Genomic DNA, 72089 nt, shown 5'->3' on the forward strand with positions numbered 1-72089 from the left:
CTTGCATTACAATTGTATTATTATGTAAGTATATTTTTAAAAACTGTTTTAATAAGTTACGTATATAAGTTAAAATTGAATAATATATATTAATTACAAATTTTTTAATTTTTTTAAAAAATTCTCGAAATCAGAATTTAAATAAAAATTAATTTTTATTTTATTCAATGCAAGGATTATAAAACTATCATAATCCATAATAGATGTCTAATGTACATCCATGATGGATTTGTAGACGATATCTATTGTGGAGATAGTATGGATATCTATTAGAAAACCATCTGTTGTCCACCCTGGAGGTAAGGGTCGCATGGAGGTATGGAGGTTATATGGACGTCCTTGGATTTTTTGTTCCCTGTGGGATATATATATATACACGCACATTTTCATAAGCAATATAAAATTTACAAAAGTAGGTACTTATTAGCCTTGCTACGCTACTGCCTTCTGCTACCGGAAGGCCAGAAAGCATTTTCAGGCCGCATCTCGCGTATACCGGCACGATAGAGAAACAAGGAGGGAAAACGTGATTTTCGGTCCTTGTCTCTCTATGGTGCGTCCCGCGTGAGCATGCAATGGTTATGTACGTGTACGACATGGGACCACTACATAAAACCCGAGAATTGGTTTCTCGGCGTTAGCAACAATGAAAAACGGGGTTTCGCGTTGTCACCGCGCAAGGTCTCCAAAATCAATTCGGAGTCTGGCCGGACGACCTGTCGACCCTTAACAGTTACCTCCCTCGTCAGTGATGTAATGCAAGATTCACACATATTCGATATTTTTAAAAATCAAAATTTTCTGATTGGATATCGAACGTCGCACATCGAATATCGGACGCTGTGTGAATCCTGCGTAAAGAAAAGGGGAGATATGAGGTCTGTTTGTACTAACTGCACTCTTGCACAAGTTTAGGACTGCGTTCAGAAAACAACACTCGGGAGCACCTGATCTCCCAATTGCCGTTCAAAAACCAATCGAGAGCACTATAGTATTACCATAGAAGCACGGTTCTTGGTGCCCCGGGTCGCTCGAGCTGGGATACTTTGCTATAGTTTACTCACTTATTCTGTACTATCTATAGCATTTCAGTACAGTATACGTGACGTAAACTATAACAAAGTACCCTAGCTCGTGCGACCCGCGGGATACCGAAAACTAAAGTCACTAGATTACAAAGTAACGCAATTAGGGGGAAAAAAGCTGCCATTTTGACTCCACGCAACGCGGCCGTTTCAATTGTATATAATTGTATATATAATCCAATTTTTTGTACGAAAGAAAATAAAATTGTAAATTATATAAAAATAATTTTTATTTATGTTTTTTTCCATTTGCTATGGCCATTTTCATCGCAACCCTTCTACTGCTATGACCAGCTGCTTTTTTTACATCACTGCTTACTTTTTTTAATGAAAAATGAATTCTTGTTATTACAAATTTTTATAAATTTATAACCAATATTATGACACGAAGGAATAAAGTTTATCGAATATTCTTATAAAACATTGTTATAAATCATTGACTTTTAATACATTAAAAAGTAAGTTAATCTCATTTTTCCGAAATAATAGTTCGCACTTATATATTAAATTATATATCTCCACGCTTGGAAATATTAAAATATTTTCTTTATATTCTCTTAACTTTATATAAAAACTTAGATTATTGTAGCTAGAATTGTTGTTAGAATCATTCGTAGTCACAAGAACATTAAAACAATTATTGCAATGTGTAAAATTTTTCTGTATTTTAAATAATAATGCACCTATTAAATAATATAATGCAGCTTGAACTGTATTATTTAAATCAGTTTCCTTTTCATTTCCAAGCAATGATTGATATATATTTATATCCCATAAATTTTCATTGCTCTGCAGACATCTCTCTTTTGCAGAGAAATTTACCTGGCTTAAATTTTAAGCCTTGTATGCGACTTTGTAGAGTGCGGATACTTGGATACGGTAAATGCTGTCGGAGCACCTCTTCGTAGCCTTTTTGACCGCAAGCTGCATAAAGTTTCAATGCTTTGTAATTGTATCTGCAGACCATGATGTTCCTCTTTGTGTTTTACGCGTGATAAAGTCCTTTGATCTTCGTTAAATATTTCATTAAATCTTGCATTTTCTTTTGCAATTTTCTTTTTAAGATATTACGTTCCACCACAGTCTTATTTAAAGATTTCTTTAATTTTTTTATTTGTTCTTCAAAATTTTTATTATTTCATCAAGATTTTTTTGATGCAGTATCGCTCATTACCACCACATCGGTTGCTTCAAAATGATTTGATTTATTGGTACCACAATCTGTGGATATAATTTCCAACTCAGTAATAGTATTGTCACCATATTGATATTACTGTAGGAATTGTCATTCAAATTATTTGCATTGTCCTCGTATTTATCTACAATTATTTCAAATAAATAATATTACAGTAATACATATGTTCATAAGAAAATGATTTAGATTATTATACCTAAATTGTATCTTTCGTATATATCTAAGTATCATTGAGATTATGTGAAAACTTACGGAGAATTATAAACATTCTTACCATTATTAGTACTCATGATTGTTTGTTAACTTCATTGAATTATTTTCTAAATGTAATAAATTAGGTTTTCCATATGGCGGAGCATTTTCTCTTATCTGCCTCGATTGTTCTCAAATTGATTTTCATCAAAATGCATCTTAAAATTAATATAATAATTAGTATTGTAAGACAAAAATGTTTTGTACGTTTGTAATTCATTAATTACCTCACAATTTTCAGCCCTTTCTGGCAAGTATCTCTTCCAATTAATTGAAGCCATTCAGCCTTCTTTCTTTATTTTTCGGAACACGAAATACCGAAATCTCTTTCGCTGCGATTATTGCAGTCTTTAAAACACAACAACCTGGCATCTTGATACCTCTTATTTCTCTTCATGTGGCGAAGAAGTTTATAAACAGGTTATAAAGACTTGCACTTAAAGTGAGATGATTTACACAATGTATACACTATTTACACTTTTCGACACCATCTTGACTCCCATGTATCTTATGAATTGCGTTACTTGTAATCTAGTGACTTTACCGAAAACCGTGCTTCTATACTCGTCTATATTCTTTGGTATTTAGGTCAGTATTCACAGTTGGTTCTTATATTTAAGATCGTCTTAAGGCCCTTGTTCAACCAATCAAATGGCCGCATATCATCTCTTGATTATTAGTTGAACGAGGTTTAAGACGATCTTAAATATAAGAACGGACTATGAATACCGCCCCTCTATCGAATGACTTTCCCACCCTGCTCTTTCATAGGCCGGTATTTTTCTTCTTTTTCTGTATGGCTGCTAAGGCATCTGGGGTATTCGCCTATATGCCACAATGTGCTTTAGGCTGGTATTATAGTCCGATCATAGTATAAGTAAGAACAGTAGTTACACTCCCTGATGGGTCAATAGATGTACTCGCGCATGTACGAATCGCACAATTCATAACATGGGCGGCGATAGCAGTCTGGTAGTGTTGCCAGCGTATAATGTAAATAATTTGTAATATTTTTGCGTTTTGTTTCCGCTATCAAATTATATAAATTTATATTATCTATTTTATAGTGATTCGTAGTATTTTGTATTAGTACAGATAAAATGCTATATTACATATAAAATGTCGAGTTTCTTACAAAAGTAACCTCAAAATAAAATTTATAATATATATATATATTGGCAACGTCTTTTCCTGTGCCGAAACGCCAAGTTCGGTCAGGGGAGCGTTCAATTTAAATATCTACTAATCTGAATCTAATACGGTGAAATTCGGTAAGGAAAGAATTACTTAATTTCGTACTTAGGTACATTCGGTACTCACGGTACAGTTGGGGCGCCAGGCGCATGTGAACGCGCCACGATACTACTGTGAATGGTACTTAAAGTCACTTCTTTCAAATTTCATACAGAGTCGCGGGTCTATAGGAGTGATGGGTCTATAGGAGTGATGGGTCTAGGGTTGAGAGAGAGATATAGAGAGACATACACGTGGTGTTATAATTTTGACAGAGATATATATATTTGACACTTAGGATTTACAATTTGACATCTGATAAATACAATTGGATAATATCATTAGGTAACAAACAGTAATATATAAACTAGCGGTAGGGAACAAAATATAATATCATAAGATCGGCGGATATCGGTATTCGGAATTGATCTACAAAATTATTATTAATTATACATGTGAAACATCTTAGATAATTTCGCGGACAATGATATACCAACGGGATAAAACAAAGACAAAATCGGTAAACGTTATGATGGTCCAACTTATTTTTGCGGACACGCGGTATAGACAGACGTCACAATAAGGGTGCATTCGTTTATGCAGTGATTAGCGCATCCACTGCGCATCCACTGCGTCTATTATCTGCGAGTCACGTGACATCATTTACCGAACGATCACCTGCGTGAATTGACTGCTCAGATTGTAATTGGAGTGCGTAAGTAAAGAAATTTTAAATAAATATGAATTAACTTAGAAATAAATATTTTTTATCGGCTCTCAATATAAACAATATAAATATGATGGTTTCTAAATCGGCCTAAGACCCATAGCACGAAAAATTACAAAAATTAATTATTCGGAACTGTATCTCTTGGTACGAGATTACTAAAGTTCCATATATTAATTAATCTCGAACTTACATATGGAGAAATAAGCGCGAAAAATATAGGTCCGAAAAGTCGCTGAAGCGGGAATCAAACCCGCGTCTTTCACTTTCCGGGCGACTGCTCTTACCACTAATAGCTATTTAGACTTTTCGGACCTATATTTTTCGCGCCTATTTCTCCATATGTAAGTTCGAGGTTAATTAATATGAAACTTTAGTAATCTCGTACCAAGATATACAGTTCTGAATAATTAATTTTCGTAATTTTTCGTGCTATATGGCTTTTAGGCCGATTTAGAAACTATCATATTTATATTGTTTATATTGAGAGCCGATAAAAAATATTTATTTCTGAGTTTATTCACGCCTGGCCTAATCATGGCGTTATTTACTAACATCTACTAAAAAAGCAAATGAAAAATATAGGATCGAAAGAGTCTGAATAGCTTAGTGGTAAGAGCAGTCGCCCGGAAAGTGAAAGACGCGGGTTCGATTCCCGCTTCAGCGACTTTTCGGACCTATATTTTTCGCGCCTATTTCTCCATATGTAAGTTCAAGGTTAATTAATATATGGAACTTTAGTAATCTCGTACCAAGAGATACAGTTCCGAATAATTAATTTTCGTAATTTTTCGTGCTATGGCTCTTAGGCCGATTTAGAAACCATCATATTTATATTAAATATGAATTATTATTTGAATAAATATAATAAAATTTTTAAATAGGTTGAAGGTTCTGACATATGACGTGTGCACATAACATTTTCAGACAGTGATGACGGTAGGATTGAAATGTTGCTGAATGTAGACTTCTCAGAATTTTCCAAACTTACTGGGGACGAAGTAGCTTGATAGCTAGGAATGACTGTAACAGAATTGCATCTTTATACAAAGCACATTTTTTTTAAACAGATTACTTTAAATTTATATTCTTGATAAAAGTGCATCTTTAAGTTAATTGGATCGTAAATATAAATTAACAGACTTCATAATTTTATTGTATTACTTACCTTGCATTACTTTTAGTTTTGTAGGATCTATTTGGAGGAGTTATTCTCCACCTTCTTTGTTCTGAACTTTTATAACATAACTCATAATTGAAATAATTTTCAGGCAACGTTTCCAAGTTCAATTGGCTTAACAATGGAGAAGACTACATTCGTTTACGCAGTAGTCCGCAGTACTGCGAGCAAAGCATCCTAAGCAGGACCTCCGAGATGGCTGCGCAGATAGGCAGCAGCTCTGCTTAAACGAACAACAAACTGCGCTGCAGTCGGTTGCGCAGGTGGAGTAAACGAACGACATTTGCGGCATTCTGCGGCAGTCACTGCATAAACGAATGCACCCTAAGATACTCCGAGACACGGTGCGGTATGCAAAAAAAAAAGATAACAAATAGGTGACGGTAATTTCGTGACTCTTTCGCACGACTCTCTCGCCGAGTCGAAAAAAAATGAAATATTTAACAAACTCGCGGAGAACGGCTACACGCAAATTCGGAAAATCTAATAATCGAGCCTATAAGAAACGTGACTCTGAATATCTCGGTAACCCGAATTATGATAATTACTTTCGAGACGATGGACTGTCGGCGGCACTTTTCGGAGAGGGCTCGGCTCGCGAAACGCAAAATCGGCTGGCCCCGCGATACGATACTCTAAAAAAGAAAGAGAGAGACCGCTCTCTCACACACAAAACGATACGAAAAATGAGAGAGTGCGGTACTCACGGTAATTACGATATACGATCAATACCTACGGTACCAACCAACACGGATCTACGACTACTCGAGAGGTGGCTTACAGTTTCTGGCGGTGAAGTCTGGTCCTCGGGAGTAGTTATACTAGGGGAGTTCTAACCCAGGGGCAATGAGGGGGGGTGAGGGGCAGGGGGAATCGGGGCGAGGGGGGTGACGTCACGACGCGGGGGAGGGGGGTCTTATCAGTAGATAAGCTTATCTTTTAACGTATAAGACGGGCAACAAGAGCCAAATCGCGGATGACAATGCGTTATCCTAACGAAACTAATAATTTTTTCCGTTAGAATTAAATACCGGTGCACAAGGCACCAAATTTTACTTGGACACGGCCAAGATTTTAAATATGAAATAATCTCATATTTGAGATTTAATTTCAATACCCCTTTTTTTATATATAACAGAGAAAAGTATAGAATCGAAAAGATCTGAATAGCTCAGCTGGAAGAGCAGTCGTCCGGCAAGCGAAAGGTCTCGGGTTCGATTCCCGATTCAGCGATTTTCGGATCTATATTTTTCTCTTGCATTCATTTATTTATTTTCCGTAGGGGGGTTAAAAAAGGGGTATTGAAATTAAATCTCAAATATGAGATTATTTCATATTTAAAATCTTGGCCGTGTCCAAGTAAAATTTGGTGCCTTGTGCACCGGTATTTAATTCTAACGGAAAAATTATTTAGTTTCGTTAGGATAACGCATTGTCATCCGCGATTTGGCTCTTGTTACCCGTCTTATACGTTAAATTTATATTTATATTACAGAGCCTTGTTAAAACTCTTATAAAGCTTATCTTTTGTTTATAAACATATCAGATTACCTGATAAGGGGATCATATTACCTGATAAGGGGATCATATTACCTGATAAGGGGATCATGTTACCTGATATGTTTATAAACAAGATAAGATAAGGGGATCATGTAATCTGATATGTTTATAAACAAGATAAGATAAGATAAGCGGCGTCTTTGAGCGGTATCTAAGTTTTCATAAACAAGATAAGATAAGCGGCGTCTTTGAGCGATATCTAAATTTTTATAAACAAGATAAGATAAGATAAAAATTCTACGAATGGCTGCCGCCGTTTCTTAATCCAGGCTGAGCGCCGACAATTGGATATCTAAGTTTTCTCTGAAAATCCAAGATATCTATTACAGCGATTACAGCGATATCTAAATTTTCTCCGAAAATCCAAGATAAGATAAGATAATTCTGCGAATTATTAAGAACAAAAGATTTGCCGACAATCAAGCGGGTTGATACATGATCCATACAGATTGCGACATGTTTGCGCAGGATCTGACGTGTCTTGCGACGGGGTGAAATTTACACCAGGAAGGTAACGGGCGGCCTTATCTATGTATTTCTAAGAATTATCAGCGGGTAGATATCGCACAAATATTTCTCGCGAATTAACAATTGCATCATCATCCCAAATGGGATGATCAAAGGCGAACAAAGGGATGATCGGGATATATAATGAGGACCGATGCAGCTGCCGGGCCATAGTACCACTGGCGAGCGCACGCTTCATTCGAGGTGCAAGAAAAAAAAAAGTTTAGTGTGCAAAGAAGTTTTTTTTTGTTATAAGTGTGAAAAAGTGAATTTTTTACAAAAATGGAGAACGTTGAGCGCGACCTGTTGGAGCGTTCTCGCCAAGTTGCTAACTTGGGCGAATATTTCGGATGGCTGCAAGAGTGCGAAGAATTTATCGAAGAGCTGGAAGAACGCAGCCGTGCCAAGCGTCCGCGTCTCTCGATTGGACATAGACAATCTCTGGTGGCGAGAATAGCGCGACTCGAGGGTGCAAAGGTGCGCTTGCAGAGACGGTATGTCGGTGAATCCATGCCTAGTGGCGGCGGATTCAGTGGCGGCGGCAATAACGCGCAAAGACTCGTTTGGCGCGAAATCGATACGGCGTTCGATAGCCGTATACTGACCGGTGCGATAATTAACGCAGACCACATCGAACCGCGTCAGTTTTTGGAAAATGCCGCAGACATTGTAGTCGAGAACGTGGAGAATGTGCTGCAGAGACACATCAGTGTAAAAGTGAACACTGTTTTCAACGGTGAATTTGTGTCCGGTGACAAGCGCGCCAATAAAAGTATTAACACGAGAAACTTTGAACTCTTTCGCACGTCCGATGTACACGAGTGGTACGAGCGCCGCGTAATCGAGCCCACGCTAGCATCGCTAGAAGAGTTCCAGGAACGCGATAGCGGCTGGGCATTGTCGCGGATAATAGATTTGACAGTGAATGTAAATAAGTACAATTCAATGCGCGCAGGGTGCCATGTCAAATTACCGCAAAAAATTATGGCAAAGAGAGCGGTTGTTAATGTGCGATCAGCGGACAATGCGTGTTTCGCATGGTCGGTGGTGGCCGCTCTGTACCCCGCTGAAAGACATGTGGAACGAGAATCCTTCTATCCGCATTACACCACAGTGCTGAACCTCCAAAACATTGAGTTTCCAGTGACTGTGAATCAAATTAAAAAATTCGAACTTGCAAACGACATCTCCGTAAACGTGTACATCATCGAGAACGAGAACATCGTCCCGTTGCGTCTTTCGGAAAAAAAGAAGGACAGACACGTCAATCTGCTGTACGTGGAGGACGAAAACAGCGTTGGACATTTCGCATGCATAAAAAATCTGTCTCGCCTCGTCAGCTCACAACTGAGCAAAAAACATGGTCAAAAATATATCTGCGATCGGTAAGTATATATTAAACTTAAATTATATTTTAATTAAATTTTCATTAAATTTTTTATTTTTTACAGATGCCTACATTATTTCGAAGCGGTGGATAAATTGCAGGCGCATATGAAAGATTGCGGGAAACTGAACGACTGCGCTATCCGGCTGCCGAGCGAGAATGACAAGTGGCTCAGCTTCGACAACTACACGAGGAAGGAGCGGCTTCCGTTTGTGGTGTACGCAGACCTCGAGTGTGTTTTGGCAAAGACCGAAGATGCCAAAAATTATCAACACCATCAAGTGTTCAGCATCGCGTACTATGTACAGTGTTTGTACGACAGTTCGTTGTCCGCGTACAATTCCCGCCGTAGTGTCGATTGCGTTGCGTGGTTCGCCGAACAGCTTAAAAATTTAGCAATCCGCGTAAAAAATATTTTAACGACCAATGTCCCCATGGTAAATTTAACGCCTGACGAGTGGTTAAAATTTCGCACCGCGACGCATTGTCACATTTGTGAAAAACCGTTTGACGAAGACGATACACGCGTCCGCGATCATTACCACCTCACCGGGCGGTACAGGGGTCCTGCGCATTCAAATTGTAACTTAAATTACAAAGAATCATTTTGTATCCCTATAGTCTTTCACAATCTGTCCGGCTACGACGCACATTTTATTGTCGAGGACATAGCCACAGCGTTCGAAGGGGAAATCGAATTACTGCCGATAACAAAGGAAAAATACATTTTATTCTCGAAGACTGTTAGATTGACACAAGATAATAATTCGAAAAATTATATCAAATTACGGTTTATCGATTCGTACAAATTTCTCAGCGCTAGTCTCGACAAATTAGCGTCATTTTTGGATAAAGAAAAACTAAAAATTTTACATTCGGAATATCAAAATTTAACTAGTGAAAAATTCAATTTATTGACACGGAAGGGCGTCTTTCCGTACGAATACATAGACTGCGTGGACAGATTACAAGACACATGTTTACCGCCGCGCGACTCATTTTACAGTTCCTTAACCGGCAACACAGTATCCGAGAGTGATTACGCGCACGCCGAGACCGTCTGGAGCCGATTCTCCCTTCGAACGCTAGGCGAATATAGCGATTTATATTTAAAAATTGATGTCTTGTTATTGGCCGATATATTTGAGAATTTTCGCGATAGTTGTATAAAAAGTTACGGACTCGATCCCGCGTATTATTATACTCTCCCCGGATATACATGGGACGCCATGTTAAAACATACGAATATAAAATTTGAATTATTAACAGACATTGACATGGTAATGTTTGTCGAACGGGGTATACGCGGCGGCCTTAGTCAATGTTCAGGCCGATTTGCACAGGCTAATAACAAGTACATGCAATCGTACGACCCATCGAAACCCTCATCGTACCTCATGTATTTCGATGTAAATAATTTGTACGGATGGGCAATGTGTCAACCATTGCCGTATGCCGATTTTCGGTGGGTCGACGATATATCGAATTTTGACGTATCATCTATCGCGTTCGATTCGCCTATAGGCTATGTTCTCGAAGTAGATTTAGAGTATCCGCGGCATCTTCATGACACGCACATTGACCTACCGTTTTGCCCGACGCGCGATAAGCCGCCCGGCAAGCGGAAGTATAAACTCCTCGCAACGCTTTGCGATAAGAAGCGCTACGTGATACACTATTGTAATCTACAGCAGTGCACGCGCCACGGACTACGCATAACAAAAATATACCGCATACTACAATTCACGCAGTCAGCGTGGCTGCAAAAATACATCGAACTCAACACGCAGTTTAGAACACATGCAAAAAACGATTTTGAAAAAAATTTATATAAATTGATGAATAATGCGGTATTTGGCAAGACGATGGAAAATGTGCGCAATCATGTGGATGTAAAATTATTAACAAAATAGGACGGACGGTACGGTCCAGAGGCAATGATCGCGAAACCAAATTTTCATAGTACTAGCATATTTTCGGAAAAATTAGTTGCAATTGAATTACGCAAACTCGAAGTTAAAATCTACAAACCAATCTACGTCGGCATGTGCATACTCGACATATCTAAAGTATGCCTTTATGAATTTCATCACGAATACATGTCACCGCTCTATCGTGACAATTGTAGAGTAATGTACACCGACACGGACAGTTTAATATATCAAATTAAATGTCAAGATGTCTATGAAAATTTGAAACGCGATATCGCTCGATTCGATACCAGCGACTACGCCGCGAATAATGCGTATACCGCTCGCGAATAAAAAGGTGCCGGGTCTGATGAAAGATGAGAATAACGGCGCGATAATGACCGAATTTGTCGGGCTTAGAGCAAAAATGTATGCTTTGCGGGTGGACGGTAAAAAAGACACTAAAAAGGCAAAAGGTGTCAAAAATAACATCGTAGCGCGTAGTATAACATTCGACGATTATACGCGTTGCCTTAATGATGAAATAGAAATGACGCGTCAGCAGTCATGCATAAGATCGAAATTACATAAAGTGTATACCATCAGCGAGACAAAAATTGCTCTAAGTCCCTACGACGACAAACGGTATGTCGTACCTGAGTCGACCGACACCTTGCCGTGGGGACATTATAGAATACCGTTGTAAATTATATTTATTATATTTATTATATTTATTATATTTATTATATTTATTATATTTATTATATTTATTATATTTATATTGTAAGGATGTATTAATGAGAAGTATATATATTTTATATTTTTTGTTATATATTTTATATATGGTATACAATATATATATTATGTTATACAATGATTGAATAAAATAACATTAAATAACATTGTTTTTATGTATCCAAGAGTTGTGCGAACTGTCGAATCCCAGCCATTTCACGTAAACCTCGTCACCCCTCCTGCGCAGTATTTTCTCCACGAGGTACACATCCGGACAATTTGCGCGATGCAGCTCGTGCTCGTAAAACGCTCCAGCGATAGATGTCTTGCGATAATCCTCGAGAAGATATGTTACGGGATTAGTATGCTGCACTTTAACAATCTTAAACACCTCGGTTGTCCAATTTGGCGTGTAACCCTTCTCGAAAAGTTGTTTGTACTTGCTGACGCGTACCTGATCACCTACTTTGAACTTTGCCGGGCCCGCGATTTTTACACGATTGTACACGGTAGCCAAGAGTCTTTCGGCGATCGCGGGGGTAACGTCGGCGGGTCGCATACCAATCGTTCGATGCTTGCGTCCGTTGTAATCTGATACGAGGCGTGGCAGTATGTCGAACCACTTGTAAGTGCCATTCAGCGTAAACATCTTCCACATGTCGTTCTTTAGCGTGCGATTGAATCGCTCGACGACCGACGCCTTCAATACCGAATATGTCGAATAGTGATTAATGTCATGTTTTCGCATAAGTCGTTGCACATCGGCGTTGTAAAATTCCTTCCCGTTATCGGTTTGCATGTTTTTCGGACATCTCTTGCTGTCTCGAATTATCTCAGCGATTGCGTCAGCTGTCTCGCTTCCTCCTTTACTCTTGAGTGGTACAGCCCACGCATACTTGCTCAGCACATCGATGACGGTGAGTATGTAGTGGTAACCTCTGTTGAAACGGGAGTACGGACGCATCTCGACAATGTCGGCTTGCCACAGATCATCGTATCCTCGCACTATGACATGCCTTCGAGGGAAATTTTTTCTCGCTGACGCGTGCAACTCGTTTACCAACTGCCTTCTCTCCAAACTATGTTGCTCGTTGTTATTTTCACTATTCATTCTCGTTCTTTCACGTTCGTACCACGTTGTTTTGGTGTTCTTTCACGTTCGTACCACGTTGTTTCGGTGTTCTTTCACGTTGTTTCGGTGTTCGTTCACGTTGTTTCGGGGTTCGTTCACGTTGTTTCGGGGTTCTTTCACGTTGTTTCGGGGTTCGTTCACGTTGTTTCGGGGTTCTTTCACGTTGTTTCGGGGTTCTTTCACGTTGTTTCGGGGTTCGTTCACGTTGTTTCGGGGTTCTTTCACGTTGTTTCGGGGTTCTTTCACGTTGTTTCGGGGTTCGTTCACGTTGTTTCGGGGTTCGTTCACGTTGTTTCGGGGTTCATTCACGTTGTTTCGGGGTTCTTTCACGTTCGTACCACGTTGTTTCGGGGTTTTTTTACGTTCGTACCACGTTGTTTCGGGGTTCTTTCGGGTTAGGTAGTCGTTATAGCGTTGTTCACTCCCGTCCTTGACCCATTTGAAAATCGTCTTTGACTCGTTTGCAACCTTTTTCACAGTCGTTTCTGATCCGTTCGCAGCCGCTTTTGAATCGATCGTAACCGTCCCTGACCTGTTCGCAACCCTTACTGAGTTGGTGATAGCCTTGTATGTAACCTTTAAGGACTTGTTCGTAGCCTCGTTCGCAACCCTGTTTGACATGATCGTAACCTCGATCGTAGCGGTCGCGTTCACCACCGTTTCCAGGTCGTTCACTGCTGCTTCCGGGTCGTTCACAGCTGCTGCTTCCGAGTCGTTCATTGTTGCCACTCATTGTTGTTTGGTAGCACGTCGATCGTAACCACTCGAGAATCCCTTCTAGACGTTTCACAACTGTTTGATAGACGTTTCCGAGCCAACCGCTCATTAGATGTCTGAGATAGTGTTTGGCGCACGCAAAAGTTCTTTTATCGCAGTCTCCAACGCTCGTACATCCTTCTCTAACGCAGTCAGCTTCTCATCTAACTCTTTCTGTTGGAACATCAATGTTTTAAAGCACTCTTCCAAGTACAATTTGTTGACGGCATCGGTATCCGCCTCAGGTTGCGCTACACGGCGAATCTTGCGCGATCTCGCGTCAAAATCTGCAGCGACGCGACATAGAGCGTTTTTACGCACACATCTTCTCATCAATGTGTGCCAATGATCGCCGGTTGTATCAATTCTCCTCTCGAATAATCCAAATTTATTGATAGACATTTTTTTGCAATGCTTTGTAGAGTGTCACGCGATGGACTGAATAGATTGTCGGAACTCTTGTTTAATTTATAATAATGCCCGCTTCCCGCAGTTCCTCGATGATCGACAGGATCTCGTTGTCGTGCGCGTTGTTGCCGGCTTGGCGCGAAGCGTCGAGCAATCGTAGGCGATCCACTAGCTCGTTGGGGTTGTCCCAGTGCACGTAATCAATCTTATTGTCGGTTAGCGTCATAGCGCGAGGCATTCCAGTGCCAGATTTTGGGCTCTCCACCCGCGTCAACGGTGCGATTATATATTTGTACTTGTCCCCCTTGCTACTCTTCACACGACCTTGCGCATCAAAATTGCGTTTATGCACGTTTGTCGCCAATAATATGTGCTTGTATTTTTGCAAATCGTCCTCCTGGTAATCGGGTTTTTTCTTGAAGATCAACTCGTACAATCCGGGCGTTCCAATGTACCGCGTGTCGCCTATGATTATATTGTCATCTTTGTCAATCGCAAATCGCTTGCTGCCGAGCCGCATTTCATTCTCGCCGAAATAGACTCCGTATACATTATCAATTTCTTTCTTCTCATCAGCACCGAGGAGAGCGTCCATGTATTCTCGTCCTAATGGCCCCAAATTCTTTCGCATCATTTGTCGACCTTCCGGCGATCTTAACCAGTGTCGAAGGGGTATTTCGGACAGGTTACGCGTGGTTTCCAAAACATTTTCGTCTACGAATGCTTTGGGTATCACAGGTTGTGCGCTTATCGGTGTAAAGGTTATCGACAGTGAAGCGTCCAATGGCTTCGAAATATCATATTTTCTCTTTTTCAATTCCTCCTCTTCCTCTTTATATCGCTTGATAGTTTTATGTTTTCTTTTTTTCGGTGTCTCCCCCTCATACTGTGTCTCGATCTTCACACCGTCGTCGTCGTCGGTGTTAGGCTCGTTTTTCACCGAAATCGTCGCGTTGTCGACAATCTTTTGTAGCGGCTCGATAATAGGTTTAAAGTGAGTCTTGACGGCGATATCATCATCGATCTTTCCGGTCTTCAGAGCGCGGTGTTTCTTGCGGATTGATTCGGCCGTCTTCGCAATCTCCTTGGCAACCTTTTCACGCTCGCGAATATTATCAGCCATATCGGCAGCACTCTAGAGTTTCTCTCGACCGGGAGGATTGTTGGCGACGACTAATGGCTCTGCGGTATCGCGAACTCGTTAAATCCTTTTCTGTATCGCCCGTTCGTAAGCGAGCTGTCCTTGTCTATCACTAGAAATCCATACTTTTGTTGCCAACATGTACGACATAACTCACTGAAATCCTCATACGACATGTCGGTATTCACGTGATCGTTGTACACGTGCTTCAAATTGGTGGCGTCCTGTTTAAATAGGATTAGCAGGTTCGCGTTGTCGCGTATAAGATGTTTCGGTATTCTCGCGTATGTCTGACAGAGATAGAAGCAGTCGATGTTCGAGTGGCGCCCCATTGAGAAGTACTCTCTTATCGTATCTTGCTTGTCGCATGCCACGTCATCAAAGACAAAAATTGAATTTGGACATGCCTCGCTCGGTGGAATGACGTCACTGTTATTGGAGAATGTAAAGTAGCCGATTTTGTCAATCGGTGTCAATAAATCTTCCAAATAGCGATATTTCGGCTGTTGCAGCGATTTCGAGTACACGTACACGTTCTCGAAACGCACACCGTGCGGACTTTCCAGCAGGCTTATCAACACGTTGGTTTTACCGCAGTTTGAGGGGCCGCAAACGATCGCGCGTATAGTTGTCGGTAGCATTGTACCGTGTTTGCGCACACCTTCGTTCACACTGCAGCGTACTCTGTCGTCGTAATTCATCACTCGTATCGTCAGAGGTTGTTGCACGAATTTCATTTTCTCACTCCCGATTTGACCTCCAACGTCCGCCTATTTATAGCTGCGCGGACTCGCGCTTTGCTCAGTAATGTCTAGAGATTGCAACGGATGTCAACGAAAATAGGCACAGGTGTATTAAATCGTGCGATAAACGCACTTCCGGTCGAGCTTCATATTCCCGGCTATCAATTTTGCGGCCCGGGAACTCGTTTGGAAAAGCGATTGGCTAGAGGTGATCAAGGTGTCAACCCATTGGACGCGGCGTGCCGTAAACACGATATAGCGTACTCTCGGAGCAGCGAACTCACCGAGAGACACGCGGCGGATAAGGTACTTGCCGAGAAAGCGAAAACTCGCATCGTCGCGAAAGACTCGAGTCTCGAGAGAGCCGCGGCCGCAGTTGTCTGGACAGCGATGAAGGCCAAGACGAAGCTCGGCATGGGCTTGAAAACGAAAAAGAGGAAGACGAAGAGGAGGGTACTTTCGGCAGCGAAACGAGGCGGATTTTTACCGATTTTACCAATGCTGGGCGCGCTCGGATCCCTGGTCGGCGGAGCGGCTGGCGTAGCAAAAGCGGTAAACGACAGAAAAGCCGCGCAACGTCAGTTGCAAGAGATACTACGCCACAATCGCGCCATGGAAGACCGCGGACTGTATCTCGCCCCTTACAAATATGGACGAGGAGCGAGGAAAAAAAAACCTCAAAAAAACGTTAAAAATGTCGCAAGGTGTAACTACAAATGTGCAATTGCTACAACTTGCAAAACGTATGCACATTCCATATTTTAAAGGTGTATTTATGCGCAATAATTTACCGATAAATGGCGCGCGAGAAAATGAGAGTGGTATCGTCAATCTGGACAGCACAGACGGTCCTGGCACTCATTGGGTGGCGTATGCAAAAAGGGGAAATCGCGCAATCTATTTCGACAGTTTTGGCAATCTTCGACCACCCGAGGAATTGGTGCGATATTTAAACGTGCGAGAAGAAATGCGACGAGTAAGTATAACTTTTTTGTATCTTTTATATATTTTATATCTTTTAATTTTATTTTATCTTTTTTATCTAATTTTTACAGCGTTTCGCTGGAGCCTTGTGCGGTTCGCATACTTGGAAGACGATACGCATTGACGGCAACGGAATTCAAATTCCTCGAAATCGGCATCAGAGTGGATCCGCCGAGTTATGTGGAGTTTGCCATAGGAGATCATCGGGGAAAACAGCTATTACTATCTCTTGAAACGTGGAAAGGACTCTACGAGCAACGCCACGCTATTCACAATTACCTGAACAATGACTTCTCCTCCAACAACGATGTGTATAATTGCATAAGTGTCGGGCCGCTAACAGTGCGATTTCACAAGATAAACGGCACCAAGCTCATAAGTCTCGAATTAGCGGACGTGCGCATAATGATGGTCGAATCGACGTTACATCGTATGTTCGAGCTCGATTCATGTATTGAAATAATGTTCGATCGTTTGACGAGGCTCGTCGCAACGGTTGATATCAAATATACTCAATTCTCCAATATTGCATCCACTGTAACGAATGCGAGAGAATTGTCGAATGCGATACGCGCTAGCAATGCCTTCAACATGCACCAACTTGTCGATTGCGAGCTGGTGGCTTTAGTTTTTAATATGTAATAAAACTTTATATATAATTATGTATTAAATATAAGACAAATAAATACTTATATGTATATATCATGGTGTACTTTATTTGCGCGCCACCCGTTACATACTTTGCGAGAGAGCAACCACTAGAAAAGAAAGAGACAGCGCGCGAAAAAAAATCGATATTATTATCTTATGAGATAAGACATCCATGCTGCGGCAGAATCGATAATTTTATCTTACGAGGCGCACGCGACATTAAGAGTAAGAGAGACGCACGCATTTCGAGAGAGAAGACGGGTATCCAAGCCTGGATTTAGCGGCGATATACGCGCTCTCCCGTCGGAGCGAGAGAGAGAGGTAGCGCGCGGCGGTATACGCGCTCTCCCGTCGGAGCGAGAGAGAGGTAGCGCGCGGCGGTATACGCGCTCTCCCGTCGGAACGAGAGAGAGGCAACGCGCGGCTCGCGGCGAGAGCGAGATCCAAGCCTAGATTTTGTGGTGAGAGCGATGCTGTGGCGAGAGAGTCGGTAGCTCGCGTCGAGAGAGAGATCCAAGTCTGGATTTTGCGGGAGAGGGATGCTGTGGCGAGAGGAGGAAAAACATTTTTTTATTTTAATAAAATGTATATTTTATTCAATATTTTTTTTCTTTGTACATTATTATTTTTTTCTTTGTACATTATTTTTTTCTTTGTACATTATTATTTTTTACCCCGATCATTCCTTTGTTCTTCAACGTATGATGCAATTATCTCCGAAAGATTTGCTATTATCTCCGAAAGATGATCTTCGTCGAAACAAAAAATAGCGGCTGTTGTCTATCGACATGTTTACACCTTCCGCGAAGACATATCTACTCTCTCAGAACACGTTGATATCACATATGTTGTACACCTATTTAATCAGACAAATAAATAGGCTGCAACAAGTAATCTGACGATGATGATGATGACGACAATGGTGATGGTCTCGGTTCTCTCCTATCTGACTCCTCTATTTCTTGTCCGAATCATAATTAGATGATTGTGTTTTGCATGATACCGATGGTAAAGGCATATCCATGTCGGCAAAATAAAGGTTGTTCACAGTGAAATATTCTGCACAATTTTTGTAGCGACGCTGATAACATGCGACTCGCTTGTGTCGTTTAGACGATCTGGTGCATTTGGATAATCCACCAGTCACTCTTAAAATGTCTTCGTGCGTTTCCAGGAAATAGGCAACATCTCTTGTATGCGGTTTTTGCACACCAAGTTCGCGATTTCTTACGAATTGCACAACCGAAGTCACCGCTTCACGTTTAAAATGAAACGGGTCATCTTTTTTTTCATCATAATAACATTCATCGAGATGTCTATACCATCTCTCAACATTCTCAAAACACCTCAAATGATCTTTTACCGCGTTCTCCATTTTTTATGTCTGGCACTTATTCGCACTTTTAACCTCAGCCTATTTTCGCTGACATTCGCTGCAATCCCTGATCATCGGTGCTGGACCGTCAATATGCGTTCGCATCCACGGCCGATTGTAGTGTTCGAGGCAGCGACGATATGTCTGAACCTCCGGATCCGTCTTGATATGCTCCGGAAGCTTGTCCCACAAATGCTCTACGAAATATCCGCACTTTTGCAGTAAAACAATCTTCGGAATATATTGTAACTGTTCGGCACTTAAACTGAGAATGTCGGAAGCACTTGATAGTATTACAAACATTCTGCACCCCGAATGAAGAGAGCGTGCGCTCGCCAGTGGTACTATGACCCGGCAGCTGCATCGGCCCTCATTATATATCCCGATCATCCCTTTGTTCGTGGGATGATGATGCAATTGTTAATTCGCAAGAAATATTTGTGCGATATCTACCCGCTGGTAATTCTTAGAAATACATAGATAAGGCCGTCCGTTACCTTCCTGGTGTAAATTTTACCCCGTCGGATCCAAGCTTTTTTTTTTTTTTATAGTGAGGAAATTTGCTTTAACCAACAAATCGTACCGACTGGGCCCTGAGGGAGGGCGCAGAAGGCGTGTGGGGGATTCTCCACCTCTGAAGGAGGTGGCCTGACCCAAACCTAAAACCTCACTGAAACCCTTGCCTTGACGGGTATTGTTCACCGGGAACCGCTTTCGCATAAACTTCCAGTGGACACCCTCGGCCATGACCCCTTTCGGGGCTCTTCCCCCTGGAAGAAGGTGGTGTTTCTTCCAGGAAATACTCTTCCCGCGCCACTCTCCCTACCTGGGAGAGGGCAGCAAGAGGGAGCCGGGTTCCGAACCCCCTCTCTTCGTCCCAGGGACAGCGTGCAATGGGATTGGAGCCCTCACTCCTCACCCGTGCCGTCCCCGACGGAAGCGGTAAAAACCGCCCGAACATTAACCACAAGACGTCACAGGACGTCACCAACTATACATGGACAAAACATATACACGTCCACAAACTGAAAACCAAATAAAGGCCACAGGCCCAGCCCTCGAAGGGCCAACATAAAAGGCCCAATGGCCAACCACAATAAAGGTGGGAGAGGATAATACTCCCACCTGTGAACGAAGGACAACAACGAAACTAAAACAAACATGAACTTGGCGCGGGTGAAAGAGACCGCGGAGTCACCTCTCGGCAAACCCCCCGGTGCTCAAACACCCATCGCCGCTACCAACTACTACATGAACTTGGCGGGGCAGAGAGACCACGGAGTCACCTTTCGGCAACCTCCCCGGAACTCCCCGCACCCACCGCTGCACACTACGACAGAAGGACAAAAACGACACTAGACGTTGGGAGCAGAGCTGCAGCCCGGCACAGGGGAGCCACCTCTCCGTGACCTCCCCCGCCCCCGACTGCAGTCTACTCCCACCCACTCAGGGCTATCGGGAGCCCCCCCAGCAGGGGGACCCGGAGCCCGCGCGCGCGCCGAGGCAGCCTCGGTCTCCATAGGCCGTCCCCCATCAGGACAACCCGGAGGCCGGCGCCTGTCTATCGTCCCGGTGTTGCGTTGCCCGGGCGGAGGGGGGAGCGAAACGCACCCTTGCCCACCCAGGACATGGTCAGCCGACCTCCCGCCGTCCGCACAAGTCGGACAGCGAGGGGTGGCGACACACCCCGCCGCTTGGTGTCCCTCCACACCACAGCGGTAACACAACCGCGAGCGGTCCACCCGAGACGAGCAGCTCACCCGCGCATGCCCCAACTCGAGGCATCTGAAACACCTCAAGGGGCGGGCGCTAAGCAGCTCCACCCCCAGGGTGTTCCATCCTACTTTTACGCTACCCGCCAGCAAGGCTTTACGACCAATTGCCACCGGGCAGCGCACCCATACGGTGCTCCAAGGGGACCGCGGCAGAGGCCGGATCAAACCAATCCGGAAATCCCCCGCGCTGCATCCCCCCAGAGACACCAACGCCTCTAATATTTCTTCGCGCGTGGTGATCCCCTCCCCCATAGTCCCACGGAGCCTAAGCTCCGTGGTTTTCTGGGGACGGGAGACCACCACGTCCTTCTCCGAAAAGACCTCTCGCAGCTTACCTGCAAGTAAGTCGGCCTTTTCCACCGTGCCTTTTCCAGGGACCTGCAGAAGTAGACCCCCAGTCACACCAAAACGCATTGACATCGGGCCAATGCCCAACTTCTCAGGGTCGACGCGCGACTTCGCCTCCCTCAAAATGTCCGAGTAGGACCTGCCTCCCGTCGAAACGAGCTGCACCGCCGACGTACTCGGAACGCGTGCAGCCCGCGCTAAACGGCCCCGCCGAACATCCGGTCCGGAACCAGTAGGGTCGGACACACAAACCCCCCCAGGACCCGGGCCCCCCACCCCCCCGGCAGCCGAAACAGCCACCGACGGGGACGAAGACGTCGGATCCAAGCCTGGATTGACACGTCAGATCCTTTTTTTTTTTTTTTAAGTCAGGAAATTTGCCAACCAAACTTCGCGTCCTGACCCTTGAGGGAGGGCCAGGAGGCTTCGTGGCGGATTCCCGCCCGTAGTATAGGACTATCGGACGGGGTACCAGCCTAAAACCTGACTATAGCCCCTGGTCGTTGACGGGTATTGTCCACCGCGGAACCGCTAACGCATTACTTCACGGTGGACACCCATGACCTGGTCCTGTTAAGGACACATTCCCGGGCAACTGGAAGAGTTGACCCGTCCAATACCCTCACCCCGAGAGGGTAAATAGGGGGGAGCCGGGCTATCAGCTCACCCCCGGCCATCCCGAGGCCGACGTGCAATGAGATTGGAGCCCCCACTCCTTTCCCTGCCAGTCTGGTTGGCGAGATGACCGCAGTCATCTAACCCCACATAAATTGACATCATAGGACGTCACCAACTACACGTGGACAAACATGTATACGCATATATACACAATCCACAAACAGACCAAGTAAGGGCCACAGGCCCAGCCCGCTAGGGGCCACATCGGAGGCACAATGGCCGACCACAAGTAAAGGGTGGTGAGAGATGTTCACACCACCCATTGACGCAAGACAAAGAACTAAGACAAACATAAACCTGGCACGGACCAAGAGGCCGCGGAGTCACCTTTCGGCAACCTCCCCGACACTCCAAACCCATCGCCGCTACCTACTAACAGAGACAACCAAGAACAGAGGGCGTAACCGAGCCAAAGGTCCCCATTTTACTGGGGAACAGCATGGCCGCAGCTCACATAACAACATTAGACAATCACGAATCAGACATTAACTCCGTCGGGGCGCAAGAGGAAGCCACAGACGCGCCTCTCGAGGCACTCCGCCGCTCCACCCCAACCCCCGAGGGGCCCGGTGTTGGGCTAATAGTCTCACCCCGAAACCCTCCGTCAGGACGCCCAGACGTCTGCCTGCGTCTCGAGGGAACGCCTTCCCCACCTACATCCGTCCTACGAGGGGGCACCAGTTTCCTAGCACAGGCGTTTGAGCCTGCACGGTGGTCCGCACGCCTACCATCGGTCTCGCAAGACACACAGCGGAGCGGCGCCTCACACCTAGCCGCCTGATGTCCCTCCTTTCCACACCTGAAGCAGCGTTGCTGCGAACAACCTCGGAGCCACACCTATTGAACGAATGTCCAAAGGCATGGCACCTGTAGCATTGTATGGGCCGACGAGCCAACGCAGTGATCGTCAGCCTCGTCCACCGCATATCAATGCTACCCAATATTCCCAATCTGCGCGCAGCCCCCACCGGACAACGGATCCACAGGGATCCAACCCTGGATTTGGGACACATACGGATCTCTCCCGCCTTTAAATCCGCAACGCCGCATCCGCCCGACACTGCCACGGAAGCCAAGATCTCCTCTCTCCTCATGAAGGCCAGTATTCCCCGAACACGTAACTCCTCCATGCGGGAGGGGCGGCCAACCCTCACATCACCATCAGACGAGAACAGTCTGCGGAGCTCGCCCGACAATGCATCCGCCTTACTCGCAGAGTCCTTACCCGGGATAGACACTAGAATGCTACCCGTCACTCCTCGGCGCAATCGGGAGTTTGCGATCCCCAAACTGGGCAGATCGATCTCCCTCATAGCCTTAGAGAGAACCGACGCATACGTTTCCTTCTTCCCCTCCCCCGTCAGCGAAACCACCGACTTAGAAGGGGACCTGGGAGGAGGACAGACCCGCTTCTCCTTCTTGGCGGAAGTGCCCGAAGGAGCAGCCTCATCTTTAGAGGAGGCTCGTCTAGGCCCACGCCTACGACGTCGCCTCCCACCCTTTTTGGAGGGCCCGGGGCCAGGGACATCCGCCGGAACCTCCGCAGATGCGGAAGCGGCGGAGCCCCCAGCCACGGGACCAGACCCCGGAACACGAGCTCCACCACCTGTGCTCGTTGAGGGCGCACTCATGGGAACCCCTCCAGTTGGAGAGGACCCAGACCGCCCCGCAAGCAAGGGCCGCAAACCGCCGATGCAACGTCGACCCTAATGTCGGCAAGCCTCCTGTCGAGGATAGCCGAGAGGTCCGCAACCGTAAGAGGGTGCGACCCCGGTAGCACCTCCTCTCGCTCTGTCTCGTCCTTTGTGGATTCCGGAGAGGCTTCCACACGCCGTCTCTTCTTCGGGGCCTTCTTCAGAATTCCGTAGAAGGCCGCATCCTCCAGCTGCGGCATGACAGCTCGGACGGCAGCCATCTCGCCAGCCACCCTGTCACGATCCCGCTCGAGAGCCGAAATCCTCTCCCTAAGCCCCAGATTTTTGCTCCGGAGAGCTTCAATCTGGGGGTCAGCCTCGAGGACAATACGCCCCTCCATCTCGTGAAAGATGCTCCCCAGTCTCATCGAAGAGATCCGTAGATCCCTGGCCACGATTGGATCGAGACCAGAAACCTCGGCCGCCTTCTCCACTTGGGAAGCAGACACCTCCACCAACCTGCTGAGTTCCAGGTTGGTGACATTCCGCAGGCTAGCCCGGAAAGCCTCGCCTGACGGAATGTTCTCCGAACCCACCGCAGACAACTCAGGTCCAAAATTGGGGTCCAGGAGCCTGCGGATGTCCGCCAATTGGAGCTCTCGTTCAGTAGCCTGATTGAGACGCTCCTTGGCCTCAGCCAAACCAACATAGTCCCCGGTCTTTTTGGGACGACCCCGCGTTTCTTTTTTTGCTTTGGACGTACCTGGTTCAGACCTGGAGTACTGCTTTCGTCCGATCAGCAGCCTCCTGTCTGAGGGCTGCCACTCCACGTCCATCACGTCCTCAGCTGAAGAAGGAGACGAGATGGAGAGGACAGAGGGTCTTGCAGCCTGCTGGTCCTCATCTCCACTGGCCCCACGCACCATCTCCGGCGACCGAAGATGCTGTGAGCAGTCACTCTCGGAACCCACTGGCGTACACACTAAAGAACCCGACGCACATTTAGCGTCTGTCAGGTCCATAGCGTCCACACACACGTGGGACACGCAGTACCGGGTCTGACCGCGAGAACACCTGTTGAAAAACTCCCTGATATGCATCGCCAATCTGCGATACATACCAAGAGAGCAAAAAACACGCACTTCGTCGTCCCGAAGGACTCGGTAAAAGCACAACGCGAGTTCCTTCGGATCAACACTTAAGTCACGTTCCTCCCAATAAGTCACTAGGTCAATCAGTTGTAATTCGACCTCGTTGATTACACTTCTCGGCACTGTAGCGAACAAATCCCTGAGTCCAGCCGGCAAACTCAGGGACAACCCGTTACTCGATGACGACGAGGGGAGAGCCAGGCCTACACCCCCCCCACGCCGGTTCCTAGTTACCGACCCTAGGACAATCTCTTCTTTTTCGGACGTCATCATAACTGAAAAAGAAATTGGTTTTTTCTGTCAGGGGTTTTCCTTCCCCTTAGGAGGTTGCCTTACACAGCTAACGGGGCCTCCCCTCCGGGTGTTAAGTCAGTGTTTTCCTTCACCTAGTGCAGTGGACAAGTCCTTTTTAGGGCCTGCACGCCCATCACACCCCGTTCATCCATCACCAGATACTCCAGCTCGGGTACCTCGGGATTGCGACACCCGTACACTACGGGGATGAGTCCGTAGTGCCCCTGAGGGATTGACACGTCAGATCTTTTTTTTTTTTTTTTTTTAAGTCAGGAAATTTGCCAACCAAACTTCGCGTCCTGACCCTTGAGGGAGGGCCAGGAGGCTTCTTGGCGGATTCCCGCCCATAGTATCCCGAAGGACTATTGGACGGGGTACCAGCCTAAAACCTGATTATAGCCCCTGGTCGTTAACGGGTATTGTCCACCGCGGAACCGCTAACGCATTACTTCACGGTGGACACCCATGACCTGGTCCTGTTAAGGACACATCCCCGGGCAACTGGAAGAGTTGACCCGTCCAATGCTCTCACCCCGAGAGGGTAAAGAGGAGTGAGCCGGGCTATCAGCCCACTCCCGACCATCCCGTGGTCGACGTGCAATGGAATTGGAGCCCCCACTTTTCTTCCTGCCGACCAGGGTGGCGAGATGACCGCAGTCATCCACCCAACATGAATTGACGTCACAGGACATCACAAACTCGACGTGTACATATACACAACCACAATGAAAACCAACTAGTGGCCACAGGCCCAGCTCCTAAAGAGCCCACATTGAGGCACAAAGGCCATCCACAGTAAAGGCACTATGGCCGACGACAAATAGAGGGGGGTGGACAGATGGACGTCCACCTCACATGTATACAAATACACAACACAGACATTTACTTGGCGGGAGCGAGGAGGCCACGGAGGCGCCTCTCGGCAACCTCCCCGGAACCCCCCGCAGCCCACCGCTACCTACTAAACATAAAAACGGACTAAGGACAGAGGGCGTAACCGGGCCAAAGGTCCCCATTTTACTGGGGAGCAGTAAGGCCGCAGCCCTCATAACAATATTAGACAAAGTACTAATCCGACATTAACTCCGTCGGGGCACAGGAGGATGCAACAGACGCACCCCTCGACACACTCTGTCGCCCCCCCGCAATCCCCGACGGACCCGCTACTGGGCTGGGGACCCTCTCCTCAGTCCCCCCGTCAGGGCGCCCTGGAGTCTGCCTTCGCCCAGAGGGAACAGACTCCCTGCCGCCGACCAATCTGCGAGGAGGCACGCACCTCCTCGCGCACACACTTGAACCCGCGCGATGGTTCGCCGGCTTCCCGCTGATGCTGCAGGGCACACAGTGAGGCGGCGCTTCGCATTTCGCTGCCGAATGCCCCTCCTTTCCACACCTAAAGCAGCAAGCACTGCGATCGATCTCCGAGCCACACCTATTAGACGAATGTCCAAAGGCATGGCACCGGAAGCACTGTATAGGCCGGCGAGCCAACGGAGTCACCGTCAGCCTAGTCCATTGCATGTCAATGCTGCTCACAGTACCCAACTTGCGTGCAGCCCTAGCCGGACATCGAATCCATAACGACCCGATCCCGGACTTTGGGGACACACGTATCTCCCCCGCTTTCAAATCGGCGACGTCACACTCGCCCGATGCCGCCACGGAGGCCAAAACCTCATCCTTCCGCATGTAAGGCAAGATCCCCCGAACTCGTATCTTCTCCATACGAGAGGGGCGACCAACCCTAACACCACTATCAGGCGGAAATAATCTGCGGAGCTCACTCGACAGAGCGTCCGCCCTACTAGCGGAGTCCTTCCCAGGGATGAAGACCAAGATGCTGCCAGTGACGCCCCGACGCAAGCGGGTGCCGGCAATCCCCAAGCTAGGCAAATCCATCTTCTTTGTGGCCCTGGACAGGACCGACGCGTACGTCTCCTCCCGCCCCTCCCCCTCAACCGTCAGTGAAACCACCGATTTAGAGGGGGGCTTGGCAGGAGGACATACCCGCCTCCCCCTCTGGGCGGAAGTGCCCGAGGGAGCAGCACCATCTTTAGAGGAGGCACGTCTAGGCCCACGCCTACGACGACGCCTCCCAACCTTTTTGGAGGACCCGGGACCAGGGACATCCGCCGAAACCTCCGCAGAAGCGGAAGCGGCGGAGCTTCCGGCCACGGGACCAGACCCCGGCACACCAACGCCACCTCCTGTGCTCGCCAAGGGCACACCCATGGAAATCCCTCCAGATGGAGAGGCCCCAGACCGCCCCACGAGCAAGGGCCTCAAATTGGTTAGAACTGCCGACGTGATGTCAGCCCTCAGGCCGGCAAACCTCCTGTCGAGGATGGCCGAGAGGTCCGCAACCGTAAGAGGGTGCGACCCCGGCAGCCCCTCCTCACGCTTTGTCTCGTCTTTTGTGGATTCCGGAGAGGCTTCCACACGTTTCCTCTTCTTCGGGGCCTTCTTCAGTATCCCATAGAAGGCCGCATCATCCAACTGTGGCATGACAGCTCGGACAGCAGCTATCTCGCCAGCCACCCTGTCACGCTCCCGCTCGAAAGCCGAAATCCTCTCCCTAAGCCCCAGATTTTCGCTCCGGAGAGCTTCAATCTGGGGGTCAGCCTCGAGGACAATACGCCCCTTCATCTCGTGAAAGATGCTCTCCAGTCTCATCGAAGAGATCCGTAGATCCCTGGCCACGATTGGATCGAGACCAGAAACCTCGGCCGCCTTCTCCACTTGGGAAGCAGACACCTCCACCAACCTGCTGAGTTCCAGGTTGGTGACATTCCGCAGGCTAGCCCGGAAAGCCTCGCCTGACGGAATGTTCTCCGAACCTACCGCAGACAACTCAGGTCCAAGATTGGGGTCCAGGAGCCTGCGGATGTCCGCCAATTGGAGCTCTCGTTCAGTAGCCTGATTGAGACGCTCCTTGGCCTCAGCCAAACCAACATAGTCCCCGGTCTTTTTGGGACGACCCCGCGTTTCTTTTTTTGCTTTGGACGTACCTGGTTCTGCCCTCCTGGAGTACTGCTTTCGTCCGGTCAGCAGCCTCCTGTCTGAGGGCTGCCACTCCACGTCCATCACGTCCTCAGCTAAAGAAGGAGACGAGATGGAGAGGACAGAGGGTCCAGCAGCCTGCTGGTCCTCGTCTTCACTGGCCCCCGCGCACTATCTCCGGTGACCGAAGGTGCTGTGAGCAGTCACTACCTGAACCCACTGGTGTACCCACCAAAGACTCTGACGCACATTTAGCGTCTGTCAGGTCCGTAGCGTCCACACACACGTGGGACACACAATACCGGGTCTGGCCGCGAGAACACCTGTTCAAAAACTCTCTGACATGCATCGCCAATCTGCGATACATGCCAAGAGGGCGAAAAACACTCACTTCTTCGTCCCGAAGGACTCGGCGAAAACACAGCGCGAGTTCCTTCGGATCGACACTTGGATCGCGTTCCTCCCAGTAGGTCACTAAGTCAATCAACTCTAGTTCGACCTCGTCGATTACACTTCTCGGCACTGTAGCAAATAAATCCTTGAACCCAGCCGGCAAATCCAAGGATGACCCGTCATATGATGACGACGAGGAGGGAGCCAGGCCTACACCCCCCCCCCCCCCACGCCGGTTCCTGGTTACCGACCCCAGGAAGTTGTCTCTTTTCTTATGTTGCTCCATCATTTGTAATAAGAAAAAATTGGTTTTTTCTGTCGGGGGTTTTCCTTCCCCTTAGGAGGTTGCCTTACTCAGCTAACGGGGCCTCCCCCCGGGTGTTATCTTCGGTGTTTTCCTTCACCTAGTGCAGTGGACAAGTCCTTTTTAGGGCCTGCACGCCCATCACACCCCGTTCATCCATCACCAGACACTCCAGCTCGGGTACCTCGGGATTGCGACACCCGTACACTACGGGGATGAGTCCGTAGTGCCCCTGACGTCTGTCCGTAGTGCGCAAACATGTCGCAACATTTTTTTTTTTTTTTTTTTTTACTCTGGGGAAACCTCATGGTACCATTCACCTCCGGGTAGAGGTGAGGGTTATGTGGGACTCCCTGCCTTGCCTGGCCGGCCCGCGCCTCCGCCTGGCCGGTCCGCCGTAGCGGACCGGAGAGTCGGGATCGGCGAGCCGGAGAGCCGGGACAGGACCTACCGCACTAAAACCCCAGAGGATGTCCTTCACGGGCGTTATATAGGGGACGGCCAGGATGCTGGTATCCCATGCCGACTGGCCGCCCCCCCTGCCTTATCCCTCCTTGGGAGGATGCCGCAGAAGGCGACACTCTCCCCCCGTCATTGTACGGGTTCCTCGCGGTTGCGGCGCAGGGCGACATCGACCCCACGCCGCGCCCTCTCAAAGAGTTTGAGGGGCAGAGCCATGGCTCGAGAACTCCCGCTCGAGCCATCGCCCCTCGCCCCCCTAGTGTCGCAACCCCCGGACCCCCAAGAGGGTGGTCCGGTTCGGCGGTTCACTGAAGGGGCCCTCATCAGGAGGCTCCTCTCAGAAGGAGAGGAACCCCCTTCCGTGGACGGTGTTGCCCTCCCACCGGTGCCTTATGGCTCCCGGTGAGAGGGCCTCACACGTTACGTCTCCGTCCTTGAAAGGGGCCCAGGCGCCCCGGACGGGAGAGCAATGCCCGCCCGCCAGGGACACGTGGCCCCCCTTCGGCCCCCCCCCCAATTGCGGCCCCCTCCGCTCCCGTAGGAGTTAGGATTCGGGCCGCAACCAGGGGGGGCTCCTCCTCTGGGAGGGCGATCGCCCACCCCGCGCCTAGGCGCGAGGAGCGCGGACCGCCCCCCCCCCCTCAAGAGGCTGCCGGGGGGTAGAGTGCGAGTCTATGCCCGCACACTCCCCCCCGACACCCTCATCTGGCGTCGAACGTCGACGCCGGGACTTTCTGGGCGCCCCTCCCCCGATCCCCGCCGCCGCAAACAGCCGCACCTCGGGGTACGGCTGCCGACGGCCGGGAAAGAGGAGGCACGCCCCCGCCTCTCGACCCCGTCGGAGGTGCCCTACAGCACCCCTGTCCCCCCAGGACATGCCCCGCCGGCCGGCGCAAATCCACACAAAGTGGACAGCGCGGGCCGGCGCGGCAGGCCCGTGCATTGTGGCCAAGAGCCCCGCAGCGATAGCAACGGGAACTCCTGTCCACGGCCGAGGTGCACCGCCGCCACATGTGTCCAGGACACAAGCACCGGTAACACCTTGGCTGCACCTCCCTCTTCTCTCCCGTCCGGTCCCTCCCGTCGGTTTCGGTCACAGGTCTCTCTGGCGCTGCCGCTGTCGCCTCCTTCCGCTTGCGGCGACCGACGACCCTGGACCATGCCTCCCCTTGGGCTTTGGTCTCCACCTTCGAGCCCGGTGGTAGGGAGTCGAGGGTTGGAGAGGCTTCTACTCCTTCATCACTCTCCTCCCCCCGATCCCTCCTCCTCCCCTTCGGAGCATCCGGGGTCCGAGCTGCCTTCGCCGTGCTCTTAACCCCTCCTGCCCCTCCTCCGTCCGCATTGTCCTTCCTCCCCCTCTCTCCTCCAATCTGCTGACGTTCCTTTTCCGCCCTGTCGGAGAGATAGTCTCCACCGAGAATTCCTGTCCATCTCCTCCCTCATGGCGCACCGCAGGTCCTTCATCTCTTCCTGCAGCTCTTTCGCCCATGAGGGAGGAGGCTCCGCCCTGTCTACTCTTGCAAGGCCCGCTCCCTCTGTGCTGGTACCCCTGGTACTGGTGGTTGGCACCCAGGGATCCAGTCCAACATCTTTTTTTTCCACCCGAGTGGAGCTGCCCTTCAGGCGCTTATATGCGTCCCTCAGGGCTAAATTGTCCCGCTCCATTTCTTCAGCTCTTTGCTCCACGAGGACCATGTATTTCCTTGCCCTGGTCAGATGGGCTTTCGACTTGGATAGATCCTCGTAGAGCACCTCCAATGTCCCCTCCTCATCCATGCCATCCTGCTCCACGACAATTCGTTGGATGACCCTGGAGCAATCCCTGTCGCACCGGTAGAGCATGCGTGATATCCGCATGCCACCAGCCTCCTCCTCTTCCTCCGACTCGCATGAGTCCTCCGACTCGTAAAAGTCAGAGGACTCATACGAATCCTCTAAAGCCTTTGCAGGCTCTGTCGTCCGCCCGTCGTGTGATGACGACGGGGTGGGGGCCGGGACTATACCCCCCTCCCCGCCGGGTCCTGACATATCCGAGGCTGCCTGGACCTGTACCTCCTTTGTTTTTGTTTTCCTTCCCATATTTTGTTTTCTTTTCGGGGTGGACTCCCCTAGGGCGGTGGGCTTAAGCCCTTTTAGCAGCCGCCCACTGCCATGAGATGTACCTCCACAAGAGGTACCGACCACTCTTGGCACCCTTCGCAAGGCTATTCCCTTGCGAAGGGTGAGCCCCCCCACCACGGCAAGGTGATGGTCGACGGGGGGAACATGTCGCAACCTGTATGGATCATGTATCAACCCGCTTGATTGTCGGCAAACCTTTTGTTCTTAATAATTAGCAGAATTATCTTATCTTATCTTGGATTTTCGGAGAAAATTTAGATATCGCTGTAATAGATATCTTATCTTGGATTTTCAGAGAAAACTTAGATATCCAATTGTCGGCGCTCAGCCTGGATTAAGAAACGGCGGCAGCCATTCGTAGAATTTTATCTTATCTTATCTTGTTTATGAAAACTTAGATATCGCTCAAAGACGCCGCTTATCTTATCTTGTTTATGAAAACTTAGATATCGCTCAAAGACGCCGCTTATCTTATCTTGTTTATGAAAACTTAGATACCGCTCAAAGACGCCGCTTATCTTATCTTATCTTGTTTATAAACATATCAGGTAACATGATCCCCTTATCTTATCTTGTTTATAAACATATCAGGTAACATGATCTCCTTATCAGGTAATATGATCCCCTTATCAGGTAATATGATTCCCTTATCAGGTAATATGATCCCCTTATCAGGTAATCTGATATGTTTATAAACAAAAGATAAGCTTATCTACTGATAAGACCCCCTCCCCCGCGTGACGTCACCCCTTTCGCCACCGATTCCCCCCCGCCCTTCACCCCCCCCTCATTGCTCCTGGGTTAGAACTCCCCTAGTATAACTACTCTCGGGTCGCACGTTTGGGAGTTCTGGAGGCACCCTCTCTGTTCTAAGGCACAACGAACAGTGGAGAGCCGGGCCTCGCGCGCCTCGGTACCCTACGTGCCGCGCCGATTTTCTCGCGCATTCCCTCGATGATAGGGTCGATGGCGGGGCCCTAAAGTCTTCCCCGCCTCCCCCTCTAGCGGGGTAATTCTCTCGCCGGTATCTTCCTGCTGCTCGAGAGGATTTTTCTCCGGGTTTGTTCCTGCGGCTTTTCTCCTGGGGGAACAAGCGGTAGGCTGGCCGGGCCCTCCGTCGTCCTTCTACAGGAGCGGTCCAGGTGTAGGCGCGACTCGGAGTCCTCTCGGTATCCTAGAATATCCGTACGGCATCAACATTGCGCGAGAGATAATAAATAAAATTCGGCTACTTGATACTTAACTGCGCGCGGTCCCGTGCTCTCTCTCTCTCTCTCTCTCTCTCACTCTCGATCCATCCTTCTCTCTCGGCTGTGGTATTCCGGCATCCTCCGTCTCTCTCTTTCTCTTGCTTTACAACTTCTCCTGCCGCTCTCTCGGGTCGTCGCTGTCGCTCTCCCTACGAATCGTGTTGCACGCGCATCGACGGGCCGATGCTGCGTACAATTGCGATTCTCGCAAAAATACGGTAATAAAAAACGAAACAACGCAAACGGATCGCACCCTCCCCGAAATGAGGGGCGCTCCCGATTCCCGCGTCCTACCCGATCGGGCTTTTCGCCCTTGTGACGGCGCTCTCAAAAGCGTCACGTCACAATATATATATTCCACATTGTCCTTTACTACAATATTTCAATATATCTATTTTTTACAAAAATAAAATTTACATGTTAATATACAACTCTTTAACACACGAATGCTAGATCTTGAATAATATATTAATAATTTTTTTATCTTAATAACTGCTTTCATTTAAAATTAAATTCATGTGTATATAGCAATTGAATTTATTTTTATTATATTATAATATTTAACATTTCCAGGTAAACAATCTTTATTAATGTAGATGGATAAAAAAATATTCAACATTTATTTTATATCTGTATATATTTAATTGAAAAAAATAAATGTTTAAGTTAAAAAGGAATTAATAATATTCACATTTGTACTTATAAAAGTAAATAAAAATTTACTAACATTTTTTAATAGATAAATCACGTTTTTTATTTATTATGTTAAAATGTTTTATTTTTAATTTTCATTATTAAATATACAGAACACACACAATTTTATAATTTTTAAACACATTTTTATAATATACAGAACACAATTTTATAATAATGAGAATACTTTTCAACTCTTTTAATTTTAAAACCACAATCTCCACTTGATTCCTCTCGACCAATAGAGCCAAACGCGATGTTATTGCGACAATTATGAAAGAAAGAAAATTTGAAAACTAAGGAATTTGAATCCTATGGTTGGGATCTCAAAAATTCCCCTTGTTCCTTCTCTTAACATCCCCTGTAAAGAAATAGGCGAGAAAAATATTGGTCCGAAAGTTGGGTGAATCGGGAATCGAACCCGAGACCTTCCGCTTGCCGGGCGACTGCTCTTCCAACTGAGCTATTCAGACACTCACGAATAAATATTTCTCTCAATGTTTATACCCCCCACCCACCCAAAGGGAATTCAAATTCCTTAGTTTCCGAATTTTCTTTCTTTCATAATTGTCGCAATAACATCGCATTTGGCTCTATTGGTCGAGAGAAATCAAGTGGAGATTGTGGTTTTAAAATTAAAAGAGCTGACTTAAAAAGTATTCTCATTATTGTTCGTCGCGTCTGGACCTAATTACGACGCTTTGGGTGGGTGGGGGGGTATAAACATTGAGAGAAATATTTATTCGTGAGTGTCTGAATAGCTCAGTTGGAAGAGCAGTCGCCCGGCAAGCGGAAGGTCTCGGGTTCGATTCCCGATTCAGCCGACTTTCGGATCAATATTTTTCTCGCCTATTTCTTTACAGGGAATGTTAAGAGAAGGAACAAGGAGAATTTTTGAGATCCCAATCATAGGATTCAAATTCCTTAGTTTCCAAATTTTCTTTCTTTCATAATTGTCGCAATAACATCGCGTTTGGCTCTATTGGTCGAGAGGAATCAAGTGGAGATTGTGGTTTTACAATTTTATAATTTTTTAAACAATATTTTTATAATATGCAGAATACAATTTTATAATTTTTAAACACTATTTTTATAATATGCAGAATACAATTTTATAATTTTTAAACACATTTCTATACTTTTATTTATATCACAATAATTATAAATATGTATAAATATATATATTAATAAAAATATTTAATAATACATATATATAATATTATTAGAAAAATATTATTTAATAATATTAATGTAATACAGATATTTTTATATTTTTGAATATATGTATATATTTTAATATTTTTATATAGATATTTTTTTCCAATAATTTACAAATAATTTAAAATAACAAAAAACATTTGCATATAGATATATAATAATAATATAACATATGTAACTTTACAATAGTCAATTGATTTCAATGATTCAAATAAAGCGCCGCTCACAATTAATATGGCGGATGTTGGGACATAAAGATCAAAGATGCCGACACAGAGTGAAACTACTGTTTAAGGTCGTCTTAAGTCTGGTCGGAGGTTGACTTAAGATCGCGTTCAACCAATTAAATGGCTAAGTGCCATTTTAAGCTCGGACTTAAGACGATCTTAAATATAAGATCGGACTATGAATACCGGCCATAGAATGTGAAACCAGGTGAAACTCTCTTGATCAAGAGTCCATGTCCAAAAAGACGTGGAAAAAGGTTACAACAAAAGATGTCTGTGAGTACGTTTACACGGCACCCTTAATCGGATTTAATAACATCTGTAGTTGTAAGACTGGCCAATCATAGCCGTTCCATTCTTCAAGGAAATGGCTGTGATTGACCAGTTTTACGACTATGGATGTTATTAAACCCGATTAAGGGTGCCGTGTAAACGTACTCTGTATATAAAAGATAGACATATATAATAGACCGTGCCAACCGCGAGAGGGGCTGAATACTACACTGAAGGACAAATATTACGAGAATAATTCTTTCTCTCTCTCTCTCTCTCTCTCTCTCTCTCTCTCTTTTTCTCGCATTCTGTTAAGAGTGGGGAGAAGACTAAAGGAGAAAAACAAACGTCTCTTTTACAGATCCTCTCTTAGAACATATATACCTGGAAGGGAAATTGCTATTGTTCTCCATGGTAAAAATCTGTGTGTCCAAGTTGGGTGCGAGAGAGAAAGATAGCTTTTAACCTATGCTCGCAATGCGCAAACGTAGATGATGTCACGGTGACGTCACGCTCACCGCACCGTTTGAAACTGAAAATGTAATTGGTGCTTTCGCTAATTCGCGTTTGCGCATTGCGAACGGAGGTAACAATCTACCCTTCTCTTTTCTTAAAAACGTGGTTCTCTCTCGCACCCAACTTGGACACAGTTTTGCGCTCCTATTCCCCTTCCATATCTATATGTTCTAAAAAGGGTCCTCTTCTCTTCTCTTTTCCTCCTCATTTTTCCCACCAACGGGCACATTAAACAGAGACACTATTACTCTCGCTCATGTTTGTGCTTCAGCTCCTCTCACGGACGGCGCGGTCTATTCATAGACATATACATAGAATGGACTGCGTCATTTGTTCTTAAAAAATGATCGTCCAGAATGAGAGAGATAAAACGCGAAGACGGCCATCTCTATCCTTTTCTATTCAGTACCAATTACAACACTAGAAAGAGATGGAGATTGGCCGTCTTTACGCTGTCTCTCTTTTTGACGATCACATTTGATGCACGGATGGCGCAGTCCATATTATTAGGAGATGCGGTAGTGTCTCCGGCCATGTTCAAACCCTAAAAGACCTTAAAAGACACTACAAGTCTCCTTATCCTGCACCATCAAAGTCCATTTTTTGGGGGTGTAGAACTACTAAAATATAAAAAATTTTGAATTGCACGTAATATAACCTTAAAGGCGGCATCGCCACGAGTAATTTGAGCCAAGAAAAAATAAAATCGGTCAAGCCGTTCTGGAGATACAAGCGGTCAAAAAGTGACGTTTTTCATGAAAAATGAAGTAACGTCGTCTTCTTCTTCTTTTTCTTCTTCTTCTTCTTCTTCTTCTTCTTCTCTGTCCGCGTCCGCTGACGTCATCAGGATTATATATATATATAAATCTCTTCTCACCTTTCACTCACACCTCCCTCAACTTCCACCCACCCCTTTCCCTCCCACATCCCACCCCCCGGCCCTACCCCCCCACCCCCACTCCCACCCCTCTTTCGCCTCTTTCACCCTCTTTCGTCCTCTCTCACCCTCTTTCGTCCTCTCTCACCCTCTTTTACCCTCTTTCGTCCTCTTTCACGCTCTTTCGCCCTCTTTCATCCTCTTTCGTCCTCTTTCACCCTCTTTCGCCCTCTTTCACCCTCTTTCGTCCTCTTTCACCATCTTTCGCCTCTTTCACCCTCTTTTGTCCTCTCTCACCCTCTTTCATTCCCTCTCACCCTCTTTCATTCCCTCTCACCCCCTTTCGTCCTCTTTCACTCTCTTTCGTCCTCTTTCATCCTCTTTCGTCCTCTTTCACCCTCTTTCGTCCTCTCACCCTCTTTCGTCCTCTTTCACCCTCTTTCGTCCTACCTCACCCTCTTTCGTCCTCTCTCACCCTTTTCACCCTCTTTCGTCCTCTTTCACCCTCTTTCATTCCCTCTCACCCTCTTTCGTCCTCTTTCACCCTCTTTCGTCCTCTTTCACCCTCTTTCGTCCTCTCCTCACCCTCTTTTATTCTCTCTCACCCTCTTTCACCCTGTTTCGTCTTCTTTCACCCTCTTTCATTCCCTCTCACCCTTTTTCGTCTTCTTTCACCCTCTTTCGTCCTCTTTCACTCTCTTTCGTCCTATCTCACCCTCTTTCATTCTTTCTCACCCTCTTTCACCCTCTTTCGTCCTCTTTCACCTTCTTTCACTCTCTTTCGTCCTCTCTCACCCTCTTTCATTCTTTCTCACTCTCTTTCGCCCTCTCTCATCCTCTTTCGACCTCTTTCACACTCTTTCGTCCTCTCTCACCCTCTTTCGTCCTCTTTCACCCTCTTTCGTTCTCTCTCACCCTCTTTCGACCTCTTTCGTCCTCTTTCACCCTCTTTCGTCCTCTCTCACCCTCTCTCACCTCTTTTACCCTCGTACGTCCTTTCTCACCCTCTTTCGCCTATCTCGTCTTCTCTTACCCTCATTCGTCCTCTCTCACCCTATCTCAAAAAAATCATAAAAATGAAAAGGTCAAGCCATGTTCAAAAGAAGGTCCTCAAAAATTTAAACTTAGTCTGTACAATGAAAAATAATTACTCGTAATTCCAGAGTTCCAATTTGTTAATATCGAATAATGTATTTGTTTCGAGTAATGGCAGTAGAGTCAAATACATACCTACGTATATGCAGTTTTTGCTGTTAAATGTACTTGAACGAAAAAAATAATTACATGATTTAAATATAGCACATTTTAAATCAAGAAACTTATATAATCGAACTCTGTTTAGGAAAAGGTAGAACATTTCATTTGCCTCTGCCTTTACAAGAAACATTGGATAAGGTATGTCCTCCGGGAGATCCTATAAATTTGAATCACGAGTTGCACATTCTCGTTCGAGGTATACCCAAGAAATTTAAAGTGGTTTGGGAAAATTTGGTAGATATTAATAAAATGTATAAGGCTTTACAATGGTTGAAAGAAAATAATCCTCATTACTCAAAAATTCGTCTTCCAGCGTCATCTGATGATCTATTAAAGGATAAGTTGCAGGAAACAGAATATAGGATTGTCGATGAGGAAAGCGACAATGACGAAATAAATGAGATGGTTGAGGAATTACCAGCATTGAATTTGTACAATGTACAGCAAAACAAAAATAATAATGATCAAACCGTTTTAAAACGTACGGCTTTTCTCACACAAATCACTGAACATTCGGATATTAACGATCAGTATACAATATACCCAATACACGCGAAAAGAATCGATAACGAATCTGCATTGAAGCTTTATCAAATGGTGAAAATTGAAAATTTTCCAATGGATAATCGTTATAAATATCTGGATGTCATGTGTTTCCCTGATTTATATCCTGATGGTGTCAATGGACAACGAGAAGATAGAAACTTTGCATTGCCGGAATATTTATTTATTAGAACACGATTGATGTCGAAACATAGTAGATTCAGGTCTGCAGTATCTGTTCTTCCTTCTCAATGATGCTAACTACCGACAGTTGAAAAGTGGTATCTATTATACGATGATGGTTACTAACCCACGAGAGAGATACACTGCTGGTAGATACTTGAACGAATTGAAAGGTTACCAATTAGAATCGAATTTAATGAGTATTTTCGCAAAATTGAGAAATACGGATCAATTTTGGCGACAACCGTCTAATAATGTAAAATGCATGACTTTGCATTACGGTCCAGCGACGTGGTTTTTGACTTTGAGTCCTAGTAAATGGAAATGATCCGATTTGGGTGAATATTTACGAGATATGAATCCCGATAAAGAGAAGTTAGGCATCAGCGAACTAATCGCATACGATCCTGTAAGTACTTCTAGATTCATGTGCATAAAATTCAAAGCCATGATTGATTTTATTTGTTCGTCCGATAATCCAATAGAAAAGGTTATTCATTACTTCTGGCGACTGGAATATCAACGTAGAAGTATCCAGCACATGCATTGTATGATTTGGATAAAAGATGCTCCAGTATTAGGAAAATCGCTGGATGAAGAAGTTGCTACGTTTATTCAAAAATACGTAACGTGTGAAATTCCAGATGAAAATGTTTCGCCAACGTTGTACGATACGGTAATAAGTGATCAGAATTATAAACATAACTCGTATTGCATGCGTACGAAAAAAACGGAAACTAATATATACAGAAAGTGTCGGTTCGATTTTTTTCGGCCAGTTACTGAAAATTTCGTTTTAAGAGACGTTATCACTTCGATAGTCGATAGAAAAAATTTACGCAGTAAGAGCAGATTGTACGATCTTCCTCGCAAGGAGTCGGAAAGGTTTATAAATGATTATAATCCGTCTATCAAATTAGCCTGGGAGGGAAATATGGACATACAATTTATTAGAGAAAAATCAGAGTTTTTAAACTCATATTTAACAAAATACACGACAAAGTCGGAAAAATGCAATACAGACTTTGAAGTGATAGATTCGAATAAGTCCTTGGCATCGAAACTGTGGAATTTTGCAATGCGTTCATTAAATAACAGAGAATGCGGTGCTTTAGAAGCTGCGGATACACTATTAGGGAATCCCTTGTACGGTACGGATAATGATACCATGGTCAAATGGATCGATGCTAATGAGGTGAGAAATAGAAAAGTTAAAACATTTAATGAAATTTAAGCTCTCAATGAAAATTCTACGAATATTTACTGTTCGTCACTCATCGATGATTACTATCCAAATAGACCTCAGGAATTAGAATCATTGAATTTGTACGATTTTGCCAGATTCTGGGAAATTACGAAACAGATGTCAAATAATGACGAAGTCAAGTGTTACAAACTGGCATCGGGTTTATTTTTAAAAAAACGAAAAAAGGGTTATTTAATTAACCATTATCGATTTAATATAAAAACTGAGCCCGAAAAATACTTTTACTCGCTGCTTCTTCTGTTCAAACCATGGAGAGATTTGAGTGAACTCAAAGGTACATTCGAGACTTACACGGATGCCTTTAAGAATTCAGAGTCTGTTTTAACGAAGGCAATAAAATATCACGAAAGGCTCGAAGAAATACAGAAAGCTTTTGAGAACGTTGCTGAATTAATCGAGAAGCGCGAAAATGATCTGAAAACAGCAGACAGAGACAAATCCGATGACGATGAACTGGATTGTAATCCGATAGAAGCTAACGACGCGATGAAAGATCTGGAAGATTTTGGTAAGATTGATTTATCGCAAATGATGTCGCAATTGAACAAAGACCAGAAAAGAGTCTTTGATGAAGTATGCCAAGTTTTACAAGATAAGAATCAGATTCTGCGACTGTACGTAAGTGGCGAGGGTGGTACAGGGAAAAGTTTTCTAATTGAAACGATTAAACATTGGATCAGAATAAATTTGGAAAAAACGACTGCCATATCTGCTCCCACGGGTATCGCAGCATTCAATATCGATGGCTTGACAATCCATAGAATGTTTCAACTACCGGTTAGTCATGAATCTACACCAAAATATACGCAATTGTCAGACATGGTCTTGAAAACTTTGAGAGACAAATTAAAGAATGTCGAATTATTTATAATCGAAGGAATTACATGTAACAATGCAATGATGGATTTAGGAACGACTGTATTCAGTGATGGTCAAGCCTATGTAGGTTTGTCACGAGTAAGTAAATTGGAAGGCCTACATTTGATAAATTTCAATCCAGCATCAGTTAAAGCAAACTCGAGAGCCATTGTAGAATATAATCGACTGAGATCTATATTCAAATCTGAACTGCCACAAATCAATCCGTCCGAGAAAAAGGTTGTGAAAATGTACGATCGTCGATGGGATATCCCTAATATCATTGATGATATGCAGAATTATGATTGTGAGGAACCAGAAAGTATAGTTACGTGGAAAATATATGGCCTTTGCAATAACAATGCTGTTTCGTGTTACGCTAATGTAATATTACAATGTGCGTTTCATTGCGTACGTATTAGGCAACAAATACTGAAAAATAAAGCATCGAATGCATTGATTGATGCTATCTGCGCGTATGGTGAACGTAAATATTGCAACATTCAAGCGGTTAGAAGATCTGTCGGAAAACGCTTCGAAGAACGAACACAACAAGATGTTTCGGAATTTTTTACGGCTCTAATGTCGACGTATTCCGACATCAATGATGTATTAAAACTTGAATTAAAGCACGTAACATGTTGCTCGAATGTCAAATGTAATTACAATGTAACTAAGCTGGAAAGCAGTAGTTTGTTAATATTACCTATACATTCGACATTAAAAAGGAAAAAAGGTGTCACTCTACAAAGTTTGATTAATGTAGAATTTTCTAAATGGGAAACGATAAACGGCAATTGTAACGAATGTAAGGGCACCGTGTTGAAAAAGAAAACCGTAATCGAATCAACTTTATCCGTTGTAGTAATACAGCTCAATTTATATACTTTTGTAAACGGTGCTTCTAAAAAAATTATCAACAATCGGATTACCGCCGTGCCGACGAGTAATATCACGATTAATACTCGTTAAAAAAAGTACAAGCTAATAAGCGCTATATTTCACGAAGGTGAAGAAATGAATCGTGGTCACTACACGTGTATGTTGAGAGCTGACACAAAATCGGAATGGTATTACTCTAATGATATGGAAGTGTTCAAGAAAAAATGGCCCAAAGGAGCACAAGGGGCATACATATTGTTCTTAGAACAGATTAAATAATAGCGCTGTATAAAGGCTGCCGTAAACGCTACATTAAAACATCAACTGTTCTAGCGCTGTATAAAAGTTGCCGTAAGCGCCAAAATAAAATATCGGCTGCTCTGGCGCTTTATAAAAGCTGCTGTAAGCGCTGCATTAAAACGAGTGCAATAAGTTTCTAATTTGACCTAGGCTTCATGACATTTCAAAAAGTATCATCAAGAAAAAAATTATCAGACAGAAATATGTATGTCGTTTAAAATCGGAGAGACAAAGAAAAATATATATGGTTGCGTTCTCACGAGAATGGGCGATGGAGGGGCCCATTCTTTATTTTCAATATTCATACAAGAATATAAATTCATTCTGTTGCAATTGAAATAAATGTGTAATGTATCGTTAAAAGTTATTACAATTATACAAACATTTACATATATGATTAAATAAAATATATATGTATACTATAATATAATTATATATTTTATATATGTACATATATACCATATATTTCAATTATTTTGAACTGTATTGCATAAATTGTTACTTATACAAAGTTATGTGATAAGAATCGAAAATACATATATTTGTGATACTTGAATTACTAGAAAGCTGCTCTATATATCTGTACTTTATAAAGTAAGTAATATCCTAAAAAAATCATAAAAATGAAAAGGTCAGGCCATGTTCAAAAGAAGGTACTCAAAAATTTAAACGATCTAATAATAAATTATCACGAAAAGTAACTGATATGTTATTCAAGGTGCCAGTTCAAAGTGAACATACGTAAAGTGTATATTATCTAAATTTAGTAATAATATATTACCATGAAAAGTAACTGTGATATTTTATTCAAGGTGCAAGTTCACATTGGATATACATACATATAACTAAAACTGATTACAATTTGATTCTAGAAAATAAGTGCGATATGTTATTCTTAGTGCACAAAATATAATAGTCGTTTATAGAGATTTGATTTGAAATTCATACTAGCCCGTACAATGAAAAATAATTGCTCGTAATTCCAGAGTACCAATTTGTTAATGACTCAGAAAAATAACATGGCGGCCTGCTCTCAAAAAACTTTCGATGGGTAGAATAAATAATTGAAATAAGAGTTGTGAAAATTGTATAAATTAAAAACCTCCAATCTTTCTTTAGTAAAATTTCGAATTTTCGTATCAACTTCCGATTTGTGTTATACCGTATTTTCAAGGAGTAAGTTATTGATCAGAAAATTTTGCCTTGTTGCTCGAAACGGGTGTATATTAAGTAAAATTTATAAATGTACAGTTCTCAGGTCAACTACAATAAAGCTATACGCTTAAAAAGTTTACTGATTATTTGTCGTAATATACAATAAAAAATTACATATTAATTATTCAAGATACAAGTGAGAAATAAATATCATTAAAATATACAAAAAAAATTTATCAATTTGACTCTGAAAAGTAAGTGACATGGTTCTCAAAGTGCAAGGTTTCATTTGACTTACAATTTTCTTCAGAAACACAGAAGAAAAAGGTATTTGTATATAGTTTTGTATATTCACTTCGTTGTGTGTGTAGAGCTTTTAAAAATACGTTGAATTTTTATTCTAATCTATTCTTCTTCTAATGTAATACTTTTCGTATTTCAAATGTTATAATAATTATTCTGTAAGAGCTTTGACATTATTTCTAAATGGACATCGAGAAACATCATAGTTTTTTTAGAGCAGGCCGCCATGTTATTTTTCTGAGTCATTAACAAATTGGTACTCTGGAATTACGAGCAATTATTTTTCATTGTACGGGCTAGTATGAATTTCAAATCAAATCTCTATAAACGACTATTATATTTTGTGCACTAAGAATAACATATCGCACTTATTTTCTAGAATCAAATTGTAATCAGTTTTAGTTATATGTATGTATATTCAATGTGAACTTGCACCTTGAATAAAATATCACAGTTACTTTTCATGGTAATATATTATTACTAAATTTAGATAATATACACTTTACGTATGTTCACTTTGAACTGGCACCTTGAATAACATATCAGTTACTTTTCGTGATAATTTATTATTAGATCGTTTAAATTTTTGAGTACCTTCTTTTGAACATGGCCTGACCTTTTCATTTTTATGATTTTTTTAGGATATGTCTATTATGGGTCTATTATATGTCTATGGTATAAAAAAATTGCAGAAGTCAATAATGAGAAAAAAATAATAATTTGGGATGCTAAAGGTAAGAAAAATCATATTGTACATCAATAGATCGTAATTTATTATAAATAAATATACAGAATTTATATATACATATATTATACATGCTATCTGAAAAGTTACATTAAAAGAGAGATTCTTATGTATAATTTCTCTTAATAAATTGATTTGAAAGATAAACATACTTAGTAAATACAATGTAACTGAGATGCTTGTACAATACAATCTGACAGAGGTTATTTGGAGGTTATTTTGATTACCTATTATATATATTATATAATATAATTATATATTATATATAAACTAATAATTTATATACAAGTTTTTATATGTATATATATTGTTATGTCCGTGTTACGTCCGTTTGACAATACGTCCCTGTATTTTGCGATCGTCAGGATCTTCTATCAGGGTCTTCTATCAGGATCTTCTATCGTCGCTAAGAAGCTGTTTATGTTAATCGTCGCGTGTTGTTCTGGTCTGTCTGTCGTGCGGTGAGGACGTATCCTCCGACAGCTGATCGGCGGACATATTATATTATATTAGGATTAATGCACGTTATATTATATTGTATCGCTACGGTATATTGGCTTGTTATATTAAAGTTCATTGCTTTGCTATGCGAGTGTATTCATTTCCGGCGTGTGAGAGTTTGAGTGCGCGCGACATTTCTGTGAGATAACCCGAAGGATGGTCGCGGACGTAACATTTTGGGGGCTCGTCCGGGATCGGTCGGACGACGAGCCACGTGCCGTAGTGAAAAGGACAAATATTTTGTGTGTGACAAAAAGGATACGATGTCTTTGGTGCATTCTCTGAGGATTACTCGTTCGCAAGCTTCGTCACGAGCAATGATCGACGGAGAACAACAGTCGACTCCGCTTTGAGCCACAAATAGTGAGGAAACTTCCGAGCGGGCGGACGATTTACAGGAGGCGTTGAAGCAGATTAGGGAGTTGCGAGAGGAACGTTTACAACAGCAGGCTCAATTTGTGACAATGCTGCAACAGCGGGACGAGGAACTGCGCTGTTTACAGGAAAGACTCGTTACATGGGAAAATAACCAGCTAAGTCTTTTACATAATAAAATTCCGAACAACACCACGTAGAAATAGTGAATTGAACAACGTTATACACAATAATTTTGAGCTCGGGTATAAGCTCAAACCTGAGAATTTTGACAGAAGTGTACCCTTGCGCGAATTTATTGCCCAGTTCGATCTCATAGCGCGGGCTAATGGTTGGAATTCTTTTCAAAAGACCTTGGCTCTTGCGGCTTGTTTAAGAGGGAAAGCGCGGACCGTTTTAAATGGAATTTCGGAAATTGAAAATTTAGAATTCACGGATTTAAAATCAAAATTAGAATTACGTTTTGGTGAAGGGCATTCGGCTCAGTCTTATTATACACAATTTACAAATCGTAGACAAAAGAGTTTGGAAGATTTAGCTTCTCTTGGCGCAGATTTAGAGAGATTGTCGCGATTAGCTTATCCTGAGTGTTCTCACAAAGTTAGAGACAAAATTGCTTGCGCACAATTTATTACTGCGATATCTGATAGCTTCTTAAAAAGAATTCTTCAATTAGAAAGTATAACTTCATTAAAATCTGCCATAGAGAGAGCAATGGCAGTAAAAGTTATTCAAGAGAATAAAGAAAAAAATGAAGAAACAAAAGAGAAAGATAACGAGAAAAAGAAGTCTTATAATAATAATAAATATTTTCAAAAAAACGGTCCGAAGACTAAAAAGGAATGTTGGCACTGCGGCGCTGAGGGGCACTTCCGCTCTGAATGTCCGTCATTTACGGAAAACAAGGTTTAGTCGAGCTTCGCGGGACAGGTTCGATTAATTGCGTGATAGCCCCAAATGTTTTACAATGTGCTAGAATAAGTAAAACTAATAATAATAATTTTTATTATAAGAGAAATTTGGACGAAAGAATTTGTCGATTTAAAATAGTTCCGATGTTTCTATTCTTAGTGAGAGATTTCTGAAAGGAAGATTGTGCATTCGGACAGATTAGCTCCTTTTTATAGTCGAAACTTGAATTAGAATCGGAATCCACGATAGATTACTTGTACTTTAATTGTAAAATTGTGTATTTTTCAATTTTTCTGCCGTAAGATTTGTTTTTCAGGAAAATCTTATTCGGCAACAAAATGGAAAAGGACCTGATGAAGACGAGACAGATAAAAGGGACGAAGACTGCCTCACCTCGTGGTTATTTTGATTCGTGGTTTTTCCCGGGGACTTTGGGCAAATGCCGAGGCAGAGGTTTGAGAAGTCCTTTAAAAGGACATTGGGTCCACGGAATGTTACCCCTCTCTTGCCTGAAGAATTTTTGGGACTTTGAGGAAAATTCCTGGAATCAGTGAAGTCGATTGGACCCAAGATGGTGTGCAGTTCGTTGTACCTAGAACAGCAGTTCAGGGAGAACATGAAGTCACATCGGGGACTGTAATTCGGCGAGGTTCCTGTATGGAATTATTCTGGATCTGTCCTACTGAATTAATTGTCGGGACGACAATTTTGAAGAGGAGGGGGCAAGTGTTATGTCCGTGTTACGTCCGTTGGACAATACGTCCCTGTATTTTGCGATCGTCAGGATCTTCTATCAGGGTCTTCTATCAGGATCTTCTATCGTCGCTAAGAAGCTGTTTATGTTAATCGTCGCGTGTTGTTCTGGTCTGTCTGTCGTGCGGTAAGGACGTATCCTCCGACAGCTGATCGGCGGACATATTATATTATATTAGGATTAATGCACGTTATATTATATTGTATCGCTACGGTATATTGGCTTGTTATATTAAAGTTCATTGCTTTGCTACGCGAGTGTATTCATTTCCGGCGTGTGAGAGTTTGAGTGCACGTGACATTTCTGTGAGATAACCCGAAGGGTGGTCGCGGACGTAACAATATATATATTAGAGAGAAGATGAGAGGCGCCAGGCCGCCAGTTTTTATGAGACACTTTTTCTAAGCCGCACGCCAGCATCACGTACATCTATTTTATGACGACCATTTAGAACTACATGGCCACATCCACTTTCGATGTCGGTATGCCATATATTAGTTCTAGGCGATCGTAAAATGGATGTACGTGACGCTAGTGCGCGGCTTAGAAAAAACCTCTCACGAAAAATGGCCTGGCGCCTCTCATCCTTCTCTCTGTATATTGCGATGTTAATTCGCTATCCTCGAGCATGCCGAGCCCGAGGAGGAAAACGCCGAATTGCAATCGGGTGACGAGTACCCGATTGGCGGTATCAGATATATATATAGGTATATAACATATTACGGTATCCAAAAATAATAGCTACACTGAATTTTGACGGTATCAGAAAGTGACACGCTATACTAATTATAAAGATTTCGGCGCCAGGCGCGATTCTGCGCGCCACGATATCAAAATTCCTTACAAACACGCAAATTGGTCGGCTACGCTCTGCTCAGTATTTGGCAGAGGGGCGCGATGCAAAAATTTTGCTTTTTTAAGATTCTGGAGAGGAGGTTTTATTAAATAAAACACAAAGATTAGGTTAATAAAATAGTTAATAATATATTTGATGATAAGTAGACAATTACAGGATTACAAGAACAGAATTGGTTAACAATAGTTAGGCCGATGGCAGAAAGCCATAAGCGTCGTAGCGTAGACGTAAAGCGAAAAGCACACACTTTTGCATAAGCGCATAAGCATATGCATAAGGAATTCGATTGATTGAATTTCTTATGCATACGTTTATAGACCAATCAAGATTCTTATGTTTACGCGTATGCGTCTATACAAATGTGTGTGCTCCCCGCTTTAGACAGAGAAAAGACGTAATTACGTAAGTCATGTCGCGAATAAAGCGGGGAGCACACACTTTTGCATAAGCCCATAAGCGTAAGCATAAGAATCTTGATTGGTATATGAACATAATGCATAAGAAATTTAACCAATTGAATTTCTTATGCATATGCTTATGCGCTTATGCAAGAGTGTGTGCTCCCCGCTTAAGCGCGTAGTACATTACGTAGTTACGTCTTTTCTCTGTCTTACTTTACGTCTACACTACGGCGCTTACATTTAGCTCTTTGCCATCGGCCTTATTCTATCAATACGGACAGGTATTATCGCAAAATTGAACAATATAATCAAAGAATATAGACGAGTATAGAAGCACGGTTCTCGGTACCCCCGCGGGTCGCACGAGCTAGGGTACTGAAATGCTATAGATAGTACAGTATACGTGACGTAAACTATAGCAAAGTATTCCAGCTCGTACGATCCGCGGAGTACCGAAAACCGTGCTTCTATACTCGTCTATATTCTTTGATATAATATGTATATAGACAGAACTTAAATCAACTACATATAAATGTCGACATAACGCGGACCGTTGTAGCGCTCGTGCACGTGTATATATATATATATATATATATATATATATTTAACGGGAAAGAGATTCCTGCTCATGCGTCTTGGATGCAGGTAGATATATAATAACTATTTGGAAACCACTGCTGAGGCGTCTCAGATCGATAAGTATGTGATGAGTATATTTTTTATATGTATAAAAAATACTTTATTTCTTCTTTGGTAACAGACAGTATCACAGTATGAAAGGCAGACAAAAGAGAGTGTGTTCGGTGAGAAAGAACTTAGCTTACTTAATATTTAGATAGGAATCATCTTTGGCTAGTGCGCATGTGAGGAAAAACTTAGATTACTTAATATCTAGATAGGAACCATCTTTGGCTAGTGCGCATGTGCGCGGTATAAAGTTACTAGAGAGATGCCATATTACTCCCCCCTTAGCAACTTTGCCTAAGTTGCGAATGTGACCTTTTTGGCTGGAGGATAGGTCTTCGTAGGTTGCTGTGCTGTGGCGGGTATGTCCTCGGTGCATGTAGCGTCTCCCGGGGGTATTATCTCTTGGTAGGCCGGCTTCAGTCTTTCCGTGGAAATGGTTACCTCCTCTCCTTTGATTTTGAGCTTAAAAACTCGATCGGATATCCTTTCGATGATCTCGTACGGGCCTTCGTAGGGGCAGTCGAGAGGTTTTTTGACGGCGTTCACTCGAACGAATACATGGGAACAGCTAAAGAGGTCCTTATAACTGAATACCCTGAACCTGATGTGGTGAGCTGGCGGTGTTGGTCGTATTTTACGCATGAATTTGCGTAACTTTTCGATGAATATCTGAGGGTCTTCTGGTGGGTCTTCGTCTACGAAGAATTCTCCGAGTAGACGGATTGGAGTTCCATAAACCAATTCCGCTGCACTGGTCTTCAAGTCCTCTTTGACGCTGGCTCGTAGTCCCAACAGGACCGTGGGGAGGATGTCTACCCACTCGGTGGATGCATGGCAGCGGATGGCGGATTTAAGAGAGCGGTGAAACCGTTCTACCATCCCATTGGAGGACGGATGGTAGGCTGTAGTCCTGGTCCTGTGTGCGCCTATGAGCTGAATGAGGGCCTGAAATAATCTAGATTCAAATTGAGAACCGCGGTCCGTGGTTACGGTTGCTGGAGTGCCGAAACGAGAGATCCACGTTGCATGAAATGCGTCCGCGATTGTATCTGCGCTGATGTCCTTGATCGGAATGGCTTCCGGCCATCTGGTAAATCTATCTATTGCAGTTAGGCAGTACTGGTACCCGCGGGACGGCGGCAGAGGACCGACGATGTCAAGATAAACCTGGTGGAATCTGCTGTCCGGGACTCGAATGTGTTTTGGCAGGTTTTTGTGATGTCTCTGGATCTTTGCACGTTGGCATGCTAAACAGGTTTTGACCCATTCTGCGGCGTCGTAAGTATTCGGAACAATCGTAAGTAATACGTATTTAATTTTTTATTCTTACATATACATAATGTGATTTTTATTTTATAATATAACTTTTTGAAATACAGTTTATAATAATACAACTATTAAATAACTTGGAAGTGATGGACACGGTTATTGCCAAACTGATAGTCTTTCGCCGACCAACGATGAGTGATCTGTTTGAGCGAATCTTTAAGTGTGTTCGGACAAATCATTATAAGTACAATTAGATCCGATTTAATTTAATATTGCATTTTGAAATTTGTATCGTCGAATTTAATAATATTCGTCATTGAATTTAAGAAAATATAAATCTTCCTAAATCTTTCGAGAACGGCCGTTATGAAAAGTTGAATTTTAAGCAAATATTTTCGGTAAATGTTATCGCGCTAATTTCTATAGATACCGTTCTCCGCGTACTTATTTGCGCGCCTTTTTTGTTGTTTTCGCGTTTACATTACAAAGGACATCTACTACCATGATCAAAAAATAACCGGAATTTATTCATAAAAAGAAAAGTACATGTTTATTCTTCAAAATTCAAGTTGTCCCCTTCAAAGTAGTCCCCGTCGGCTGCGATGCACTTGTGCCAGCGTTTGATCCACCCCTCGAAGCTTTTCTGGAAGTCGGTTTTTGGTATAGCCATTAGTGCCTCCAGCGATTTTAGCTTTATTGCCTCCACACTCTTAAAACGAGTTCCTCGTAGTGGTTTTTTAAGTCGATCGAATAGGAAGAAGTCACATGGTGCCAGATCAGGTGAATTGGGCGGTTGTTGAATGGTATTTGTGTTGTTTTTGACGAGAAACTCACGAATAATCAACGCAATTTTTGCACGAAACTCAGTTCTTTTGGCACCAATCTTGCAGTGACTCGCCTCAGACCCAAATCCTTACGCAAAATGCTCTGAACGGATCCGAATGATATGTTGGTGGTCTCAGCTATCTCCCTTATCGTCAATTTGCGATTTTCGATCAACAATTGTCGGATTTCATCGACGTTTTCATCAGTTTTTGATGTCGATGGCCTCCCAGGACGAGCATCGTCCTCAACAGCCTCACGACCACTTTTGAAGCGTTCATACCACTGGTACACCTGTGTTTTCGATAGAGTATTGTCACCATAACACTTTTGTAACATTTTTAATGTGTCGGAACACGTAATTTCAATTTTACAGCAAAATTTAATGCAAGTACGTTGTTTAAGTTTTGAATCCATTGTAAAAATCGCCGCAACGTAAAAACTTTATGTAAACAAATCACTGTCATAAAGGTAAATGAACAACTGATAAGCACAAGCTTGGCATGGGTGTCCGTAACAGTGCTGCCAACGTGACACAAACAACAGAATTCAAAACCGATAAGCCCGTGAGGTTTAAATTAAAAATTCCGGTTATTTTTTGATCATGGTAGTATGTCCTCTATATATTTATATGTATTTTCTCCTTTATATTTCTGTACTCTAGATACTATAAATCTGTTGAAACTGTTCCCCCTCTTTATACTTGTTTGTCAAAATTCACGAACTGCCGTTCGCCGATGGCAGCAGTCGTCTCTCAGCGTTCGATCAGAATAAATCGATTAATACGACAAAGTTCTCCTCAGATCACTTTCCTATCCACCTCGAGATATTTTGACGTCGCCAGTGCCGGATCTCGCGTTTTTCTTAACAAAGTGCCACTTCGAGTTTTTAATAAAAGATTGGAATAGCCTGATAATTTACTTTAATTCGGTCTTTTGCTTCTAATTGTTCTTTTCGTGTTGAACTTTATTTAATTATTTCATTGTATTGTTAATGTATTTCGCCTTTTAATTTGACATAAGTATGTAGCATTCATCATCCACACCTTTCATTTACACTCTACACTTTTATTACACCTTACACTTTTCACTGCACTTTTACACTTTTTACATCTTTATACATTTGTAATAACTTCAATTCATTAATATACATAATGTTTTTAAGAAAAATCAATATTTCCATAACAACACATTCATTCATTTATTTGTTACATATTAATTCTTTTTGTTCTTTCGCTTTATACTTTCAATGAATAAACATTACTTTTTCAAAGATCTGGTGAATTTATTTATAAGTCGCTACATTTTTGGTGACCCCGACGTGATATTAAAGCCGACGTGATATTAAAGCCGACGTGATATTAAAGCCGACGCATTTTAAAGGCTGATGCGGAATAAGTGCCAAGTGATCGTCGTATTTGAAGTCTGCGAAATATTATCATCGCTTGGAAGAATTGCTGGATATTCTGATTTTAAGAGATTTATTCTCCGGATCTTTGAAACATCAGAGGCGGATTAGTCCTTCACGGAAATTCTCAAATCATTTTATCGGATTCCTGGAACAAGAGGAAAATGCCAATCGATAGATCACCAGTTAGACCCTGTTCGGATACACAGATTGATATGGATTTGGCGAGCGGATCAAATCAGGTTGGATCAGATAATATTAATATTTTACCTTCTCAAACTGGACATCAGGTGAGTGATCCTATGTTACAAATTCACTCAAATGAGTTTCGTTTATTAAAACTACCGACTTTCTGGCATAAACAACCTAAACTCTGGTTTGCTTCTATTGAAAGTGAGTTTACGGTTTATCGAATTCGATCAGATGATATTAAATATAGTTCTGTCATTCGTCATCTTGATGAACAAGCCTTAGTAAACATATCTGAAGTCATTGAAAATCCACCTGAAACAGATAAATATAATTATTTAAAGAAAATATTAATAAATCGCTTTACGGATTCAGAGGAAAAACGTTTGAGACAAATATTAGCTGGAATTGAACTTAATGATAAAAAGCCTTTGGAATTACTTCGAGAAATTCGTCATTTGTCTGGAGGATCTTTAGCAGATAGTGTTTTGCAAATGATTTGGCTTCAACGCTTACCACATAGAATTCAAACGACTTTAGCCGTAGTAGAGGATGTTCCTCTTGTTAAACTTGCGGAATTAGCCGATAAAATTGCTGATCGGGACGGCGGTTTGCAAGTCGCGGAAGTTTCCAATAATGCAAATAATAAATCTTCGGATTTCGCGGATTTGCTACGAAGAATCGAAGCTCTTGAAGTTTCTCGTCGTCGAGATCGTTCCAAAAGCCGGTCTAGAGAGAATAGAAGATTTAGATCGTTATCGCGTAACAAAGACAATTCAAATAAAGATATTAAAGATACATCAATTTGTTTTTACCATAAGAAGTTTGGTGATAAGGCTAAACGATGTACTTTACCTTGTTCTATGTCCAAAACATTCTTGGCTTCACAGGAAAACTAAAAACGCCGCTTAAGACTGAGGCTGCTTACGACGGTGTTTCTAACAATCGCCTTATTATTTTCGACAGACATTCAAATTTGAATTTTCTTGTCGATACGGGCGCTGATATATTGTTGTTACCTAAAAAGGTTTTATTGAAGCCGTGGCATACTAATTTAAAACTTTTTGCCGCAAATGGTACTCAAATTAATACTTACGGTTCTAAAACTTTAATTTTGAACCTCGGTTTAAGGAGAGAATTCAAATGGAAATTTTGTGTCGCGGATATTCAACGTCCTATTTTAGGCGCCGATTTCCTTTGTCATTTTAATCTCCTAATTGACATTAAAAACAAGAAATTGATTGATAATGTTACCGGTCTTATGAATACTGGAAAAATTCAAGAAGTTGCACATTTGTCAATTTTTACCACATCTCCTGATTCTGTGTACCACAAATTTTTAACCGAATTTCCAGGACTCACCCGTTTTTCTCCAATTTCCTCGGTAAAAACACATGGTGTTGAACATCATATCGTTACGGAAGGTTCTCCTAAATTTTCGACTCCCAGAAGACTTACTCCTGAGAAACTTAAATGTGCCAAGGAAGAATTCAAGTCTATGATGGAGCAAGGAATTTGCAGGCCTTCAAGCAGCTCCTGGGCAGCCCCTCTACATATGGTACCTAAAAAGGAACAAAATTCTTGGAGACTGTGTGGTGTTATCGTGCACTCAATTCAGTGACTATCCCGGATCGTTATCCCTTACCTCATATTCAAGATTTTTCTTCTTCACTTTTTGGTAAGAATATCTTTTCTAAAATCGACTTAGTTAAAGCGTACTATCAAGTACCCGTCGCTAAAGAAGATATTCACAAAACAGCTGTCACTACTCCATTTGGGCTTTTTGAATTTGTCGTAATGCCTTTCGGTTTACGAAACGCAGCCCAAACTTTTCAACGGCTCATGAACTCTTTACTTAATGATTTGAGTTTTGCCTTTTGTTATCTTGATGACATTCTTATTGCTTCTAAAGATGAGAAAGAACATATTGCTCACTTACGCATTATTTTTGATCGTCTTCAACAAGCTGGAATGACAATCAATGTCGCTAAATGTCTTTTCGGTCAAAGCGAGATTTCTTTTCTTGGTTACTTAGTTTCTAACCAAGGAGTTAAACCTACATCCGAAAAAGTGAAATCAATTATTGATTATCCTAAACCTAAGACACTTCATGAATTACGCAGATTCTTAGGAATTATCAATTATTATCGTCGCTGTCTCAAGGATGCTGCAAATCATCAAGCTCTGTTAACAGAATATTTAAAGGACAGTCGCAAGAGGGATAGAAGAATTATTTCTTGGACTAAAGAAGCGGAATTAGCTTTCGAGTCATGTAAAGAAGAACTTTTACAAGTTACTACCCTTTCTCATCCTGCTCCTCATGCTCCTCTTATTTTAACTTGTGATGCTTCTGACTTTGCTGTTGGTGCATCACTTGAACAGTCTATTGACGACGATATCAAACCAATAGCATTTTTCTCAAAGAAACTAGACAAAGCTCAAAGAAATTATAGCACTTATGATAGAGAACTTCTTAGCATTTATTTGGCTATTAAACATTTCAGGCATTTTGTTGAAGGAAGACAATTGATTATCAGAACTGATCATAAACCTTTGATTTTTGCTTTCCGTCAGAAATTGGATAAAGCGTCACCAAGACAGATCAGACAATTGGACTTTATTGCTCAATTCTCTACAAATATTACCTATATTTCTGGAAAAATGAATTCAGTTGCTGATGCTCTGTCAAGAATTGAATCTATTTCAATGCCTATTATAGTTTCTTTAGAAGAACTTGCTAATTATCAGAAAGAAGATGAAGAACTTCAAGTTTTACTTTCTTCAAATTCTTCACTTCTGTTGAAGAAACTTATTCTTTCAGGATCAACCATACCTATTTATTGTGATTGCTCTTCGGAATTAATTCGTCCATATGTTCCTAAACTCTTACGCAAGAGAATTTTTGATGTTGTTCATGGACTCGCTCACCCCAGCGGCAGATTGACATCTAAACAATTACTACTGAAATTCATTTGGCTTTCTTTGAAGAAAGATGTGAAGGAATGGATTCGAACTTGTCTTCCATGTCAACGTGCGAAGATTTCAAGACACACCAAGAATTCTCCAATTAAGATTGCAATTCCTGATCAACGCTTTCAGCATGTGCATTTAGACATTGTTGGACCACTTCCTATTTGTCAAAATTACCGTTATTGTCTTACTATGATTGATCGTTTTTCCAGATGGCCTGAAGCTGTTCCTATTTCTGAGATTTCTGCTGAAACTATTTCTACAACATTTTATTCACATTGGGTAGCACGTTTTGGTTCTCCTATCAGCATTACAACAGATCAAGGTCCTCAGTTTGAAGCAGCTTTATTCAAAGCTTTAACAAACCTAATTGGATGCCAAAGGATTAGAACTTCTGCTTATCATCCTGCTTCAAATGGAATTCTGGAAAGATGGCATAGGACTTTGAAAGCAGCGATTATGTGCCACGAAACAACCAACTGGGTAGAATCTTTACCTTCAGTTCTTTTGGGATTACGTTCGTGTTTCAAAGAAGATTTAAAAGCTTCACCTGCAGAACTTCTTTATGGATCCACTCTTCGTATTCCTGGAGAATTTTTCATTGAAGAAGATTTTCCTGCAGATCCTGAAATCTTTCTTGAAAAACACAGGATTCATATGAGGAATATCAGATCATCTCCTACAAGTCATCATTGCAAAAGATCACCTTTTGTTCACAAGAATCTTTTTGATTGTACTCATGTTTGGATTCGAGAAGATACTGTTAGGAAGTCACTACAACCTCCTTATTCTGGCCCTTTTCCTATTGAGAAACGTATCTCTGATCATTTATTTGCAGTTAATGTTTCAGGAAGAGTTGTCAATATTTCGACAGAACGTCTCAAGCCAGCCTTCATTCCTAGAACTTCAGATTCTACTGAACTTTCTACCAGATCTTCAGCTCCTGTTCCTGCTATTTCAACTCCTGTTCCTGCTATTTCAACTCCTGTTCCTGCTACTTCAGCTCCTGTTCCTGCTACTTCAGCTCCTGTTTCTGCTACTTCAAATCCTTCTTCTTCTTCTACTGTTGGAAAAGCTTTACGCACCTACCCACCAAAGAAGAAGAAAGTCCATTTCGCAACGAATATCGTCACTTGGGGGGGAGTACTGTAGCATTCATCATCCACACCTTTCATTTACACTCTACACTTTTATTACACCTTACACTTTTCACTGCACTTTTACACTTTTTACATCTTTATACATTTGTAATAACTTCAATTCATTAATATACATAATGTTTTTAAGAAAAATCAATATTTCCATAACAACACATTCATTCATTTATTTGTTACATATTAATTCTTTTTGTTCTTTCGCTTTATACTTTCAATGAATAAACATTACTTTTTCAAAGATCTGGTGAATTTATTTATAAGTCGCTACAAGTATGTACGTTATTTTGACAATTGTATAGTACTTTTTATTAGAACATTTTTTTTGCGTATTGAGGAAGACTAAGTATAGTTCGAAACGTTTAAGAAAATTAAAGTTTTTTGTAATTAGATTTAAAATTATAATTTTTTCCAAGAACAAAGTTTCTTTCTTATTGCTCGTTTTATTTGGCCTAGTAATATTAAAAAAGTTTTTTTGGCGTTTGTTTACATATGAGCTTGAACACGGATATAGATTAGTGGATATTGTATTAAATATTATTATATTTAATATTATTATATAAATTATATATAAATTATATATAAATTATATATGTTTTGCTAATTATGTGTAGGGAACAATAAACATACTAACTTCAAAACTTGCGATTTATTTTCTCCACTGCTACGTGCGCCCTTGTAGAAATTTATCACTAATAACGCCAATTAATCACTTATTTCGAGTACTTAAAATACTGATATACAGTAATTTAAGTACTTGAAATAAGTGATAAATTGGCGTTACTAGTGATAAATTTCTATAAGGGCGTCTTTTAATCCTAATTGTAAAACAAATGTATTTAAAAAAGGCCAACTTATCGAGCAATTCGTGAGATGTTATATTGAATTAGATTTTATTCCATATATATCTTAGAACATAAACCATTACTATACTTTATACATTTACTAACCTGTACGAATCAGGAGTAGCCATAAACCAAAGGGCAATATATAATTGTTTTTCTGCTGAAATTGGTTTCCTACCAGTTACAGTGGATGTGGCATTTAACGCTGGTCCGATCAATGATAAAATCATTTCGAATGTTGCCGGAAACATTCTAGAAAGTTAGGTTATGTTATAAGTTAAATTATATAATTTAATAAAACCAAATGAATAAGATTCCAACTTGATAATTAAACAATATGTTATATGGTGACACGCTTACCTGAAATGTTCTTTAAATACGGTATTGGAATAATTAGGAATCACGCGATCAACATAGTCTGTAATTTTTTCCGTGGCAATCATTTCTCCACGTGATTTGTCTATCATTAATATGAGATACAAAGTTTTCATGTCACTAAGCGAAATTTCATCTTCTTCACTGTCATTCGATTCGGAGCTATCACTTTCATTGTTTAAAAATATCAATGAAGAAATAATTGTTACTGATGAAATTCGATTATTGTATCGTACGGCATCCATTTTCAATTTGCATAGATCGCTTAGGAAATCGTTCCGAAATTCTCAAGCACTCATGCACTTCACGCGCGCATTGAAAAAACGGAACGATTTCGAAGCGTTGCGCATCAGTATTACAGTTTATGCGTTTCATGCGCAACACGGAACGCACCCAAGGTGAACCATTCTTGATGGATGCGCAGTAGTCTAGAACAATCCGACCCATAAGAGCCGTGCTTTAAGCAAAAAAGCACGACGTTTTGCAAAAAAAAACCCGATGTTTATTGGTTGTAAGAAATTATCCCCTCTCTCTTCGTGCGCAATAGTTTACCTTGTATACTTTTACCATGACGCAGACGCTGACTGGGCAGGAGATACAGATAGGAAATCAACTTCTGGGTACCTGCTGCAAGTGTATAATGCTATAGTATTATGGGCAACACATAAATAAACCTCTGTGGCCCTTTCTCCTACGGAAGCTGAATATGTGGCACTAGCAAGTGCTGCTACTGAGTTAGTCTGGCTATGAAATTTAGTGTGATTTCGGCGTTAAGTTTAATGATCCTATAATTATTTTTGAAGACAATCAATCTTGCATTCGTTTACTTGATAAATGGGAACATCGTAAACTCAAACATATAGACGTAAAATATAATTACGTGAGAGATTTGTTTGCTGATAAAATAATCGATGTAAAGTATATACTGTCTAAAGAACAAGTTACAGATATTTTAACTAAAAGTTTAACTGGGCACTATTTTGAAAAATTGCGTAAATCTCTAGGTGTTCTCCAAATATTTCATTTTTTTATTTGTATGAACAATATGTATCTGTATTAATTTTAACTATTATATTGAAGCGGAGTGATAAAATAGGCATTATAAATATTTAAAATCTGGTCTGACAATGAGTCAGTAGACCTAAAGTGCGCTAGTATTCCTACTTTATACAGAGTTCTCTGTTTGTGCGAGAACCTTCGATATAATTTCTCCACATATCAAAGTTACTTTTCTAATTCGCTGATTCTTGGATACGGAACAGTTGGATAGTGAACGTGAAAAACGGTTTGATCTTTTTACAAACAATTTATTAAAACAGTTTATTAACACAGTCGGAGTATTTAATTCAACAAATGTACTCGCGACTCGTATCACGCTCGACGTTCTCATTCGATTAATACGCAAAGTCCAACGCGTGATTCTTTATCGAGAGCGGATAAGGGAGCACCTTGCTCCGTTAATTCTCAGGACAGACTGATTCTCACTTTTTGAATTCGGTAACGAGATCGTCCGAGAGATCACAAATAAGGCGCGTGGCACGTACGTGCTCGACTCCGATTCGCTGGAGCTTGAGCCGAGTATCGAAAACATTCGAGGAAAAACACGTGTTTGTCCATTTCGAGCGCGTGATGTCGAAAATAAGCTAACAACTGTTAAGCAGAACAATATGTCTCAAAATGACTTTATTTTTCGCTTATATTTTTTCTTAATGTTTTGAACACTGTTCGTATTAGCAAAACGTTATAGCCTAATTCAAACTGTATGCAGCAAATATCAGAGCAGCAGCCGATGCTGTGCGCCCAAAATCCAACAGTGTTGAATTTGGACGAGCAGCATTAGCTCCAATGCTTGCTACTTGCTGCGTGCAGTCTGAATTGGGCTTATGAGTAATCACAACTTTAAATACTTTGTATTTGTGACAAGTTTTTTAATTTTTACTTTGTGAATTGTTTTAGATCAGTTTGCACTAAATTTGGAGTTGGCAAAGCAACTGCTTTCAGAGCTGTCAAACGTGTTGTGTATGCACTTCATTGCATCGCACCTAGATTTATTCAGTGGCCGAATGAAGATGTTGCCGCCAATATTATGGAACAATTCGAAAGCATTTGTGGTTTCCCAAAAGTGATTAGTGCCATAAATGGTACCCACATCAAGATCCGAGCTCCATCAATTGATGCTGTTTCATATATAAATCGGAAAGATTTTGCATCTTTAAACGTGCAAGTAGTGTGTGATTCGCGTAGCCTTTTCACGCACTGTTATGCAGAAGAAGTAGGATCGGTGCACGATGCTAGAGTTTTTAGAAACTCCCCCGTAGCACGTTTTCTCGAGAGACCTGACCTATATTTTTCTAATGGCTCGTATATTATTGGAGATGCTGCATATCCCATACATCCACACCTTTTGGTTCCATTTCGAGACAATGGACATTTGTCAAACAGACAAAAAACTTTAATTATTGCTTGTCAGCAACGAGAATGGTGGTTGAACGTACAATTGGGCAGTTAAAACTGCGTTTTAGAATACTGTTAGATTGTCTACCATTGACGAACGTTAAAAAAATTCCACAATTTATAATAGCATGTTGTGTGTTAACATGTGTAATAACATATGCATATTACAAAATGATGTAATAGTTGTTGGTATTCAACATTATGACCAGGACGAATTACAACAGCCTGTTCGCAACAATAACACTGAACTAGGAAATGCTACAAGAATAAAAGTAATGAACGAATTGCAAATGAAGCTTCAATTGATTGATGAATAAATGTACAATGATTGTAAATTATGGATTTTCTAAATAAATGTAATAAACAAGCATTCTTTTATGTTTAATTTTTTATTTTATTATTGCTATTATCACATTTAATCTTATAAAACTATTCTTTATTCTAAAAATTTTTCTTAACCAGCTTCAGAATACTTCAATATGTTAAAAAAATACTTTAAGAAATACATTAAAAAATATCTTTGCATCTTTGGAATCTATATGCTCATTAAGTATAACATAAAAACAAATTGGGCTTCCGGTTCCGATAAGAGAGTGAGTGACAGGTGTGTGAAAGCGTGGCAGATATTTGTGAGAAAAGAGTGAGAAAAGGGGTGAGGTGAATAGGAGATAGGAGGTGAGAGGGTGTAGGAAAACGAGGAGGAGAGATTGAAGGATATGAGAAGATAAAGGGGTAAGGAGTTAGAAAATAGAAAGTAGGAAAAGGTGAGACACGTGGACACGTAGACACGTGGAAGAAAGAGAGTAGGTGTAGGGAGTAGGTGTAGTAGAGGATAAAGATAGGGAATTCACTAGGGAATTCACTAGCGAGTTGGAGCGAGTTGGAGCATAGAGTAAGTGAATCAAAGAAAGAAAGCGATAAGGGAAAAATAATAAATGAAGAGATTATTAGAGATAGGAGGATAGAGACCAATAGAGATAGGATGTTAGAGGAAGGGGGGAAAAAGGGAGATGAGGAAGAAATAAAAAAGAAGGCAGGGAGGCCGAGAAGAGTAGATGAGTTAGGGAAGGAAAGGAGGAGCAGTATGGGATGTATAGATGATTTTTTGAAAAGGAAAAGAGAAGAAGGGGGAGAAGAGGATAAGGAGGAAGAGGAAAGAAGCCTAAGAAGGAGCAAAAAGACAGAAAGGCTGAATAGAGAGGTAGGGGGGATAGAAAAGGAGGAGTTAAGAAGGATGATGGAGGAGATAGGGGAGAAGTTAACAGAGAAGTTAGGCGAGGAAATGAGAAAGTTGAAGATAGAAATTTGGAAAAAGGAGGGGGAATGAAGAGAAGAAAGAAGAGAACTGAGAAAAGAGATAGAGAGCCTGGAGAAGAGAGTGATAGATTTGGAGGCAAGAGTAGAGGAAAGAGGAAGAAAGGAGGAAAGAGAAAGAGAGGGGGGCGAAGGAGGGAGTAAGAGGATAAACGAGACAATAATAGGAAAAGTGAAGGACATAGGAAAGAAATTAGAATGGAAGGAAAGAGAAGAGAGAAGAAATAACATAGTAATAAAAAGAATGGAGGAAGGGAAGGAAGGTGTAAAGGAAAGAGTAGAGAAATTAATGAAAGAGATAGGAGCGAAAGCAGAAATAGAATGGATAAGGATGTTGAAAGGAAAGGAGGGAAAGGAAGGTGAAATGGTGGTAGTGAAACTAGGAAGTAGAGAACAAAAAAGACAGGTAATGGAGAGGAAGAGGATATTAAGAGGAAAGAAGGTGAGAATAGAAGATGATTTAACATGGGAAGAGAGAAAGATAAAATGGAGACTAATGGAGATCGCGGAGATAGAAAGGAGGAAAGGAAACAATGTATGGACGAGCTATGGAAAGATAAAAATCAATGATGTATGGTGGAGATGGAAAGAGGAGGAAGGTGTGCTTAAAAACTGGAAAGGAGAAATTAGAGAAGGTATAGAGAAAAGGAGGGGGGAAGAAGGGGGTATGAAGACAGGAATGGAAGGAAAAAAGGGATAGAAGAAGGGAGAAGAGAAGAAAAGAGGAAAGGAGGAGGGGAGAGAACAATAGTAAGAAGAGAAAGGAGGAAGGAGAAAGGGAGACGGAGGCAGAAAGGAACAGGAGAGAAAGGAAAAAGGAGGAGAAGTAAGAGAGGAATGGAAAATAGGTTTTTGGAATGTGGCAGGGCTGAAGAATAAGGAAGAAAAGTTCTGGAAGGAAATAGAAGATTGGGAGGTGGTGGTGATGATGGAAACATGGATAGAGGAAAGGGGGTGGGAGGCGATTAAAAAGAGGTTACCGAAAGGATATAGATGGGAGAAGCAAGCAGCAAAGAGGAGAAAGAAGAAAGGAAGACCGATGGGGGGAATGATCATGGGGGTAAGGGAGGAGAGGGGGAAGATAAAAGTATCAGGAATGGGAGAAAAGGCGGAGGGAATAATGATGGCGGATTTAGAAGTAGGAAGAGAGAAGTGGAGGGTAATAGGCGTATACATCAACGGGGACATGAAAAGGAAATTGGAGGAAATGAAGGAATGGATGGAAGAGAAAGAAGAAAATAATTGGACAATTTTGGGAGGAGATTTCAACGCAAGGACAGGTAGAAGGGGGGGGGGGTGATAGGAGGGGAGGAGGAAGAAGAAAGAAGATCGAAGGACAAGAAAGTTAATGAGGAAGGGAAGAAGTTGATAAAAGAGTTGGAAGAGGTAGGATGGGGAATCTTTAATGGAGGGATAAGAGGGGATAGGAAGGGGGAGTACACATACACAGGAGGAAGAGGGGAATCGGTGATAGATTACGTGGTGGGAGAGGATAGAGTAAAAGAAAGGATAAAGAGAATGGAGGTGGGAGATAACATAGAATCGGACCATCACCCATTGATTGTAACGCTAGAAAGAAGAGGAGGAGCTGAAAAGGGAAAAGGGGGGGAGGGAAAAGGAATAAGAAAAAGAGGGAGATGGACAAAGAGGGGAGGAGAAAAAATAAGAGAGGAAATAGAGTGGGGAGAGGGGTGGAAGGAGGGGATTGAAGAGGAGCTAGAGGAAAAAATAGGAAGAATAGAAGAGGAATTGAGAGAAGGAGAAAAAGAGAGTGGAGAAGGGAAAAGGAAAGGGTGGTGGGACGAGGAATGTGAGAAGAAGAGAAAAGAAGTGTGGAAAAAGTTAAGGGAATGGAGGAAAAAAGGAGGAGGAGGAGAAAGATATAAAATAGTAAGGGCGGAATATAAGCCAATGTGTAAAGGAAAAAGGGAGGAGGAGAGGCTAAGATGGTACAAGGAGGCGATAGAGGCAAGAACGGAAGGAGAGGTATGGAAGATTATTAACAGGGAAAGGAAAAAGAGAGAAGGGGTGAATGAGGTGATAAAGGCGGAGGAATGGAAGAAATATTTTATGGATTTATTGGGAGGGATAGAGGTAAAAGTGGTAAGAGGAGGAAAAGAAAAAAGGGAGAGGGATGAGGAGCAGGAGATAAGCAGGGAGGAAGTGAAGAGGATGCTGGGAAACTGAAGAAAGGAAAAGCAGCGGGGGAGGATGGGATACCAAGTAAGGTATGGAAATATGGAGGGGAGAGGGTAGAAGAGTGGGTATGGGAAATGTGCAACAGAGTATGGAGAGGAGAAGGATGGCCGGAGAGGTGGAAAGAAGGGATAATAGTGCCACTGTTGAAAAAGGGAACGGGGAATAAAGTGGAAAACTATAGAGGAGTGACATTGATGCCAACGCTATACAAGGTATACGTGGGGATTTTAACTGAAAGGTTAAAGGAAGAAATGGAGGGGAAGAATATGATACCGGAGAGTCAGACAGGTTTTAGGAAGGGAATGGGGGTGATGGATAGTATCTATGTGTTGAATTATCTGGTGAATAAGAGGGTAAATAAGAAGGGAGGAAAGGTAGTCGCGGCATTTATGGACCTAAAGGCGGCGTTTGATTCGGTAGATAGGGAGGTGTTAATGGAGGCAATGAAGAGGAGGGGAGTGAGGGAGGGTTTAAGGAGTAGGATAGAAGAGGTGTATAGGGAAACGAAGAGTAAGGTAAGAGTGGGGAAGGAGGAGGGAGAAAATTTTTGGACGGCAAGGGGGGTGAGGCAAGGTTGCCCAATGAGTCCGCACTTATTCAGTTTGCTGATAGCGGATATAGAGGAAGTGCTAAGAAAAGGAGGTTGGGGGGGGGGTGAAACTGGGAGGGGAAAAGGTGTATTGTTTGGCGTACGCAGATGACATGGTACTGTTGGCGGAGGATGAGGAAGGGATGATACATATGTTGGGAAAAAATGGAGAGTTATATGGACAAGAAAAGGTTAGAGGTGAATGTGGATAAGACAAAGGTAATGAGGTTTAAAAAGGGAGGAGGAAGAATGAAGAGAGTGGAGTGGAGATGGAAAGGAAAAAGGTTAGAGGAAGTGAAAGAATTCACATATTTAGGGTATAAGCTACAGAGGAACGGGGGGCAGGAGGCGCAGGTAAAGAACAGAGTTAGGAAAGCAGGAGCGGTGATAAGACAGGTGTGGGGAATGGGAAAGAGAAAGTTTGCAGGAGACTGGATGAAAAGAGTATGGCTAATGGAAAGGTTGGTGGGGACGGTGTTGGAATATGGGGCGGAAATATGGGGATGGAAGGAGAGGAGAGAGGTGGAGGCAATGCAGGAGCGAGGGCTTAGGTGGACGTTAGGAGTAGACTGGTGCACGCCGGGGTATATGGTAAGAGAGGAGATAGGAAAAGACAAATTTAGGATAAGGGCAGGAAGGAGGGCGGTAGGGTATGAGAGGAAGTTGGAGGAAGGAAGGAGAGGAAGTTTAGCGAGGAAATGTTTTGAGGATATGAAAGAGAGGATAAGAGGAGGAAAGGAAAGAACGATGTGGGAGGAAGAGAGGGAGAAATTCTGGGAAGAAAGAGGAATAGAAGGGAAAGAGATGGAGGAAAAAAGGGGAAGGGGAGAGGAAGTATATGAGGGGTGAGAGCAGAAAGACAGGGAAAGGCAAAAGGAGGAAAGATGGGAGAGGATAAGAGAGTCGAGATATAATAGATGGTATGGGGAATGGAAGGAGGAGGGTTTACCGGAATACCTGAGAAAGGGATGGGGGGAAAGTAGATGGAGAAGGATAGTTAGGTTCAGAATGAACAATGAGATGAGAGGGGCAAGATACTGGGAAGAAGAGGAGAAAAGAAGATGTAGGTTATGTGGGATAGAAGAAGAAACATAGGAGCATGTGATAGGAGAATGTGGGGGAGAAGGGGAGAAGGGAAACTGGTGGGAAAGAATGAAGGAAATATTGCAGGAAGGAGGAGAAGGGGAAGGATGGATAAGAGAAATAGAGAAAAAGAGGGAAGAGGGAAGAACGGAAGAAAAGGGGGAGGGAGGGGAAAAGGAGGAAGGAAGTATGAGGAGGAGAATGAGTGAGGTATGAATGAGGTGGTGGAGAATATATGGGGAATCGGAAGCCGAAGAGAAGCGATAGGTAGGGACGGCTCTTTCTCTCTCTAAAGTAGTAGATAAGTAGGTTAAGGTAGAATTAAGTTATTTGTAAATTAGATGTAAGAGTAGAGATAAGAGTAGATATAAGTAAAGATTGTAAGAGTTTGTGAAAGGTTGGGGAACGCTCCTTCAAAAGCGCCTTCAATCCCTCAGGGGAAGAATAAAGAATTGAAAAACAAATTGAAGTTTAAAAACAAAACTTAAAACTCATAACTGATCAATGGAGAACTAAAGTGATTTCCAAAAAATCGACTTGGAAAAATAATGGCTATGTGAAATGTTTATAAAGAATTCGAACAAATTACATTTATTTGAAACATTCGATCAAAACTCAGGCACGAGAAGTTTCCTCTAGTCGATCAAAGGTGTTTGTATACAAAAAGCTTCTTATTTATCTACCTCATCTATCTTTTAAATTAATGTAGATTGCTTGATGTTTATATGTTATAATCATATTTTGCAGAGCCTTCCTTTTTTCATATCTGAATCAGATAAAAATAGATTTTTTGTGAAAATCACTTCAGCTTTTTCTTCCGATAAAATAAACATACAAATTTAATCGTTTCAATTTTCAACTTATACAAAAGAACAAACTTGTAACGCTTAACTTTTAAATCTTAAACTTATTTTGTCTAACAAGCCTAGACTATAGAAACCCCGCAAACGAAATGAAGTTGGATGGAATTAAACAACAGAAAAACGCGATTAAAAGACACTGAAAAGACTTTATTCTGATGACTAGTGAATATTTTGAATTTCATTCAATCCCGATTTTGCTGCACATAATTTAATAACGTTTTTAATTGGTACGGATTAATCCGTTTCTGATTTTATCTCTTCAATAGGAGAGCTTGTTTTATTTAAAACAATAGTTTTAAAAACTATAGAATAAATAGTTTTGTAAACTATTATTTTAAATAAAACAAGCTCTTCTATTGGAGAGATGAAATCCGGAACGGATTAATCCGTACCAGTTGAAAACGCTATGAACACATCCATATCATTTACTAAGAGATGGAACAAACCGCATTTATTTATTTAAAAATTGCTGCAATACGGAAATTAATGATTTCTGTACTTCAATTTGCTCGTTATGCCTCTTCTCACGATCTTTTCTTTTTTCTTGCGTGAAAGACGACGGTCAGTATTTAAAAGTTCACGCACTTTCACCAAATTTTCATGAGTTCGGCTTGTGGAAGGTCTCCCAGCGCGGTCATCGTCGTCAACGTCCTCGCGGCCATCTTTGAACCTCTTGTGCCACATGAAAACCATTGCACGTGACATGGCTTCTTCTTTATAGGCCTCTTGAATCATACCAAAAGTCTCTGTAGCGGTTTTGTTCAGTTTCGCACAGAACTTTATCGAATAACGCTGCATTTTCGACTCTCCGAGTTTTCGACAGAGGTCACTGACACGCACTTACGCCACTAGCGATCTGCTCACTCCAGCGTCTCGGAGGCAATTGCCGCTGAACGGTCGGTTAGCTGACACCCCCAACTACTTTACCCTGTCGGTGGAACCGGTCTGCGCGCCTTCCCCTACTCAAGAAAAAATCAGTCTTGAAACTTTGTGAACGTACCGGGTATTAATTTCATTACACGCATGTGAAGATATTGCATACAAAAAATAAAATAAACGTATACTATATAAATATCTACTAATAATAATAAATATCTATATCTTTACTGAAAAAAATGCCCACGAACTTCTGTGATTGCCACTCTTCTTATTTTGATCAACAATGTTTTTGTAGGTTTGTTTCAATCCAGACATTTTTGTGGCACATTGGTTTGATGTAACTTCATATTTTGGGTTAAAATTTTTCATCTGGGCAGCAATTTCCGTCCAAATTTTATTGCTGCGCTTTAAACCATTAGAGAAATCTTCTTCTCTTTTTCTGTATATATCTAGTAGTAAAAGTACAGCTTTGTCTGGCCATACAAACATCTTCTCTAAAAAAAAATGTTAAATTAAAAATTAACACAAATTTTAAATAAGAAATATTAACATTTATATATTATAATTAAACTTGAGTAAACATACTTGTACAATAACAAAAAATTAAAGAGTTGTTTAGAGACATCGGTGACACAAAAATAAAGTCAAAAAATAAAATCTTACCGGTATCGTTTTTGTCGACATTTTCATCTATTGTATAATCTTCTGGTTTATCATTTTCTTTATTGGAGCTCTGCTCCTTCACAATAAGATTCAACAAAAATTTTTGATCTATAAGAAAACAATACAATAGTGCGCAATAGCTAACTCGGAACGACTTTCTGTGCACTCTACGCGCTTTATGCGCAACACGGAACGCACCCTTTGTATACTTCCACCATGGTCTGCGTATCCTAGCAGTGCCATGTTGCTGTTTCCAGATCTTCGAAAAAAGAGATCATAATTCAGCGTACCTCTTCCATATTGTGGCGATTGTATAATCCCACGAAATATTTACGGCGCCTGGCGCGCGGCCGCTGCGCGGCGCACGCCGAGTTAACTCACCCGTGAGTGAGATACACGCGGGTCACTATATACACCGCGCGCGCTCAGTACCACGAATGTCCGCTAGGCGCCGCACGCCGAGATACTTTTCCGTAGGCGAAATGCCTCCCACGGAAAATATAAGTACGGCCCCCTGCGGAGACTATCGAAAAAGTTTTAGCGCATTACGCTGAAGAGACCACGTCTTCGGCGCTCCACGCCACGGTACCGGCGTCCTCCGCCCAAGCTCCGGCGATCCTCGCCTAAGTACCGGCGCTCCACGGCACTAGCGTCCTTCGCCCAAGCTCCGGCAATCTTCGCCTAAATCCCGGCGCTCTACGCCATATCAAAGGCGACTCCCGCCTCGATTCCGGCGCAGTATGCCGAGACACTGACGCTACCCGTCTCGACTCCGGCGCAACCTTGCCGACGCCCGGTGCTGCACGGACACAGAAGTTGGCTATCCAGACAGAGGAGACCGGCCATAAGGAGACCCAGGACCAGACCACGCAGACGCGTAAACACTGAGGCCGTTGGAAATACGTGCCCTTAGATTATTTACAGAAAAACTTACACGCTTCCACTTATACCAAAGAATAAATCTTTATAATACGTAATCTAAACGTGTGAATCATTAGAGGACCTTGCGACACCCTTACGTCCTTACTCTCCCACGAAAGTGAATTGTAGTAAGTATCCTACACACATATATATATATAGCATAAGATTCTCTTTAAACCGTTCCAGTGCAGGTCAGTAGCATTACTTTGAAAATGGCTCAAACAATTCACCGATGCACTCAAGTTTGGTCTTGTTGTCAGCATCAGATACATAAGACAGCCTACAAGTTCTTGAAATGGTTTCTTGTTGATGATGCAGATCTGATTTCCATTATTGTCTTGCTCCTTCCATGAAGTGACTTCCATCGGTGTCCTTGATGCTTTACATTCTTCCATGTTAAAGCGCGTTAAAAGATTCTTCATGTAAGTTGTTTGACTCAAGAACATTCCTTCGTTTGTTCTGTCTATTTTAATATTTAGAAAATTATGCAATTTTCCCAAATCTTTCATGGAAAACTCGTTCTTCAAGTTAATTTTAACTTCATGTATACTTTTCTCGCAGTTTCCAGCAATAATGATATCTTCTACATAACAGCAGATATATCTTGGAGTTTTCATTCGTATAGATGTACAGACAGTTATCATATTCAGACCTTCTAAATCCTAAATTTTTAAAGAAATTTATCAAATCTTGCGTTCTAGGCGTGTCGTGCCTGTTTTAATCCATATAAGGATTTATTCAGTTTGCATGCAAAAGTTGGGTTTTTGCTTACACCTGGGGGCTGCTTCATGTAAATTTCTTCCTTAATATATTTATGAAGAAAAGCATTTTTAACGTCCATTTGATTTGCTAACAAATTTTCATGATTGATAACAGATAGAAAAGCTGGAATAGTCGTTAGTCTTGCCACCGAAGCATATAGGTTTCTGAGTAGTCGAAACTCTTCCGTTGTGCACAGCCTTTCACTACGAGACGTGCTTTATAACGATCCACATTTCCGTTTTATCCTTTTTAACCTTCAAGATCCATCTGTAATCAATCGTTTTCTTTCCAGTTGATAATTCCACTAGATCCCACGTTTTGTTTTCCAGCAACGAATCTATTTCATCTTGAACAGCCTTTTTCCAGTGACCTTTGTCTTCTCGTTTCTCTATATCTTCGAGACTTTCAGGAGTATCATTAAGGTACCTATCTGCGCTGAGTGCTATTGCATAAAAATAATCATCCAGATGTTTTGGTTTGTTACTTATTCTTGAACTACGTCAAGGGCCATTGCTATTTCCATCTTCCTGTTGCAGTGTTATCTCTTCAGAATCTTTGACGTTTCATCGGATTTACTCTTTGTCGAAATACTGTCTGTAGCTTTAGGGTCTTTGTTTTGAGAAGCTTCTGCTTCTCCGCCTTGATTCTGCACAACATCCTTAATTTCTTTGATTTGATAGGCTTCTATTATAGAAATCATCTACTTCAAAATTAAATTTAGATTTGTCAAATACGTCTCTGCCAAGGATTATTTTCTGGTCTTCAGGGCACAATCAATAGCCATTCGAACAGTATCCCATCATATAACACTTCTTCGAGCGAGATTTAAATTTTCCTCCAACAATTTCTTTAGGAATACGTAGGTATATTGTACAACTAAATATTTTTAATTTTCGCATGGAACTCCTATGGGATCGCCTTTATCTCCAATCATTGCGGATATTGTCATGCAAGATGTAGAAACTAGGATTCTTGAAACCATAAATGTAAATTTAAAATTTTACTATCGCTATGTCGATGACATCTTGGTTTGCATGCCGGATGATCAGGTCGCATATTTCGTAGAAAAATTTAATGATTGTCACGATAGATTAAAATTCACAATAGAAAGAGAGGATAACCGTTGCATAAGTTTTTTAGATATTTCACTCAAAATTATAAATAACATAATATATATAGATTGGTTTCAGAAAAAAACATTTTCGGGTAGAACACTCATATCATTCAAATCATCCTATGTGCCACAAAAAAAGTGTAATATATAATTTAGTAGACCGATCAATATTCTTATCACATCCTAGTTTTCATAGTAAAAATTTAACATTAATCATAGAGATTTTATTGAGCAATAGTTATCCTTTTGATCTCATTTTCTCAGAAATTAATAAAAGACTGAAGTTTCTTATTGGTAATAGATTAAACAAAGAGATGACTCAAGATACAAATAACGAAGACATAAATAACGACAGAAAGAAAAAATTCATAGCGATACCATATATTGAAAGAATCTCAGAATTAGTAGCATCAGAATTAAAGAAATCGAATATAACAGTAGGATACAGATGTCTAAAAAAATTTAATAGATTCATAAAAACACAAAAAGACAGAGATAAGCTCCAAAATAATTCGGGGGTCATATATAAGATATCGTGTAATAATTGCGATGCTACATATGTAGGACAAACGAAAAGACAATTAGGCACAAGAGTAAATGAACATAAAAATAATATTAGATTGGATTCTGCAAGACACTCGGTGGTTTCTGATCATATGGTAAAGTTTACACACAATTTCAATTGAAACGACACAAAAATCCTAGATTACGAAAAGAATTATTACAAAAGATTGATATCAGAAATGATACACATTAGAGAAGAAAAAAACAGTATCAACTTAAAAAAAGACACCGAGCGTCTTGACGGTTCTTATTTTGATATTTTAGAAAAATTGTCTACGTCATCTTAGGAATTGGGTATATACACAGCGCGCCGACATTGCGAGATACAGATATAGATTTGTTTCTTAAAAAGTACACATTGTGATTATGTCATTTAAAAACAAATAATTTTTTAAAAAAAGTGTTATGGTCGTGACACAGAAGTAAGTTAACACTATTTATTAAAAATCTAATATGTAATATTTGAGCTGATACATTAATTGGTTCACAGCGTTGCTACATAATATAACAGCATGATATACAGAAAACTGACGCTTTAACTCAAGCCAACAAAACATGAATTTTGTACTGCGTTCTTCACATTATAATTCCATAAATGTTGTATTTATAATAAGTTTGATATGACTAAATGATTTAATTCTTTGACATATTAGTATATAGATAATGATATTGAAAAAAACTGTCGTACAGTCGAAACGTTTATCTTTTGTAACATTATATTATGACGTAAAATAATAAAAAATTTTTTTAATTAATATCTTATAAGCTCGTTAAGTTGGCCTTTTATTGTATCACATATATTAATTTTTTATTTATCTCGGTTGTTGTTTCTATATTACGTATCTCCACGTAATCACCGACGTTATATTCACGCGCGGGTCTTCGTCGCAAATTATATCGCATCTCGTTTTTGTTTTGCGCTTCGTCAATGTTTGTCTGAGCTTTATCTCGCATTAAATCGAGGTCGCGCTCTGGATAATCATTTATATTAATGAGATCGTGTAATAGATCGCTCGAATCACCTCGTTGCTCAACGCCGAATAATAATCGAGCAAGAGTATCGCCGGTCGCACGACAAACAGTGTTATTCAACGAATATTCTACTTGCTCCAACACGCGATCCCACTTACACGGTGTCTCGCTCAATTTTGCCACCATCGGAATTATCGTTTTATTGAATCTTTCCACCTGCCCGTTTGCCCTCGGCGTGCTCACAGCGATTGATACGTGCTCTATAGCACCGGATTCCAAATATCTCTTAAATACGTCAGATGTAAAACAAGTTCCTCTGTCCGAAATTAAACGTCTCGGTTTACTATACGCGCGGAAATATTCACAGAGATACTTTATCGATTCCTCCGATGTTGTCGACTTACACGGGTAGAGCCGGATAAATTTAGTAAACGCGTCAATGACAACAAACAGGTGACGGTAACCTTTATCGGTTTTTTCCAGTGGACCCAGATGGTCCACGTGAATTGTCGCAAAAGGTAAATTTC

At 42.1% G+C, this 72089-nt stretch overlaps 2 protein-coding genes and 2 long non-coding RNA genes across 4 annotated transcripts; 1 reads left to right on the plus strand and 3 right to left on the minus strand.

Annotated features, from left to right (window-relative positions):
* Window positions 1-8021: 8021 nt before the first annotated feature.
* LOC146719623 (uncharacterized) lies at window positions 8022-9128 on the plus strand. The gene has a single exon (XM_085489919.1). The coding sequence runs from the start codon at window positions 8022-8024 to the stop codon at window positions 9126-9128; it is 1107 nt and encodes a 368-aa protein (XP_085346045.1).
* Window positions 9129-14122: 4994 nt separating this feature from the next.
* On the minus strand, window positions 14123-14728 carry LOC146719624 (uncharacterized). The gene has a single exon (XM_085489936.1). It carries the CDS (start codon window positions 14699-14701, stop codon window positions 14123-14125), a length of 579 nt encoding a protein of 192 aa, XP_085346062.1. The 5' UTR covers window positions 14702-14728.
* A 36703-nt stretch (window positions 14729-51431) lies between these two features.
* LOC146719625 (uncharacterized) lies at window positions 51432-52848 on the minus strand. Its single transcript, XR_014926453.1, has 4 exons — window positions 52697-52848; window positions 52358-52570; window positions 51923-52156; window positions 51432-51800 (listed from the first exon to the last, which is right to left on the minus strand). It is a non-coding gene; the product is annotated as an uncharacterized LOC146719625 (long non-coding RNA).
* Window positions 52849-52939: 91 nt separating this feature from the next.
* Window positions 52940-53833, minus strand: LOC146719626 (uncharacterized). The gene is made up of 3 exons (XR_014926454.1): window positions 53487-53833; window positions 53204-53403; window positions 52940-53054 (listed from the first exon to the last, which is right to left on the minus strand). It is a non-coding gene; the product is annotated as an uncharacterized LOC146719626 (long non-coding RNA).
* Window positions 53834-72089: the final 18256 nt, after the last annotated feature.

This window comes from Nylanderia fulva, unplaced genomic scaffold, assembly GCF_048542155.1.
Source record: "Nylanderia fulva isolate GAGA-0341 unplaced genomic scaffold, ASM4854215v1 Scaffold91, whole genome shotgun sequence".
In the NCBI taxonomy this organism is placed as follows: Eukaryota; Metazoa; Arthropoda; class Insecta; order Hymenoptera; family Formicidae; genus Nylanderia; species Nylanderia fulva.

What these genes read in the sequence shown, in the direction of transcription:
- LOC146719623 (XM_085489919.1), top strand. Translation starts at nt 8,022, where the DNA reads ATGGAGAACGTTGAGCGCGACCTGTTGGAGCGTTCTCGCCAAGTTGCT.
- LOC146719624 (XM_085489936.1), bottom strand. Translation starts at nt 14,701, where the DNA reads ATGATGCGAAAGAATTTGGGGCCATTAGGACGAGAATACATGGACGCT.